The 63,655-nt window shown below is 37.1% G+C and overlaps 2 protein-coding genes across 3 annotated transcripts; both read right to left on the minus strand.

The window, feature by feature from the left end:
• Positions 1-18,837: 18,837 nt before the first annotated feature.
• Positions 18,838-26,988, minus strand: LOC137934087 (RNA-binding KH domain-containing protein PEPPER-like). Its single transcript, XM_068778307.1, has 6 exons — positions 26,471-26,988; positions 26,098-26,341; positions 20,835-20,983; positions 20,507-20,746; positions 20,161-20,355; positions 18,838-19,296 (listed from the first exon to the last, which is right to left on the minus strand). Exons 1-6 carry the CDS (start codon positions 26,861-26,863, stop codon positions 19,120-19,122), a joined length of 1,398 nt encoding a protein of 465 aa, XP_068634408.1. The 5' UTR covers positions 26,864-26,988; the 3' UTR covers positions 18,838-19,119.
• Positions 26,989-44,570: 17,582 nt separating this feature from the next.
• Positions 44,571-49,522, minus strand: LOC137934870 (protein ORANGE-GREEN, chloroplastic-like). Of its 2 annotated transcripts, XM_068779427.1 has the most exons (9): positions 48,970-49,522; positions 48,466-48,580; positions 48,213-48,329; positions 48,026-48,112; positions 47,505-47,581; positions 46,756-46,883; positions 45,460-45,596; positions 45,276-45,374; positions 44,571-45,172 (listed from the first exon to the last, which is right to left on the minus strand). In XM_068779427.1, the coding sequence occupies exons 1-8, from the start codon at positions 49,164-49,166 to the stop codon at positions 45,297-45,299; spliced, it is 936 nt and encodes a 311-aa protein (XP_068635528.1). In that variant the 5' UTR covers positions 49,167-49,522; the 3' UTR covers positions 44,571-45,172; positions 45,276-45,296. The 2 variants fall into 2 exon arrangements, with proteins under 2 accessions (XP_068635528.1, XP_068635527.1); XM_068779426.1 differs by having other exon boundaries at positions 44,571-45,374.
• Between the last annotated feature and the right edge of the window lie 14,133 nt (positions 49,523-63,655).

The following is a 63,655-nucleotide window of genomic DNA, read 5'->3' on the forward strand; positions in this document are numbered from 1 at the left end:
GTGACTCGACAGATTAAATTAAACGGAAACATAGTCTTCATCTTCCCAGCGATGTTCACTTCCGAACTGAGCGGGACAACAACTCAGTAAATCAGGCTATAGAAATTTCGAATGGATAGCAAAGTCATAACGGGCGATGAACTTGAGACAGCAACGAGCAATTATGCCAAAAATAAGCAGACACGGAAATAAGCCAGCGAAGAGATAGCCAAAGCGGGAGACAACCAGTGAGAACCAGAGATAGCTGGGTCTTTGTCCTCTTGAAAACAGCAATGAAGTTGGCGCAATGGCTGGAATATCAATCCGATCAATGCCAGCAAACTAATTTGAGCTTATCCCAATTAACAAAGTAAGTTACGCAATAGCAATCTGCACAGGCTCGGAAGTAATTTTTCATAAATAAACTCGATGCTAGTAGAATGCTAGAACGATGAATTGCTAGTTATTTTTTCCAGAAATAATGTGTTGGTTGTTGATTCCCGCCACATTCTACCAACCAAAGAAATGGTTGTAAGTCTTAAACATGAATTTCTAATACAACATGAAATTCATTATAAATTAAACGGAAGATAAATCATACCTCCGTCCATACGCTTCAAATTCCTTCGCTTCTGTTTTCTCGGTGCTTCCGATCTCTTGGCACTCAACGGCGATGACACTGAACTGAAGGGGAATGAGAGTGATGAGACAGGGGACCGAAAACCATTTTTAACCGAAAACCAACCTCCCATCAAGGTTCATGGTTTCGTGTTACCGAGGGAGTTGCAACTGCCAGAAGTTTGAGACCACGTAATGAGAAAACCGTTTCTCATAAAAACGGTTTACATTCTGCCACTTGGTCCAAACTTCTAATATAATCTTAAACCCATCGATAATCTGAATTTAAGTAATAAATACATGAATCATGGTGGTAGGTCCTCTAATGACGAGTATTATCTTCCATGTATTATTATGTATGTATTACTTATACTTTATGAATAAACCCTATGTTTACTCTTGGTCCAACACAGATGAATTTTCTCACAATTAAAGTGCACATAAATATGAGAAAAAACATCACATTAATTAAGAATTTCACTGAAATAACATTGTTCATACAATGAAAAAATTTACATAATGGAACCAAGTCCCATATTCACAACATGATCCTTGAATTTAAACGGTGGCATGCCCTTAGTCAAAGGTTCTGCCATCATTAAGTCAGTGCTGACGTGCTCAATGACCACTTTCTTTTCTTTAACACGTTCTCTTATGGCTTACCGCATTGTGTCTCTACTTCAGCTTTAAAGAGCTTAAATGCATCTAAAGCTTCATACTTGTTATAAAGCATGTAGAGATACATGTTTTGTAAATTAATGCTATAAAAACCATCAGACAATGTACCATTCCCAACACAATCAGACTTATAATATAACCCGAAAGATGAGTCTGAAAAGTTAAAAGAATATCCATAAGGTAGAAGCCTTGAAACTGAAATCAAGTTTCTGGAGAAACTTGGAACATAAAAGGTCTTTTCTAATTTTAAAAAAAAACTACTACTTAAAGTTAAATAGCAAGTTCCTATAGCTTCAACATGGGAGCTCATCTGATCTCCTGAGAATATTTGATGCTCACTTCCCACTGGTTTCCTTAGGTTTTGCAAACCCTGCAAGGAATTCGAGATGCGGATTGTTGATCCAGAATCAATCCACCAAGTGTAATTATTGACATTAACTATATTAGATTCATAACAAACAAATGAGGTTGGTGTACCTTTGTCAGCAAGCCATTTCTGAAACTTGGCACATTCCTTCTTCATGTGTCCCTTCTTTTTACAGAAAAAACACTTGGAATCTTTCTTAATACCAGCTTGGGGGGATATTTTACCCTTCCCTTTTTGTTTGGCTTGATACTTGCCCTTTCCATGTGTTGCCATCATGACATTTTCTCCCTGTTCCATCACCAGTCTCCCTTCCTCTTGAACACACATGGTCAAAAGTTCATTAACTGACCATTTATCTTTATGTGTGTTGTATGAGATTTTGAAGGGTCCATATTGGTGCGGAAGGGAATTCAGAATGTAATGCACCACGAAAGATTCTGACATATCAACCTCAAGATTTTTTAATTGAGCCGCAATATCCCTCATTTGCATGATGTGCTCACACACACCTCTCATACTGGTGTGCTTTAGGGATGAGAACTTCATGATTAGGGTGCTTGCTAATGACTTATCTGAAGTGACAAATTGAGCATCAATGGCTTTCAGTAAGTCTTTGACATTTTCATACTGCTCAACAGAACCACGAATACCAACAGCAATTTTAGTCTTAATGAACATTACACTGAGGCGATTAGATCGCTCCCATCGTTCATAAAGTGTAATTGCAGCTGCAGTGCTGGTATCAGTAATGACGGGTGGTTCGTCTTTCCTAATAGCATAATCTATGTCCATCCACCCTAAATGAAGAAGTATTCTCTCTTTCCAGACCTTATAGTTATCTCCCTTAAGATCAGGGATATCACAATGAAAATCAGAGAAATGTGCAGGTTGTACAACTGCATAAAAGTACAAATTACATGCCGATGTTAAAATTGAGGCCTGAATAAAATATTATGATTTACCAATGTAAATCACGCTTAAAAATCAAATCAACTGACATAAAAAACATTGCCTGTGGGCTAAATGTTTTTAATTCAAGTAGATTCAAGATTCTTTATGAGTAAACTTGATGATAAAACTATCAAATTATTTATGAATTCATAATTCATGTGGGTAAATTATGAATAATTTGATATTTTATCCTAATTAATATACTCAAATATAATAAAAAATTCTTGTGGGATAAAATTTATTATATTAAGTATAATTAATTACAATTAATTTCTAATTTTTATTTATGATAAAACTATCAAATTATTTATGAATTCATAATCCCTATGGGTAAATTATGAATAACTTGATACTTTATCCTAACTAATAAACTCAAATATAATAAAAATTCCTGTGGGATAAAATTTATTATATCAAGTAAAATTAGTTACAATTAATGTCTAATATTCTTTATGTGATCCTAATCATAATATATAATTTTTATTAATTTAAAGATGATGTGGCTACTCTCTAATTAATAAAAATTATATGGATCACTAGACATTAAATCTCATAAATATATGAGAATAGCATGAATTGAATAATTGTAACTTACACTAACATGTTATCATTATTCACCAAATATGCTCATAAGATATGCATAATAAAAAACTATAATATTATGCATAACTTTAATTCAAGCATTTACATATATGCCAAAAATTGCATTAAACTGTAACAGGGAATAAATCTAAACGTTCATATATATTGAACAGTAGGCGGCCAGTGGCCTAATGGTCACTGGCGCAAGTAATTTCCCATCGCGCGCAGGTTCGAATCCCGCCGGCGCAAATCCATTTTATGCACCGAGTCGGCTCGGCCCAGGAATGGCGAGCCAACTCAACTCGTCCCAGTCGACTCGATTTTTTTTTCCTTCGAGTCAACCCGACCTGAGTCGCGTTGCCGAGTTGGAACGGCGAGTCTCAGAAAACTCGTCCCGAGCCAACTCGATGGTATTTACAAAAATACCTTATAAATTTAATCAACATGATCTGCGCGCTGGAGGTCGTCTTCAACCTCCAGCTGCGCGCGCAGGAGGAAAATTCGTCGGCGTTCTTTCAAGTCGTCGATGCCGGAAAACAGTTCGGAATTGTTTCCAGCGTCGGCGCTGTGTCTCCGACGCTCTCAGGCGTCACGAGACAGCCGCCGCAGTGAGCTCACAGAAAATGTACTGCGACAGCCTCCGTCGGCGGTCGGCGCTAGCAACCGTGCGGAATGGTCGCCAGCGCTGGTGTCATGCTCGACGCTGGCTGTCGCCGATGCCAGAGCCCCGACGCCCGCAAGCCTGAGTGCGGAATTTGTTTTTAAAAAACAAAAAGAGAGACACTGAAACAGAGACCGAAAACAAAACGAGTCTCTCGGAATCGAAACGCTGGATCAGAGGTCTGCTCTGATACCAACTGTAAGTCTTAAACATGAATTTCTAATACAACATGAAATTCATTATAAATTAAACGGAAGATAAATCATACCTCATTCTATACGCTTCAAATTCCTTCGCTTCTGTTTTCTCGGTGCTTCCGATCTCTTGGCACTCAACGGCGATGGCACTGAACTGAAGGGGAATGAGAGTGACGAGACAGGGGACCAAAAACCATTCTTAACCGAAAACCAACCTCCCATCAAGGTTCATGGTTTCGTGTTACCGAGGGAGTTGCAACTGCCAGAAGTATGAGACCACGTAATGAGAAAACCGTTTCTCATAAAAACGGTTTACAATGGTAGGAATGATACTAACAATGGAAGCTACACCAAAGTTTAACGGAACCTTCCTCTATTAATGGAGCAATAGTGATGACAACAGATAAGGAACCGAAAACAGCAACTTCCCAGACGAAGCAGAGAACTGACGGATTGGGATGGAAATGCAGTTTTTACAGAAATAAACGATCGGCAACGATCCTTTGATTGAGTTGAATCAATTAGCAATGATCATGTATAATCAACAAAGATCGATGGCAACAATCTGAGTGAAATAGTGGAAGACGTCCAGAAATAAAAACATGCAACAACAGATTGTAACAGAGACGTCCAGACAACAATGAAAAATGGAAAAATTTGTTGTCAAGGAGATACTTATCTAAGACATTCAAACAACAAGATCAATGCTGGCACCGGAGAGTAAACTTTTGACAACCAGAGAGCGATTACCAACGGCCGAATATCATGTCGTCTAACCTGTCGAGACCTTTCATTCCTCTGATGTAAGGAGATCCAACACTGCTTATGGTGATGTCTTACTTTGTCTTAGATAAGTGGGGCACCAGCTGGTTGTTCTGCAAAAGAGATAGGAGCGTCTAGTGGTGGCCATCGGTATTGATCAGCAGATTTTATTAGTCTTCTTCCTGACTATCCTGGACACACTTCTTTGTTTGTTTAGCCTTCATTGTCCTTCCTTTCTTCCTTAGTCTTGTCGTTTCTTGTTGAGAGGCCTACAGTGGTGGACAATTGAAGTTGTCCTTCTTGTTTTATTGAAACCCAAATCGGAAGGATGCCAGGTCTGTTGCAGATCCTGATCCAGGCTAATGGAGTTGTCGATAAGCCTGATATTTTTTTTGTCTTTGGAGCAGCAAACCACATAGTGCCTGATTAACAAGAAGGTCTTGAATGAACATCAACAAAGAGACAGATGATAATCAAGATACCAAAGTAGAAGAAAAAAGAGTTCATAATAGAAAAACGAATAATTGGAATACTAAAAACACCATAGCTATGAGTCATGAAAATCAATACTCTGGTACTATGTTGATTTTCAGGACTCCATGGATTAGCTATTGGAGAAAAAGAGAGAGGATATCTTGGGGAGAAAACATGAGGAAAAATAAGGTTATGGACTTGTGTCCTAACCCCCCCCTAAAGTTCTATTTATAGATAATAAAACTATAATATTATAATTATACCCCTAAAACTTAAACTAATTACATCAATGTCATCTTTATGAGATGACTCTTTATTTACGATCATGCCCCCACTGTGTGGGACTTCCTTGATCGTGTGGGCTTGAGGCCATCTTCTAATACACTTGGACGTGTGAGCCTCTCTTGGTCGTGTGGGCTTGGGCCCACCTTCCAACAAGTTCTAGTTTGGCCTTTTTTAAAAAAAAAAAATCTTTTTACACATTCTTTGTTGATTTAAGTGATGAAAGTCTCATCATCTTAGCTTTCTTCACTAGAGTCATTCTTCTCACTAGCTTTGGCCTTTAGAGCAAGAGTTTTTCTTTTAGTTTGCTCTTCCTTTACTTCTTAGCTTTCTTCACTAGAGTCATTCTTCTCACTAGCTTTGGCCTTTAGAGCAAGAGTTTTTCTTTTAGTTTGCTCTTCCTTTACTTCTTGGGGTTCCATCTCATAAGTAAGGAGAATTCCAAGAAGCTCTTCCGAGCACATTGTTTTAAATGGTTTATAATATGAGTGAATCTAGAGTTCATCTAAGCAATTGATTCACCTGGTTTCACTTTGAATTCATCATATTGGGCAATTAACAAACTAATCCTAGAGTCCTTGACTCTAGTGGTCCCTTTATGTGTGACCTTTAATTTGTCCCAAAAAAAATTTGGTTTTACTTGTGGAGACCCTATTGGACTCGTTTGGTCCTAAGGCACACAACAATAGGTTGATGGCTTTGGAGTTTGTTTTGAGCTACTCCTTATCTTCCCTAGTCAGCTCATTGAAGTCCTTTGTGACTAAAATGCTATTTTCTTACTTTTGAACTTCAATAGGGCCATTATTAGTCACATGCCAAATATCCAAATCCATATATTGGAGGAAGAATTTCATTGTTACCTTCCAATATCTATAACTTGTTCCATTGAATAATGGGCGATGGTTGGCAGGTTGTCCTTCAGGAGAGAGTAATATGTCGTGAGATGCCATTTAATCGATTTCAAAATCAAGTGGATTTTGACTCAAGTTAATAGGGGTGGCATCGAGCCGAGTCGAGCCCGAACCTGTCTATGTTTGAACTGACCTTGATTTAAATATTAAGAACTCGAGCGCAAGTCGAGCCCAACCTCGAGCCTAAAATTGTTATCGATCTTGAGCCCAATAATTTTAATGGAGTTCAAGCTCGAGATCGAGCTCGAGCCGAGTTCGAGCTTCCACCAATATTTAAAACTTGTCATACAAAACATGTCAAATAAATTGTATATAAAATTATCTATACACTCTACATAAAATTATTCATAAAAACTGCATAATTATGCATAAATTTTATTCAAAAAATAATTCATTTGTAAAAATGGAGCAGTTTTGCATTTCCTCTCTCTCTCTCTGACAATTATTGACATTCAAAATTCCCAGGTCCATTATTCAACTAAAAAAAAAAAAGATTATTCATTTGGGCTTAATAAGGTATGGAATGTTCGCACGTAAGAGAAGCATATGATGTAACAAAACAAGAAACACAAATATGTATGTTTTTGCTTAGGAGATCCCGCAAGAAAATGAAATAGTAGTATTTACCTTATTAAATTGGTCAGTATTTAACGAATCCTTAGCACATCACCAACAACCTAAGACAAAAAGTTGAAGAACAATCAACATCTAGAAAATTAAATAGTTAACTTATGCATGCCATAATTTAGAAGAGAAAAAATTAGATTTGGCATCAAAATATTTTCTTAATCAGTATCTACTAGACTATACTATTATTGCTTCTTAAACCCATGTATGGGTTTCTCTGTGCTCCTCTCCCGACGAAAAGGAGGAGACTACACCGGACTAGGTAAGGGTGCCAACCAGACGCAAAGCCTCAAACAAAACAGCCTGAGATCAACCAAAGACGGCAGCACAACCACACAAAAAAATGAAAACGTATGTCCTTTACTGATGGAAAACACGAAGGGGTAGAAGAGATTTGATTCCTTCTTTCTAATCCCGTGAAACTGAAAGATGGCTCCTCGGAAGGCTTGGAAGCCCTTCACCGCCTCAAATAGAGGAATCCATAGCTTGGCGATCTCGTCGTCTCCTCTGAATTTATTAGATCTAGCCGATGGAATTCCTTCTAAACATGCCCGATTTTGAAGCCTCGAGTTTTGAATCCATAGCTTGGTGACCTCTTCCCTCTTACCCCCGATTTTCAAGAAGCCAGAACGAAAATATCGAACTGGAAGTCGATGGTTGAACAAGGTTGAAGATGATTTGTCGACTCCCGCTTCCGCCTCCTGCCTCCAAGGCCGCTCATTAGGTTAACGAGCTGGTTCGCGAGATTTTGAACTGAACCATGGTTCGGTCGAGCTCGGTTCGTTAAATTATATGAGCCTCATCTGGATCTTGAACTTGGTTCGAGATCCAGATAAACCGAATCGAACCAAGCCAAGCTGAGTTCAACATCCAGATAAACCAAATCAAACCGAGCCGAGCTCGAGCTGCTCACGAACCAGCTTGGTTCGATGCCACCCCTACAAGTTAAATGCTTAGCCTACGTTGACGCAAATTCTTGGCCCATGTGGCTTCTCAAGAGTTCTCAAGAGAGGAGAATTGGGAATTATAATTTTAAAAAACCTTAAGGCATGGAATACTTGACAACAAATATTTTGTTATCGATGTTCCCCTATTGTATTCACCACCCAAGAACCCATGCTTGGGAAATTCTAGTAATCAAGCTCTATTAGTTGGAATTTACATAAAAGAGGTTTTGACCGTCTTTAAGCCATGTGAATGGTAAATACATGATTTCCAAAACAATCTCCCCAAGAGATTGGTTAGATTCTAACTCTAACAAGGAGTTTTCTATCTAGATTCAATGAGGTTCTAGAGGAACCTATCTCGAAAAAAACAAATGGATGGTAAAACTTACACATGTATCAATTGGAGAGAAATCTTCTCCTTTGAAATATCTAAGCCTCCAGCCTTTGTAGCACAATGGAAGATGTTGGAGCTTGTCTAATATGTATGCAATGGAAATGGAATGAGAAAAGAGAAAGGATTTTTCTAGAGTTTAACTCACTCTTTCTAAAAAATGCACTTTAGGAAGATTTACAAAGAATTGAGAGTAAATGCTTGTGGATATACCAATAAAGTCTCATTAACTTCTCAATGGGAGGTTTGGTGGGGTATTTATAAGTTCCCCAAGCCAAATTATCCCTTGTTTTACTTGTTTAAAAAAAGTTGAATTTACATTGATCGATTAATGTAAAGTGGTTGATCAATCAATCGTGTGTAACGGCTACTTTTATGTCAAAATATGACATTGATCGATGATACGATTGATCAATATCCTCCTGTTGGGTTTGACATTTTAAGTTGATCAATTAATGTACATGGTAATGATCGATCAATCAGAATTCCCTCTGGTAGTGCATTGTAAGTATGATCGATCAATGACTTTGTTATGATCAATCAGTCCAAATGGGTTGATCAATCATTTTTTATAGCATAGATTGGCCATGTTCTAGATGTTCGATCAATTGGCCATTGGCAGATTGATCATGTTTTATATTTTGGCCAATGCACTTTTGGTTGATCAATCATTGGCAAATGTCGATCGATCACTTGAGTGTCAATTCATCTAATAGATTTTTAAAGCATGTAAATGAATATTCCTACGTGATTCTAACATGTATGAAATGTGTATATGTATTTTTAAAAATATTTTTAAATACAAAATATGTCTTAAAGCTCCAAGTTTGCATTGTACCTCAAGTTTTGGAAGGAGTGGACTGTCTTGTTTACATGGACTGAGTTTTTGACATTTCTTAGTGATTCCTAGAGCTCTTAGTCTTCAATTTTTCTTCATCTTCTGAGGATGATTCTTCAAGAGTTCTTTACTTTACATGAGGTTTGAGGTCCTTGAGAAGTTTTTATCGATTCAATGCTTTAAACCATTGAAATTGATGTCTCTTGAAGGAAAAGTATATGAAATACTAGATTTACAATTGTCAACTTAATTAACTTTTGTTATCATCAAAATCAAGAAGGGAGTCAATACTTGCTCAACTACTAGCTCATAAGTGACTAATGATCCTCTATTTATAATAAAAGAAACAAGTAGAATCAGTTTAGAATTAAACTGCCCATGTCCTAGTTACACCTAAACTCTAACACCTAAAGATAAGTCCTAATACAATTAAACAATTAAATAAAAATAAAAGATTAACATAACTAAATTACTTGTAAACTAAACCTCTTATGTGGGACCTCCTTCCCATGATGCTCTTCTTTTACTCCATCATATTAATTTTGGCTTTGTGAAACTTCTTGTTGTGAGAGTCATATAAGACTTTTCTATACCTACTCTTCATCACTATCTAAGTTTCAAATTGTGTTTCTTTAAACCTTGTATGTATTGAGTAAATCATAAAGATTTGATTTTCAAATTGTGTTTATTTAAACCTTGTATGTATTGAGTAAATCATAAAGATTTGATTTTCAATTTGAATTACCATAAGTCTAAGGAAGAATATAAATTCACCCATAAACTTCATTCTTCATGACTTTAACAAGTTCTTCATAGAAGGAGGTGAAACAATATCATTCACATAGATTTGAACGATGGTCAAATCTTGGTCATGACACAAGGTAAACAAGGTTTTATCCACACCTCTTTTCTACCAATTTTTGTTCTAAGAATTTTGTTAGTCATGAGCCGTAAGATCTCACTTCAACCATAAAAAAACTTTATGCAATTTGTATATATGATTTGGTTTCCTCATTGTATCTCTAAGTAGTAAAGGATTAACTAACTTGACCTCATACTTAAATAATGAGATTGGGTGAGACTCGAGAGTGTCACAGCTCTAAGCACAACAACATGATTTACAATTTCATGGGTTTCATTTTTCTAACAAACTAACCTTTCCTTGCACATGTAACTATTTTAATTCTAGGGAAATGCCTAATTAATAGTTTACCCAAGTAAATCCAAACATCGTGACTCGCAAGAGTAGAAACTCAATTGTTGATAGTGTTGATTGAATTCACTGTTTTGTGGGTATAACTATACTCTTAAGTTTGAACTTCTAAGTCAAAATTTCACACAAGTAGTAGGAAGGGTAATAAATTCACTAATTTGAGCTTAAGCTTTCAGATTTGTCTAATCTTTCAATCCTTAAAAGAGCTGAAACCAAGTACTATAAAAAATTAGTTAATGTGGAATATTTAATTTTTTAAGTTAGCTTAATGACAAGAGAACCATATCAAGTTTGGTTAATGAGGTAGTTTAATTCAAGTTTTTAATCCTTAGAACCAAGTGGCATTGATTTGTCTCCGTAAATCAATTGCGCCACAAATTTCACTCATACTTCTCAAACTAGAAGGGTTTGAATTTTTGTTTTTATTTTGAGGTTAGAGATACCTAACTTCCAAGGTCTGAATTATTATACATTTAACCTAAATCTTTGGACAATGATAACCTTGTTTTATTTCACGTGTCTTAGCATACTCTAAATCACACAAATTTATTTTTAGCTAAGATGTCAAAATAAAGTAACTATCTTGGAGTGTGGATTATAATATATCTTGGATAGGAATAATAGGCTGACTTGTACCCAAGTAACAAATCATGGGTTCTTGGGTAACTAATTTGGCTTATTGAGAGTCACCGAAGGCTACCTTTATTGGATAATTACAAGACTTACTAAATTATTATCTATCTGATAGATGAAAGTGGATGCTTTCAATCAAATCAAGCCACTAATAACATAAGTTAGATGGTATCTAATATGAGTGACTTGTTATTCTCTCGAGACACTCCAAAAAGCAAGATGTGTAATCCTTTCTAAATTATGAATTCTCGTTTGATGCTATAAGAAGATAGGGAATGCATGAGCACATGACAAAGGAAAGCTACTCATTTTAAAGAATTTCTTTTTTTATGTCTTAGTGAGTAGGCCTTATCCCTTTAAGGCTTGTTGTTCTAGTTAGGCATGGGTCGATTCTTGTGAATCCCATGTAGTGATTAAGATGGACATGGATTTCAGAATATGAGTTTAGAATGTTCATGTTGACATGAGTCAATCAATTGAGCCATAACCACTTAATTCAACAAAAACTATGGATCAAGATTAATCAAAAGAACACTAATATGCACAACTTTACCTAAGAACCACCAATTTTATTTCCAACACGTGTCAACTAAATTCATATTGGTTAGGAAACTTACATGATCTTTACTTGACATGTCATTGACTAATGATAATCTAAAAAGCCAATGGTTGCTAATGTGCTAGTTTATATAGGATTTTGATTTTCATAGAAATTTCAAGTCTACATAAACTAGACAAGGATTGGTATGTGATGTTAAATGATGAAATTATCATTGAGTCAATCTTCAAAACCAAGTCCCATACAAGAAATCTCTTAAATGACATGGACATAAAATTTAGAGTTCAATTTTCAAAATTCATGTCCCAAAAGTTATTTTAGGTGATTTCATGTAGTATATAGCTTGAGTTGGAGAATTCACTCCTTGCTTGAAATCAAGTGACCTTGGGAACCCAAATTTACCCGAGTCCCATCATCTTAACTTTTGAAAACAAATATAGCAGTTCCTTGGGAATCCAAATTTTCTTAAGCTCATTTAGCTTTGATCTTCTAGTTGAACACTCAAATGCATAAAAGCCTTTGTTTCCACATTGGTAACACCCATCATTATGCATAGGTGATGTTGTGACCTTTGTCACATTTGTCCAATGAGAACTAGATTTCTTTCTATTCTAGTCTCATGAACCTTAGTTCTAAGTTCTACTCTTTCACATATTGTATATGATGTTTTCATTTATTCAAATGAGTGATTTTTCATATCATTAATTTCTCTAAAGCATAGGGTAAGTCGAGGGTTTTTCTATCAGCTACACATTTGTGGGATTTTAGCAAATTGTTTTCTTCTTGAAGTTCTAAAATCCTAAAGCAAAAATTATCATTTTCATTTCTCAACTCATGAATGTTTGAAGAATGGTGTTCAAGTTTCTCACATTCTGAGATGAGCTTATTTTTTTTCTTTTTTAAGCTTGCTTTTCTAGCTTGGAGGAACAATCAACTTTTAGAGATTCAATCTTGTTGAAGTAGTATGTGTGACATCTATTGTAATTAAGTGAGTGAGTGGCGTGATTTATAATTATGATAGGTTTATGTTCCTTTTATTTTTTATCCATGTACTGGGGTTTCTACCCTAAAAATATAAGTATCAATCTAAGGGGGAGAGCTCTAATTCCTCACTTTTTCCATCTCCTTTCTTGCCTCATGTGCCTAGCCTTCTCATCTAAACACTCTTATCTCTTTTCCTCTCTTCTCCTTCTTTTTTGCCTAAACTTTAGTTGTTCTAAGCATGAAACCCTAGAATCTAACATGGTCTCAGAGCAAGGATTTTAGTGTTTCAAGTAAAGTGTTTCCCAAAGTGTTCAAAGAAGAAAAATTTTCCAGCTATTGAAGGAAGCAAGGTGCTGGATTTTTCAAATTCCAGCAAGGTTCTAAATCAAATCAGTGATTCTTTATCCTTGAAACTTGTTTTAATTCCTCCAAAACTAAGTCCTAAACATTCCAATTTCTTTTTAGCTTCGATCTCCATGATTTGGTGAAAAACAAGCCTTTTCATAGTCATGTATGGCTGAATCCAAATTTGTTTTCTAAGTTCTTATATCTTAATTGTTTAGCCCTGAATTTGATGCCAAAGCTTCAGGCATTCAATTTATAAAATTCTGTTTTAATGCTGGATTATATCCCCATTTCTTCAATTAAAATTTTACTTTTTAAATCAATGAAACCCTAAAGTAGGGTTTGAAGTTAATTGTTGAAGGAAAAGTTTTTGTTTAAGTCAACCTTCGATCCCACCTTTAAGTGTGTTGTCGTGGGTTAATCATCATCTTTTGAGCATTGATTCAATGTTTAATTGCTGGAATTGATTCAAAATTAAAATTTTGCATGTTTAGTTCACATATGAACTCATATGCTTCATAGAGTTATTTTACATCTATTCATCCATACCTTGTAAATTAGTGTTAATTCTAACTAAGAAATTTTGTATTTCCCTTTCTAATATATTGAATTAATTGTAAAATAGAGTGTTAGTAATTATATTTTTCATAGTGTTTTTTCACCAGTCATGTGTTCCGCTATCCAAAATCTAAATATTTTTTAGTGTCTTGGTTTAGAGACAAACCTATCTTGGGTGTGAATTTTTGAGAGAGAATTTTGACTTGCTAGTCTAAGTCTATACCCGTCTTTTCAAATGCAAGTCTATCACATGATAGCTTACCTATCCATCCACTTGGCCTTAAGGCACTAAGCTCCTGTTCGAGCTTTGCAATCTCATGTCTTTGACCATTACATTACTCTTTGTACCTATTTAGACTATGAATGGATTTTTTTAATAACAATTCAAACTCATTTTCATATTCTAAGTCACTTACCTCTTCTGAAGTGGTAAACTCATCATCATCTTCAATAGCCATGAGTCCACGATCACTTTCTTCTTCGTTTAAGTGGCTAGACTCTTCATCCATAGCATCCCAAATTGAGATCAAGACCTTCTTCTTCTTGTTCATAGGATCTTTGCTTGAGGATAGGGTTCTTCCTTTTTCATCACTCACTTTGGCCTTAAGAACAATAGTTTTCTTTTGGGTTGATCTGGCTCAATTTCTTGAGGTTTCATCTCATATGTAAGAAGGGTTTCATATAGCTCTTCTGAGCTCATTGTTCTAAAGTTTTAATTCTCACGATTGGTTATCTTCCTCATGTCCCATGACTTTGGAAGCGCCTTGAGAAGCTTATCATTTTGCCCATACAATGAAATCTCTTCTCCTAAGATAATCAATTCATTGAGGATATGAGTGAACCAAGAGTTCATCTTAGCTATTAATTTTCCCGCTTTCATCTTAAAATCATTATATTGGGTTATCAACAAACTAATTTTACAGTCATTGACTCTAGTGGTTCCCTCATGTGTGACCTCTAGTTTTTATTAAAAAAAATTAGCGGTCTTACATGTGGAGACCCTATTGAACTCATTTGGTCATAAGACACATAACAATAAGTTGATGGCCTTGTAATTTGTTTAGATCTGCTCTGTCTTTCCTAATCAGCTTTATAAAGTCTTTACTTACTAGAATACCATTTTCCAACTTTTGAGGTTTAAATGGTCCATTCTTGGTCACATGTCATATGTCAATTCTTGATTCTTCAAGAACAACCAATAATTGAAGAACAATATCATCATGAGGATATTCCGATAGATCCACTTACTCAGCATTCTTAACCTTGAAATATTGATGTACCATTAAGAAGATCTTCAAGAGTTAGGAAACCTACAATTTCTTCAGTATGAAGTGTACCTTCAATAATCTGATATGGATATTAGTATTGAAGATGATCCTATTCCGTTTCACAAGCTATGAGTGGAAATAAATTCACATTATGGAATGATGCCATGAAGGAAGAGTTGGATTCAATGGATAAAAACCAAGTCTGGGTGAAGCTTCTTATGTCATAGGCATAAAGATTGATAGAGACAGATCCCAAAAGACATTAGGATTATCTCAAGAAACCTATATCAACAAAATTTCAAAGAGATTTCGTATGAAAAATTGCTCATTGGTGTTGCACCTATTGTCAAAAGGTGACAAATTAAGCTTGGAACAAGGTTCAAGTAATGATTTAGAGAGGGAATAAATGAAAAACATTTCATATGCTTCCGTAGTTAGGAATTCAATGTATACTCAGGTTTTCACAAGACTTAACACAGCATATGTAGTGGGAATGTTGGGTAGATATCAAAATAACCAAGATTTGGACCATTGGAAAACTGCAAAGAATGTTATGTGATACCTTCAAGGGAATAAAGACTACAAGCTTACTTATAGTTGATCTGATCATCTAGAAGTGATTGGATATTCAAACTTTTATTTTGTTGGCTGCCTTGATTCTAGAAAGTCGACATTGGGATATGTCTTCATATTAGCTGGAGGGGTCATTTCTTGGAAAAGTGAAAAGCAATCTTTGATTATTATCTACCACAAAGGTAGAGTTTGTAACATGTTTTGAAATGAAATCACAGGCTATGTGGTTGAGGAGATTTCTGAACTTGAAATTAGTGTTTTTGGCCATGAACAATAGGAGTTGAAGGCGTAGTAAACATATTGACATCAAGTATTTGGCTATTCGAGAACATGTTAACGCAAACAAAGTGGTTGTGCAGTACATCAGCACTAGATTAATGATTGTTGATCCGTTGACAAAAGGTCTACCACCTATTACTTATAAGGGACATGTTGAACTCATGAGACCCAGTTCTACTAGGAAATTGAAATTCCCTTTATGTTTATATCCCAATTTTGGTCAATTGAAAAACTTCATTAATTTCATATTTGTCTTCTCTTATTTAATTGTATACATAAAATTTAAAGAATGACAATTTAAGTTTAATGATCCTGAATGAGCATTGAAAATTCATTTATAAAGATATACATATAGTTCTCATTCAAAAGGAGATAGTTGCATTGTGATACGTGGAAAGTAATACTTGCTCCAAAGGACGTACTGGTATATATAAAATATTAAATGGGTCACGTCGGAGAATGTTGACAGTTATTGCTTTTTAGAGATAATCCTTATCCATTTAATAGATATCAGTTCTTGTTTTTTAGGGATGACCAATTATCCCTTAGATGTAGATAAGATATGCATTTTGAAACCTCTATTTTTTTATGAGAAAAATACATTTAAGAACGACATATGTGGTCTAATAGAGTGCCTATGACTCTTCCATCGAGGAGCCTCGGAATAGACAAAACGATCTTCTATTTTTCAAGGATTATCCTTGTCCATTTAATTCTATTTTTGTGAATTTCATAATGTTGTAGAAATTCATATTTACGCTTATACTAAGAAGACATGTTCATGACTCAACAAGGTGAGAGTTAGTGTTAAAGAAAACAAAGATAGAAATAATTTGACACACTTACGATTGTATAGTGTCGGACATCATAGACTTCTTTGGTAGAAGACATGTTTTATGTGCCCAAAGGATTTCTCAAAATTTTAACTTTCATGAGAGGAAGCAAGCAAATAATAGTATAAGGCTTGTAATGATAGGAGCAACAAGTTGAACATCTCCAAGAGATGAAGTACTATGACGAGTATCTATGGGGGGCTAGTCAACTTGAAGGGTAAGATGAAGATCAGCCGCATTACGTCGTTCATCAGTTTACGTCGTTAGTGGAGTGCCAGACTTCATATCATCTGGATGCTGGAGATGAAGCGAAACATCATCTCCACGTTATAAAAAATGGAATCCGGTTTCCATCCCTTTTTGCCAATTATCCAGATGAAGGAAATGCGGGGGTTTGAACCCTCGACGTTTATTTTTTTTTCCCTCTCTCTCCCAGCATCCCCCTCTCTTGCTCTCTTCTCATTTTCATTTTTTTCTCTCTCTCTCCCGCACCCCCTCTCTTCTCTCGGACTCTCCTCTCCTGCCTCCATCTATGCTCCCTCTCTTCTCTCGGACTCTCCTCTCTGGCCTCCATCTCTGCTCCCTCTTTTCTCCGACCTCCGTCTCTCGGTCTTCTATTGGACTCGCCTTCTCTCGCGCACCCCCTCTCTCATCCCCCTCTCTCCTGTACCCCCTCTCTCGTCTCCGTGCCTCCCTCTCTTCTCTCGGACTCACTCTCCATTTTTCTCTCTCACTTGTCCCTCTCTCTTATCCCTCTCAGCCTCCCTTTCTTCTCTCTCTTATCCCTCTCGACCTCCCTTTCTTCTCTCTTTAGCTATTCTCTTTTCCCCCAAAATACCTTCCGATTTCATTCGATTTCCCCCATTTCCCCTATTCTGATTTTGTTAAATTTTATTACTATATTAAACTTCATATTTAAGTCTCTAGTAAAGAAAATGTAATTAAAGTATGCATTTGATTAATTAATTATTTTTAATTTTTTCAAAATATATTATTACTTAATACCATGTAAAAAATCCATCTTATGATATTAATATAATACTTTTTTATTTATTAATCATATTTATTTTTTATTTACTCTATTGTATTAGTGATTTAATAGTGGTAATTAAAATATTATTAACTCAAGCACTTGGTTTAATTAACTCATTTTTATAATTAATAAAATCAATGGTTTTAAATTTAATGGAAAAATATTTTTAATTAATAATATGTAAAAATATATAGTGTGTTAAAGTTAGTATTTGATAGATTTTTCCTATTTAATCATGACTTTTTAGGTTAAAGAACACCATATATTATCAATAAATTAATAAATAAATGTATTATATTCGTTTATGTTATTTTTAACGTTATTTATTATTTTTTATGATTAATCATGTGCACAGTTAATTGATTCACGTAATTACTGTATTAATGTACAATAAACAGTAATCTTTAACTAATATAATATATAATTAAATTAATTAGTACATTAATATATTTTAGTTATACATTAAATTAGTTATTCGTGTAGTAATAATATTTATTTTACTTAATTTAATGTTTAAGTATTATATTTTAATTAAGTATACTTTACAAATTACTAATTCTCTTATTTTCTACGTTTTTCTCATTTAGGGGTACTAAAACTGGAAATTGTTTTCCAGTGGATATAAACTTTTTATTTTACTTAATTTAATATTTAAGTATTATATTTTAATTAGGTATACTTTACAAATTACTAATTCTCTTATTTTCTGCGTTTTTCTCATTTAAGGGTACTAACACTGAAAATTGTTTTCCAGTGGACAAACTTTTTATTTTACTTAATTTAATGTTTAAATATTATATTTTAATTAAGTATACTTTACAAATTACTAACTCTCTTATTTTCTGTATTTTTCTCATTTAAGGGTACTAACATTTTCAGTGGTTATCATGTCAGTCACCTTAATGAATCTCTTAGCTGCCATCATGATGCTAAAATGGGATTTTTGCTTCTTTTTTTTCCGTCTATCACTTATTTAGAGAATGAACTGGGTTCGATGGAGTAGAAAACTGTCCTCACTGCTTGGAGTTAGTCATAGCTCTATTAACAGAAAATATTCATACCAAATTACATATTTCTAGGATGTATACTTATTTGCTTAATGAATAATGAACAACAAAACAAAAAATATTATACGGGCAACTGTTTACTATTACACAAACCAGCTTTTTCTTCGCACAAAATACAGTTTTTCTTTCTCGGTCGATCGTTCGTCGATCACTACTTCCCATACTACAACCACAACCCGATGCCTTTTTTTTCTGTGCCTGATGGGTTACTGGAAGTACGATTAACATTCTTAAAAATAAGAAAGGAGATCAAATAAGTAGGTTTTTCCTCTGGAATGACCGAATCATTATTTAAGCTCGATACAGTAAAACCACCACCACCACCACAAAGCCTAAAAGCAGGGAGAAGAAGAAACTGCAGTGTATAGGGCTCTCATAATATTAACTGCGTTCTAATACTACAAACAGAAGATCTCTAATAATTAATCTGAAACTTTACAAAAACTGTGATGCAGATAAAAGAGTTACTCAAACAGCCGAGAAGCACCCTAAAAGATTTGAGTTTCTGTTTACATCCTGTAGCTGCTATAACCTCCTATGCCAGGAGGACCATACCCACCAAGTGATTGTGAAGTTAGCGATGATGAAGGGTAAGAACTATTTGGCATCTGAGAGTAAGACCTCATACCAGAATCAAGCATTGAATAGCTACTTGATGCCGGCTCTTTATGTCCAGCAATAAAATCCTGCGGACAAGATGCAACACAGGAAGGATAAGCTTACACAAATAGTAGAAGAATTCAGTAACTCAAATAGGAACTCCATGAATTCAACCAGTGGTGCTACTACTCAGATTAGTCAAATCCTGAAAGCACATAGTGCAAAAGAAGGTAGTACATTTCAGAACCTGGTGCAGTCATTTACCAGGGAGCACATTTAAAAAACTGAAAATAAATGTCTAGAGATCTTTTATGGAATGCCTCTAAAATAAAACAGCTTTCAGAAGCCTCTTTAGATATCCTTGGAACTTTAAGATAATAACATGACAGAATTGTCAATGAACCAGTTTTACCATTGCTTTTAGATATTTTTGGCACAGACTTAAGCAATGCTATTCAACACTTTGCCCAAACATCCACATATAATCCATTCACAGCTTAGTTTAATCATTCACAACACAGTTTATTCCCACAAAAACAAAAAAAAACAAAAAAAACAGCCATCATACCAGTGATTTAATGGAGTAAAAAGACACCAGGTTAAAAAACAAAACCAACCAAATCAAAGAGTTTACACTCAAAAGTCGATCTATAGTGGCATCCTCGTGGCCCACACTAATGTTTCACTCAAATAATTGAAACAGAACAACCAGATTTTTTATAAACAAATGAAAAAAAAGTAAATGCCATTTAAAATCGTTTTAATAACAATGCGGTAATTCCTGATGGCTCATCATCTGGTTTAAACCAAAAAAACTTTCTCCAGAAAAAATAGACGTATCCGTCTACTGGTTTATGTAGCCTGTCTTCTAACATATTATTAGTTTACCAACTTTGTGGTGCCTACAGGTTTCCCACCTTCACAAGAGAAGTGAAGAGTAAACATCTCACCTGAATAAGCTGCTGAGCAGTTTGAACCTGTGTTGATGTTCCCTTAATCTCTACCGTGATCTCATCACCTCTACCAATAGTCTCTTGGACAGTTAGAATAGCACCACTTGTTCGGCGAATATATGCAATGTTGGCCCCTCCAACACCAATGATGTCCTCAGCGTATGACAATGGAATTTGCATTGTTTGAGTTATCTGAATTGAAAGGAACACTTTAATGGAGAAAATAGGCAAATACACAAAAACACAATTAATTTGAACCTGTGCAGAGCCAAGAAGTTAAAATGATGTTTTGAAGTGTATCCACACCGTATATTTTAATGTGACTGGATATTCTAAAACTTACCTGAGTAACAATAGCACGTCCAAGCCCTGAAGAACGTAAGCCAGATATAGCAGGATCTTGTCCATATAAAGATAATCCAGAGTGTGGAAGTGGGTTCTCCAATGGAGCTTCTCGTTCAAGAAACATTGAGTCCCTCTTTAAGGATAGAGAGTATTCATTGCTGTAACCACCTTGTGAAGTAGTATGTGATTTCTCAGACCATGGGTCTACAGCTCGATCTTGACTGATTGTTGCATTGTACTACAGAGTGGAGCCACACACCATTAAAATGCAAACATCATAGAACATGCAGTGCTGAGAATTATATATAAGTATGGAAGAAGCTTACAGTTTTCTCAAACAATGGAAGGACACTATGGTCGACCAAAAATTTACGAAGATGTCCAACAACTGCCTCTAGGGCTTTAAGAACCTTAGAAGAATCACCTTGTATGTCTATTATTCTTTCATCAGGGGATGCATAAAATGGGACTTCATCTGCAAACAGACAAAGGAGTGAGAAATAACAGAGATATCATCCCACCAGGATCATTTTTTATCCAACAAACTCGATGGAGATTATGAAAAGAACCACCAGAGACAAGAACCATACAACGGATTCAACAAATCTGTTCATATATATAAAGCAAGTAAATCTACAGTGCATAAAATTCCTGATTTCGAATATCTGAACTGATATTTAGAAGGCTGCAACAACCACCAAGCTTGACTTGACGAACCATAACCCAAATGCATAGGAAAACATATTTTAAGACCACTCATGACACAGGGAATTCACTTGCACTGAGTTTTTTTATAACAATGAGAAGGTGGATTCCATTTAGAGAGTTCCTGGAGGAGGAAAAAGTACACAAGCACAAAAGGAAAAGGAAAAGCAGGACGCCACAACAGATGGTGCCAAGGCAAGGTCAGAGTGGGAATGAGGTTCTTCCAGCAAGGTGCTGCCAGGAGACCCCTTCCATAGCTAACACATCAGCAATGTTATTGGCACTTCTTGGGGGATAAAGGTGGTATTGGGGCTTTTTGAAATAGCATCTGGGCAGAAAGTTAATTGGGGGAAAACCTCTCTCATAGGATTTAATGTGGACCAGGAGAATCTTGCAGAGATGGCAAGTTTATTTGGTTGTTCTACTACTACTCTTCCTGCAAAATATCTTGGTCTCCCTCTCATTCATGGGCGTATTTCACAGAGTTTATGGAACCCAGTGGTTGAAAAAATTGAAGCTCGGTTAGCAACTTGGAAGGGGCGACTCCTCAGTAAAGCAGGTAGACTGATCCTCCTCAAGTCATGTATTGCTGGCATCCCCAACTATGCGCTGTCCTTTATGCCTTGCCCGTCTTCGGTTTGCAAAACTATGGATAAATTGAAAAGAAGATTTCTTTGGAGAGGTTCGAGTGATTCCTTTAAATATCACCTGGTTAGATGGGACGAAGTTTGTTTGCCTAAGTGATTAGGTGGACTGATTCGGAAGTCAAAAGAAATGAAAAAAGCTTTGCTCCTTAAGTGGATATGGAAGTTCAACACAAATTCCTCAAACCTTTGGAAGGATATGGTTCGTACCAAGTTGGGCTGGAATTCTTCATGGCGGATGTTTGTGGGAAATCGGAGAGGGCTATCCTCGATATGGAGATCTCTTTATTTGCATCTTTAGGATTTCTCCCCAGCTTGTAGATTCTTTGTAGGCAGCAGAAGGTCTCTTAAATTCTGGAATGATTGGTGGACAGGAACCTTTGAGAAACTCTTTTAGAAGTCTCTTCCTTCTATCCACTCAAAGGGAGATAACAGTGGCAGATGCTTTCGAGGGGGGTGGTTTAAGCCTCCACCCCCAAAGGGGTCTTTCTGATACGGAGGCTATGGAAGCAAGTTGTTTATTGGATTCTTTGAATCACGTCAGGATGAGGCCTTCTAATGCAGACAAGCTAATTTGGTGGCCTAACAAAAGTGGTAAATTCTCAGTTTCATCTGCATACCAACACATTAGTGGTTGGGACTCAACGCAAAATGAGCATGACATCTACTTTGTTTGGCGTCTCTGTGCCCCTCCACAGGTAAAATTCTTCATGTGGAGTGCTTGCCAAAATAAGATCCTTACGGCGGATGTGCTTTGAAGAAGGGGTCACCCTTCTATAGACCTACTATGTCCTTTTTGCAACAGTGAAGCAAAATTTACCAGCCATACCCTGCTATTGTCCCAGTTCTCTTGGAAGGTGTAGACCTCTGTCTTGTGCAAGTTGGGCTTACAAATATGTATATCTGCCGATCTGATATGTTTCAACAAGTCAATCTCTGGCTATCCCCTTCCTGGGCTCAATAAAATGATGCTCTCAGCATGTGTCAGTTTTGTGCCATGGGGGCTTGGAACGAACGTAATAGGAAGCGGTTCAAGGCTAAATTTGAATATGAGGCAAGAATAGCGAAAAAAGTGACGGGTCAAATTTCCACCTGGCTCCTGACGAAGAAGCCTTTCTGCTCTTTCAAGGGCACCTCCATTCGTGAAAACTGGAGCAACCTGGCAAGGATGCATTTGGGGAACAAGGTTCAAATTATGGAGTGGGCGCCCCTGGAGGTTGGGTACTTAAAATTGAATTTTGATGGCTCTTCTTTTGGCCATTCGGGGATCGCAGGTTTCAGAGGTGTGATTTCGGATCCATCTCGCAATCAATGTATTTCTTATGCGGGTCCATTAGGTATCTCCGATTCAACGTCTGCGGAGCTATATGGTCTTCTCAATGGGCTCCGGGTGTTCAAAGATAAATGTAGTGGCCTAATTAACATTGAAGGGGACTCCAAGGTAATCATTGGTTGGTGTCAGGGCACTTCTTTTCCGCTATGGAGGCATTGGGAAATCTTCTAGGAGATCTTAGAGATTACCTCATTATTTTCTTGTATTTGGTCCCACATTTCGAGATCTGCAAATTCGGTAGCAGATGTGCTTGCCAAGCAAGGAGCTTCCCTTCAAAATCTTATTGTTCCCTCTTCCTTTGTAAATTTTCGCCTTTTAATGTAATACATCTTTATCAAAAAAAAAAACTTCTTGGGGTGTGCAGCCAAAAGATGCATCTATTTCCGTACATAAATCCTCAAACCCAAATTATGACAACCACAAGTCCCCTTCAATGAGTAAGGAGGCTGTGAATCTTCCCACATAGAGTCAAATGCCCTGCAATAAGGCCTCAACTCCCCCACAATAGCATCCCTTAGAAGCATCAAAATGACTAAAAGGAGCAAAGTAAACAAGGTGGATGTTACCTAAAGAGTCTCTAACCACACCACCCACTCCAGCTAGACCCAGATTAAACCACAAGCTACCATCAAAATTTAACTTCAACCAACCCTAAAGAAGAATCCAGTGACAAGAGTGGGAATGGCATGTTTCAACGAGTCAATTCTTACTTTCCAGATGCTTCTAGTGAGGATACTTGGGATATGGGAAGTGTCATGAAGTTTACTTGCCCAAAGAAGCATGAAATGGTTTGTTGTTTCAATAAAGCCTCCCACAAACTTTTGTTAATCTCAAAAAGTGTGTCACTTTCTGTCATTCAAAACATTCCAAACAATTGCCAAAAAGGATAGCTTCCAACAATTTTTCGCAGTGGAGAGTAAACCAACAGCACTTGCACTTAAGTTATCTTTAATCAGCCCAAAATATATGGTTCTATTCAAACACATTGACATATGCTCATCAATGTTATTTCATTAAAAAATGAACTAGAAATTATCAATCAAATGACCAAAATATTAAAAGAAAAATTAAAGCATCATACCATGAATTAGCACAGAATAGGGGCTAAGACATTCCTAAACTCATATAAAAAAATCATATAAAAAGTCATTTCAGCAAGTGGTCAATGAGCTGGATTTGAAAAACTTTAGGTTGGGAAATTTTTAACTTAAAAAGCTCCATTAGCTATATTTAGATGACTATTTATCTCAATCAAATACACATTCTTGGGTATTCTTTCAAAAGAGGACTCAGGGCTAACTTCCCTTTACAGTGATTACACTACGTGTGATCAAATTTTTGACAGTTTTTTCAGTATAATAAGAAAGAGAATTCATTAAGTGAAAGAAGAGAATACAAATTGAAACGGCTACTAAGCAACTAAAAAAGGAAAGAACAACTAAAAAGGTACAATCAATCCACTTATCAATAGGCAAGGCATCACCCATAACAACTTGTTAACAGGAGACACTGCTTCTAGCAAGGGAATCAGCATTGGGTCTCTCTCCTAAGAGCATGCATCCAAGATATATATAATGCCAGAACAATATCCTAATTATCATCGAACAATGAAGAAAGTGATCTGGAGGCCCACTTCCCCTAGGTCGACTTTTGAAAAGACACATTCTGAAGTTTGGTTTGCATTCTTTGAACGTTTATCTTTCAAAACGAATAAACATTATTTTATTTCACTAAAAGGTACAAACATGCAGTTGACAGCTCATGCCACGAAATGATGTCTTTATTATAAAATAAGAGTATGTAATAGCTGCATTTTATAAGCTCGTAGCAGCTTTGGTAGGTCCTGATACATATTGATATGACCATTGTTATTGATCATAACTTCGTGACAGATCCAAGTCAAAGTCATAGACTTATTGATAATACATGGTTCAGTATCCAAATGAATAACCATTTACCAAACTCCTGCCAGGAACCAAAGAGTATTTGATTTATTTTAATAACAGAAGGTGCTACTTAATTGTTCTGAATAATCCACAAATTAAAAGTAATAAGGTCAGCCCATAAGAAACAGAAAAGCAGGTCTCATGCGAAATTTTTTTTCCAAAAGAGAAACTTTTATCTTGTGAAAATGTCTTTCAAGAAATACTTCTAGCATCAGCCTAAGACAGGTATTAGCTTCGAAAGATGCCTCTCCAGTATTGCCTTCAAAAAGCAAAAAATAAAAAAAAGGCACTTCTTCAGATCAATCTTTCCACCAAAATTGAATAATTTTATTAATTTATTATAGCAATGTGAATAGTTTTTCACGGCATTCTAACATAATCAAGCCATCCACTCTCTAAAGTCCTTTAGCTTTGAACCTATAACGCTGTAGAACACAACAATAGAAAATAATAATTTTAAAATAAATAAATACACTATCGTCTTAGCATCCACCAAAGACTCATATGGTCATCACAGTTGACACATTTAGGAATTAGCAATCAATATCAACAGTCAAGAACGCATTCAAAAGTTGAACACAATAGCAAAACCTTATTACAAAAAACTGGTTTGCAAAGTAGATTATCAAGATGAAATGGTAAATATAAAATAACAACATAAGTAACAAGTTATTTGTCCATTTTAGTGATTGGACAATATATAGGATACATACAGTGCTGTTTTTCATGCATGGTAGAATTATTCAAACAATGAAAGACCTAAATTAATTTAGTGTTTAGCAGTTAATTGTTGATGCCAGTATGCCAGTAATCAGCTAGAGTGGCGATTCTAAAGTCGCATCAATCAGATAGAAGAAATTACGGCGCACAACATTAGAAGCGGAGAGAAATATTCTAGAAATCGCTGTAAATAGTAGAGCAACAAAATCTAAACCACTTAAAAATAGGCTCTGAAGCTTACTCTCAGGTAGCACTCGCACAGAAGCACCACTACTCTCCTGTATTGACTTAATGACGCTGCCCTGCTTTCCAATCAAATAAATAGCCTGGGAAGAAGCCACCAGCAACCGGATCGAACACTTGCCGACTCCAGTTGCTTCACCGTCACCCTCGGACAACCCAGTAATCCGTTTGAAGACTCTAAGTACGGCCTCCATGGCCGGGGATATAGGTGCGTCTGGTTCTTCTTTTCCAGATATCAACACCTAAAATAAATTTTTTTAAAAATAAACCAGCGGAAGGTGGGAAAAAATATTGTTTTCTCTTTCGAGACGATCACTCCTAGGAAAACTTAAGTCGAGAGCTAAAACCTAATAAGTTAAGAGAGAACTTACAACACGATCTGCAGTACCAAGGGCGCCTTCAAGGATCCGAATGCGAGCCCTAGTTTCTTCGCACATCTTCTTAATGAGCTCCCCTTTTCGGCCAATAATGCTACCGACCTTAAGCACTGGTACAATGAGACGAAAAACACTGTCACCCGGCCACCCCGGCCACTTCTTTTCGGCAGTCGTCCTGGTCGCGGTAGTAGGAGCTGGAGCTGGAGTCGTGGCCAGAGCAGGCGGAGGCGACGCTACTGTTTCAGGACCGGAAGACGAAGGAGTCGGGCCGGAGTCCCCAACTGGGGCTTCCGCCGTCGTAGTATCGGTGGACGGCAGCTGCGGCTCGGATTCGGGTACAATGGAAGGGCCATTCTGGGTAAGGACTGAGTCCGACGGCGTGGCCATGAGAGGAGAACGAGAATAGCGAGGAGGGGGGAAGGGCAGGGAGAGGCAGAGAAGACCGTCGTCGGATTAACAGATGATGTTTGTTTTAGGTTTTGAGAAGAAGGTCGCAAAAGCGCAAGCGCCGTATGGCCTCTTCAGGGCTCTTTTTAAACTTTCTTTATTTACGATGATTTTATAAGCTCACTCGCCGCTGTCTGTCCGGCAATCGTCCTCAGTCGGGTCGGTATATCGGTTTCGATACGTATCCGATACTCTTTTCTTCTGCATTTCTAGATCTATATGCCCTTGGAATATTACTATAATTATCTATGAACCTTGTTTTTTTTTTTTAAGATATGATGTAATTAGGATGTCATTGATTTAATTAGTTTATGTTTCTTGTCTCTTGTTCACTCTTACTAGGATGAATGACATAATTATAATATTGTATTTTTATGAGTTATAAATAGAGTTTAAGGGAGAAGGTTTGGAATATGTCTAAAACCTCAATTTTTCTCCTTTTTTTCTCTCTAACATGTGTTCTTTTTCTTTCTCCATGATATAATCCATTGAGTCCTGGACTTGGTATCAAAACATTGATTTTCAAGACTCGTAGTTATGAGTTTTTAGAATTTCAATCTTGTTATCTGCTCAAATTATTATTGTTACCCATTGCCTCTACGATTTAATGATCACGGTATTAACCATTCTCTGTTTTTTTTTTTTTTTTTTTTTTGCTCCGTTTCCTATATCTCCTTGTAGTTGCTACATCAAGCATGACCATCACGAAGATTATTGTTGTTGTTGCCACTGCCAAGTAGACTCTAAGAATATTTTTCTGGAGTCCTACGGTATTGAAGATCAGGTAGTCAACTACCTTCCAGTGTTGTCCATGCCTTGAGATCGACTCAGGCCATAATTATCTGGTCTAGAATGCTTCTTGTCTTTCCTAGTTGTCCATCCTATCGATTTTGAAGGCAAAGTATTTACACATAAGGGCTTTCTATAGACCTTTTTTTTTGGTACTTTTTTTTTTTTTGTTGAAAAGAATCCCAGAGGCCTTTTCTTCTTATCTAGGTTCTGCAGCTTCTTGTTGTGGGTCATATTAGACAAGATAAGAAAGAAGCAATAACAAAAGAGAGGAAGTCATGGGTGACGCTGAAGTTCCAATAGTCCCTATATCGGGGCGCAAAAGTATCCTTCTTTGTTTTTGGCTTTAATCGTCACTCACCAATTGATTATCGTGCCTTCTTCTTGCATCAGTTTGCAATCGCTTGTTGTTCCTTATTCGATTGGTGCCTTCGAAAGTCGAACTGCTTTGCTAACTTACTCTGTCCAGCCGACTTGCTGCCATTACTCTGCTCGCTGCCATTACCAATCATCTTTGATGTTGACACTGCAATCCGTGCATTACTGCTGATTATACGTGATCGTTGTTGATTGATTCAGCTCAATCAAAGCAGCGTTGTCTATCATTTATTTCTAGAAGAATTGCATTTCCATCCTGAGCCGTCGGTTCTCTGCTTCATCTAGGAAGTTGTTATTTTTTTATTCCTTATTTGTTGTCATCCGACTGGTGTCTGCTTCATCTAGCCCTAGCTTTGCCTTCCTTATAGCCAGTCAACCGTAATATCATTTTGGAAATCCGGAATTGCTCGTTGGTTGTAATGCTAGTATAATTCCCTTGTGGTACTTCATGCATGATGTTATATAGCACTTGCTCGTTGGCATTTTTTTCTTTTCTGAAAGAATTGTTGTTGTTCCCATAATCTTCCCGTGATTGGTGTCGATAGTTGTTGTTGATGCATTGTTGTTTAAGATCATGGGATCCGATTTATATCTCGAAATAGTTTAACCAGTTGGAGGCAGAATTATATGCCGATTGAAGTTTTGTTGAATTTAGGACCCCATGATTAGAACCTCGAACAAGGTGATGAAAGACAAAGAGAAGAAGAAAGAACAAGAGAGGAGCTCGGCCAAAGAGGAGAAAGAGAGATAGAGCTTAGAGATGAATTGAGAGAAGGGGAGAACGACTTGACGCTCTACCCCAAGCCAAGGGCCTCTATTTATAGTTTTTTAGAGGATATTACAATGTCTATAATGCCCTTAGTGATAAGGACATCAAAGATGCACGGAATACTCACAAACCAATTCAAGTTCAAGTTGGTCCGGTGACAAGGGTTCAAGCTAAACAATTCAAAGAAACGCTGAATAACTTAGTTCGGAGAGTTCAACAACAAGAAGAGAGTGTGTTCACTATTGAGGGTGAACAAAGGTTGGTTTTACTCATCAAAGTTGATCCAGAAGAGAGCCAATCAGCCATACACGTCCATTGAGCCATTGCATGGCCAACTTGCATGTCCATTCCGGGATACACGTGCAAGGGGGTTTCCAAGCTGATGAGGATGTGTTGTCCAGCAAAGAATCAAGTCAAGATTACATTTTCAAGTTTCAGAAAACTTAGAAGATTTGATCAAGATTTGATTTCTTTGTAATCCTATTTTAGTTTTAAGTTTCAATTTAAATTTTGAATTTTAGTTCCATTATAAACGTATTTAGGAGGAAGGAAATTTTGAGTCAAAATCTAATCCCATCCTAGGATTTTTAGGCGTGATTTTAGGAATCTTTCCTAGGATTTTTAGGAATTTTAAAATTCAAAATTTTCATTGTAATTTCAGTTATTTAAGGCGTTGAGATTATGCAATGGAGTTTTGATGTGTTATTCATATTGTGAGTTATTCTTCTTGAGTTCTTGAAGAAACTTTTCAAACTTATCAAGGTTTCCTTGTGGCATTCAAACTGACTCATCAAACGGATTTTCCAAACCCGTTTGTGGCGTCTTCACCATACCAAAGTTCTTGCTTTGCTAAACAACGGGTCGTGGTTTTCATCAAACTTGAAAGATCTTGGGGTTGATTTCCAAATTGGGTATCGGGTTTCGTCACGTGTTGACGTGGTTCGTATCAGTTGGTATCAGAGCTTTGATTCATCAGGTTTGCCTATCCTTTTCTTGTTTATTTTTCTTCCTTGCTAAAGTCATGCATTTTAGGTTTAGGTTTTCAATTCGGCCAACAAAAAAAAATTATTGGCCAAATTGTTGCCTTTTCGTCGTTCTTGGTTGAATCTTGATTTCGATTCTTCGTTCTTGATTGAGTCTTGCTTTCTATCCTTTTCTTGATGTTAGTGTTTGATTCCCCTATGTTTAAGAACCCTAGAAACGTGAATTAGGGTTCTAGGTTTTCTAAAAATCCGATTCTCTTGTTTCATTTTCCTTGCTAATCGTTACTGTGACATCAACAAAAAGAAAAGAAAATAAGGCAAAAGAAAAAGAAGAGGATCCAGAAAAAAAAAAAAAAGTCTGGGAACCATTCTTACAATGGTTTTGTTTTAATCTTGTTTCTCATGTTATAGATTCCCTTTTGCCAAAACCCCACGTTTGAGTGTCAAAAATCATTAGAATCTGTGACAAAATTTGATTCGTTTGGTTTGTTTCTCGTCTTGATTTGCTGCTTGAATCCTTCTTATTATTATTTGATTAGTTTTGAAAGAACTACAAGAAGAATACAAGTGGAAAAAGGCAGAGTGTGTGAACGTATTAGAAGGTAAAAGCCAAATTAAATTGAGTGAAACACGAGTAGATTTGAGTGAATTATTTTTTGAGTGAAACACGTGAGGGAGTGAGGTGAGGTCCTTTTATTTATTTTTTTGTTTTTTTCATATTGTTCTAGCCTTGTTTGCATATTTCAAATCATGTCGTATAATCAAGAGAAAAACATAAACGAAGAGATTCCATCACCCGTTGTTCTAAATCTACAAATGCAAGCATTGATGGGGGAGATGAGACAGATGATGAGGTCGGAGTTAGAAGATATACATGGAAGGTTGGATAGGGTAGAAGAGGGAACACAACAGGGACAACCATCATTTATTCTGAACACCCCAAGGAGGAAGAGGTTGCACCGAAGGGAAGTTGAGGATATGGATGAATTTGAAGGTGACGATTTAGAGGAGGAGTCTTATAGGATGTCAGTGGGCAGCCATAGGAGATATGGCCGGGATAGAGAAACTAGGAACCAGGTAGATAACAACTTGGGTAGTATCAAGATGAAAATTCCTACGTTTCAAGAAAAAAGTAATCCTGAAGCATACCTCTAATGGGAAAAGAAGATGGGGTTGGTTTTCAATTGTCACAACTACTTTGAATTAAATAAGGTAAAACTCGATGTAATTAAATTTACTAATTATGTTATTGTGTGGTGGGACCAGTTGTGCATCAATAGGAGGTGGAATGGAGAATGTCCTATTGAAAATTGGGATGAGAGGAAGAGAGTGATGAGACGAGGATTTGTACCAAGTCACTACTACCGAGATCTATACCTCAAGCTGCAAGGTCTCCATCAAGGTAACTGGAGAGTTGATGAGTATTATAAAGAGATGGAGATAGCTATGATTAGAGCTAATGTGGAGGAGGATCAGGAGGCGACAGTGGCCAGATTTTAAATGGTTTAAACCGAAAGATTGCTAACACAATCGAGATTCACCATTATGTGGAATTGGAGGATTTGGTGCATATGGACATCAAGTTGAGAGGCAACTCAAGAGGGGTGGTACACGGCCAAGACCAACCTCATAGAATTCGAGTGCAACACCTTGGAGGTCAATCTATATAAAGAAAGAAGAAAATATGTCTACCTTCAAGGCCAAACCCGAGCCCAAGACAACCACCACTACCACTACTTCTCAAGGTAAATCAGCCCATATTTTGACTTGTTCTAGTGAGATTAAATGTTTCAAATGTTAGGGGAGAGGACACATAGTTAGCCAATGTCCAAACAAGAGAGTTATGGTGATCCGGTAAAATGGTGAAATTGATTCCGAAGACGAAGCTGATCTAGATGACATGCCACCATTGGAGGACGACCCCATAGGTGATGAGGACTTTGGGGCTGATCATGGTGAGATGTTTGGACTAGTCGCATGATGAGCCTTAAACTTGCAAGCTAAAGGAGAGGAAGAAGAAGTAAAATGGGAAAATATTTTTCACACTCGCTGCCACGTAAAAGACAAACTATGTAGTGTTGTTATCGATGGCGGTATTTGCACTAATATTGCTAGTACTTCCATGGTTGAAAAGCTATGGCACAACACTTAAGCACCCATGTCCTTACAAGCTGCAATGGTTGAATGATAGTGGCGAAGTAAGGGTTACGAAGTAGGTTGTTGTATCGTTTTGAATCGGTAAATATGAGGATGAGGTATTGTGTGATGTGGTACCAATGCAAGTAGGACATCTCCTCTTAGGAAGACCATGGCAATTTGACGGACGTGTGCAACATGACGGCTTCACCAACAAGTACTCATTCACATGCAATCAGCGGACAATCACTCTGGTTCTGATGACACCAAAACAAGTCTATGAGGATCAAGTGACGTTGCAAAAATTGAGTGAACAAAAGAAACCGAGAGATCAAAAGAACTTGAGAGAGCAAAAGAATGAGAGTGAAAAAAAAGCGAGACTGTGCATAGTGAGAGTGAGGGGAAAGAGAAACACATGGCCAAAGAGGGAAAAAAAGAGAGCAATGTCTAATCTGGTGAGGTAAAAACAGAGAGAAAACAAAGAAATTTCTATGCAAAAACAAGTGAGGTTAAGCGAGTGTTGATTTCAAAACGGCTAATGATTGTACTCATGTACAAGGAGGTTCTTTTAAACACTAACCCACTTGACGCTTTTCTACCTAATGTTGTTGTCTCTCTTGCAGAAGTTCGAGGATTTGTTTCCCGAGGATGTACCAAATGGGTTACCACCTATTCGAGGGATTGAACATCAAATCGATTTCATTCATGGTGCATCAATTCCAAACCGACCAGCATATAGGAGCAACACGAAGGAGACGAAGAAGCTTCAAAGGCAAATTGAAGAATTGATGGAGAAAGGGCACGAGAGGGCAAACATGAGTCCATGTGCAGTTCCTGTGATTCTAGTGCCTAAAAAGGATGGGACATGGAGGGTGTGTTGATTGCAGAGCCATCAACAACATAACGGTAAAGTATCGACACCCTATCCCTCTCTTAGATGATATGTTAGATGAGCTACATGGTTCTTGTGTGTTTTCAAAAATCGATCTTAAGAGTGAGTATCAGCAAATATGAATGAAAGGAGATGAATGGAAAACATTGTTTAAAACTAAATATGGATTGTATGAGTGTTTAGTTATGCCGTTTGGATTAACTAATGCACCAAGTACTTTCATGCGCTTAATGAATCATGTTTTGCGTGCTTTCATTGGTAAATTCGTTGTTGTTTATTTTGATGATATTCTAATTTATAGCAAGAATTTGCATGATCATGTCTCACATTTGCATTCGGTTTTGGATGTGCTTAGAAAGGACAAGTTATATGCTAACCTCAAAAAGTGTAATTTATGCACCGATAAGTTTGTTTTTTTAGGTTTTGTTGTGAGTACTAAAGGTATTGAGGTAGATGAAGAGAAGATCAAAGCCATCTGAGAGTGGCCGACCCCTTCCAGTGTAGATAATGTTAGAAGTTTTCATGGGCTTGTGTTATGGACTCCAAAGCATCTTGGATAATAAATAGATGTAGGAATTAATTTATGTAATTTCTTTTTAGGTGTTATGTTGGTTTAATTGTAATTCTCGTGAACCTTGTGCCCCTCGATTTGGGCTGGTTATTTGTGTCCCTAATCCTCTTTATATAGGAGAAGGGTTTGAATGAAAAGGCAAGCATTGAAATCAAAATTAGAGTAGAGGTCGGATTCTCCCTTTCTGAGGTCTAGGTCGAGCCTCCTTCAAGGCTCAATCGTTTCCATACCATTGCCCATTCGAAGAATAGAAAACTCTTATCCTTGTCAATAGAAATTCTGGAGGAAATAGGAGAAAGAAGGGTGACACGATCCATGGCAAGGGCAGATCCTAACATCTTGGTATCAAACAGGACCACCCTTGGGGATTCCTCTTCCCAGATTGATTTGGGTCACGTCGAGGAGGAATTCCAACATACCGTGGAGGGAAATCGACGACACACTGATTCTGCAATTTCCGCCATTAATGATACTCTCCAACACCTACTCCGACGAGTGGAGGAAGGCTTTGCTCGCGGTCCTACACCGCCGGGCAATTCCACAATTCCGGCCGAGCACCTCCCTCCCCACCCACCCCCACGACAACTGCGCCACCAACCTCCCACAACCATGGGACCTCACGGACCAGGCCACAATACGGTTCCCAGGTATGCCAAGCTGGATTTTCCTACCTATGATGGGTCTACGAATCCTTTGATCTGGTTACACCAGTGTGACCAGCTCTTTTACAATCAAAGAATGCATAATGAGGACCGCGTCCATTTAGCTGCATTCCATATGTTTGATGAAGCGCTCCTATAGTATCACCAAATTAATTCGGAGCACCATGTTCTTGATTGGGATTTATTTAAAGAATATTGCATGTTGAGGTTTGGCCCCCCTGCTCGTAGCAACCATTTGGGGGATCTGGTGAATTTGAAACAGACCGGGACGATTGAATAGTATCATAAACAATTTCAGGAATGCCTGGCCCATGCCAGTTGATTTGTGAGTCCTTCGCAATATGTGAACTTATTTACTGCCGGGTTAATGGAGGCCTTGCGTCTGGAAGTAGAATTGCATGACCCTCAAGATCTGGTCCATGCAATGAACCTCGTCGGGACTATAGATGCCAAACAGAGTGTACTCAAGGAGTCTCGGTCAGAAGACCCTCTTGGCCAAGCAGGGTGCCCACCATTGCCCCCTCATCCTATTCAGGGACTCCACGCTCTGGGCAAAATTCAGCACCACGTGGTGACAATTCTCCTACCACGCCTCCAGCCCAATACATTCATCGCCTATCTAGACCTAAGATGGAACAACGCCGAGCCAAGGGGCTGTGTTTTAACTGTGATAAACAATATGTCTAGGGTCACCAATGCAAACGTTTATTCTGGTTGGAGGTATTGGATGACACAGAGGAAGATCCACCGTTGGAAGACAGTGTTGAGGCCGAACAGGATGAACCAGCCATATCCCTCCATGCTATGACTGACATGCACAACTCCAACACGATGCAAGTCCATGCGGGTTTACAACATCTGCAATTATTGGCTATAGTAGATTCAGGCAACACTCACAATTTCATTAGTGAGCCAGCCGCACAACAGCTTGGATTGCTGATTAAAAATAACACAGGCATTTCAGTCTCAGTGGCCAATGGGGCAAAATTTTCAAGTGCAGGCATTTCTCCCGCAACAGACTTTTGTATTGAAGAGCATTCATTTGTAGCAGATTTTCTGGTCATTCCCCTAGCTGGGTTTGACTTGGTCCTGGGCATTAAATGGCTCCAGATGTTGAGACCCATCTTGTGGGATTTCAAGGCGCTCACCATGACATTTACGGCCGACCAGCATCAGATTACACTTCATGGCACACATGCTCCCAAGCCAAGAACTCTTCAAGAAATTCAAGTCCAGGACGCAGATACCTGTAAGTTAAATGCTTCACTTACAGAATTTGGTGACTTATTTCAGGCCCCTACTGCACTTCCGCCTATACGCCATTGTGATCATCTTATCTAGTTGAAATTGGGTACTGAACCGGTAGTGGTTCGCCCTTACCGCTAACCACACTTACAGAAAGATGAAATTGAGAGCCAGTGCCAGACTATGCTCGCCCAAGGGATTATTCAGCCCAGCAGGTCTCCATTTTCCTCACCAGTGTTACTCGTCAAGAAGCATGATAAATCATGGAGGTTTTGTGTTGACTACAGAGAGCTCAATGCTCATACCATTAAAGATAAATTTCCCATTCCAGTGGTTGGTGAACTATTAGATGAATTCCAGGGCGCCAACTTATTCACCAAACTGGATTTGAAATCAGGAGTGGAGAAGACAACATTTTGGACGCACCATGGGCATTTTGAGTTTTTAGTCATGCCATTTGGTCTCTCCAACGCACCCTCCACTTTCCAAGCCCTCATGAATGAGGTATTTCGTTCGATCTTAAGGAAGTTTATTCTTGTTTTTTTTTATGGTATCCTGGTTTATAGTTAGCACTGGGACGAGCACCTTCAACATCAACGCCAGTTGTTCACTATCTTACGCTCCCATCATTTGGTTCTCAACCAATCCAAATGTTCCATGGGAACGTCAGGTAGCATATCTGGGCCACGTTTATCTCAGCATCTGGCGTGAAGGTAGACCATAGCAAAATTCAAGTAGTGGTCGACTGGTCTACTCCCACATCAGTCTCAGCGTTACGGGGATTCTTGGGACTAGCAGGTTACTACAGGAAATTCATTCGTAATTACGGTCAACTTGCAACTCCTCTCAATAATCTCCTTAAGTGCAATGCTTTTATTTGGTCAGAGGCAATAACTTTGTCTTTTGAAAATTTGAAGACAACTTTATCATCCGCACCGGTACTTTAGCTGCCCAATTTTTATGAATTGTTTGTTATTGAATGTGATGCATCTGGAGGGGGTATTGGCGCGGTCTTACAACAGCACAGCCACCCCATAACTTATTTTAGCAGGCAGCTCGGCCAACATCACCACAAATTAGCTGCCTATGAAAGGGAACTAATCGGCTTAGCCAAAGTCATTTAGCACTGGAGGCCCTATCTCTGGGGGCGCCCCTTTATTATCCGGACCGATCATTGCAGTTTAAAGTACTTACTCGAGCAGTGTCTCACCACATCCCCATAGCAGCATTGGTTGAGCAAATTGATGGGATTTGATTTTAAGGTTGAGTATAAACTTGGCCACCTCAACGTTGGGGCAGATGCATTGTCCTGCAGGGACCTACCTGAGCCTAAGCTACACGCTATCAGTCAACCCAGATTTATTTTGCTAGATTTGTCAGCGGAACAAAGCCGAGTCCTTAAGTCCAACAGGGTTGCTCCAACCCCTTCAGTTACCTTCACTAGTATGGCCCGATATATCCATGGACTTTATTGATGGACTTCCCCCATCTTCGGGCAAATCAATTATTTTTGTGGTAGTCGATTGCTTCTCCAAATATGCACACTTCTTGGCCCTGGCGCACCCTTATACATTAGCTCACGTCGCCCAACTCTTCATGGATCATATTGTCAGATTACATCAGGTGCCTGCGTCCATTACCAATGACCGAGATGTCGTTGAGTACTTTCTGGAAGGAACTCTTCAAGCTGCACGGGACGAAGTTGGCCTTCTCCTCAGCCTACCACCCACAGACCGATGACCAAACAGAGGTAGTCAACTGCACCATTGAAATGTACCTCCGTTGTTTTGTCGGCGATTCGCCTAAAAGTTGGGTCAGGTGGCTGACATGGGCGGAGTTCTGTTATAACACGTCCAACCACACCGCACTTGGCACCACTCCTTTCAAGGTCGTCTATGGCAGAGATCCTCCTCGGCTCTTATCCTATGAACCTGGCTCTTCTAAGGTGGTAACTCATGACCAGGCTTTATCGGAACGTGATGCACTACTCAGCCAGGTACGCTTTCATTTAGAGGTTGCTCAGCTGACAATGAAAGCCAACTATGGTAGACTTGGTCTTTTCTCCGGGGGGATTATGTGTGGCTTCGTCTTCAACATTACCAGTAGCTCTCCCTTACGGCCTCCCAATGTCACAAATTGTCCCCCAAGTTCTATGGCCCATTCCAAGTCCTGGAACGCATTGGCACGGTCGCCTACCATTTGCAGCTTCCACCAGATGCAAGGCTACATGATGTTTTTCACGTCTCTTAGTTGAAGGCATTTAGCGACGATTCTCCATTAATCCACACACCTTTGCCACCAATTCAGGAAGGACGTGCGCAATCCACTCCAACCAAGGTGTTGCAGGCTCGCCGAGTTCAGGGCGACTAGGAGATTTTAGTGCAGTGGGCTGACACTGACCCACTTGACACTACATGGGAGCCCTTGGCGTCTTTTAAGGCTCTCTATCCCACTTTTGAGCTTGAGGACAAGCTCATTCTCCAAAAGGGGGGTGATGTTATGGACTCCATAGCATCTCGGATAATAAACAGACGTAGGAATTAATTTATGTAATTTCCTTTTAGGTGCTATGTTGGTTTAATTTTAATTCTCGTGAACCTTGTGCCCCTCGATTTGGGCTGGTTATTTGCATCCCTAATCCTCTTTATATGGGAGAAGGGGTTTGAATGAAAAGACAAGCATTGAAATCAAAATTAGAGTAGAGGTCGGATTCTCCCTTTCTGAGGTCTAGGTCGAGCCTCCTTCAAGGCTCAATCGTTTCCATACCATTGCACGTTCGAAGCATAGAAAACTCTTATCCTAGTTAATAGCAATTCTGGAGGAAATAGGAGAAAGAAGGGTGACACGATCCATGGCAAGGGCAGATCCTAACAGTTTGCTAGTTTTTATAGGAGGTTTGTGAAAGATTTTAGCACCATCTTTGCACCGCTTACCGAAGTTATCAGGATGAATGTTGCGTTCAAATGGGGTGAAGAACAAAAGAAGGCATTTCAGCTTATTAAACACAAGCTTACTCACACTGCTTTACTTGTTTTACCTAACTTTTCTAAAATGTTTGAAATTGAATGTGATGCTTCTAGTGCAGGTATAGGCGTTGTTTGTGATTCGTACGGATCATGAATTCTTGAAACATTTGAAAGGTCAACACAAGTTGAACAAGAGACATGCTCGATGGGTTGTATTCATTGAAACTTTTCCTTATGTTATTTGGTATAAACAAGGTAAGGAAAATGTGGTTGCGGATGCACTTTCACACAAATATACTTTAATCTTTACTCATGATGCTAAATTCCTTGGTTTTGAGTACATTAAGGAACTTTATCATGATGATTTTTGGGGAAGTTTATAGTGCTTATAAAAAATCTGCAGAGGTAAGTTCTATAGGCATGAGGTTTTTTTTTTTGTTTAGAGATAATAAGTTGTGTATGCCTAATTGTTCAATGACAGACTTGCTAGTTCGGGAATCCCGTGGTGGGGGTTAATGGGACACTTTAGAGTAGCTAAAACCCTAGCTATTTTGCAGGATCACTTCTATTGGCCACACATGAAACGAGATGTTGAGAGAATTTGTGGTAGATGTGTCACTTGTAGGCAAGCTAAATCGAGGGTTCAGCCGAATAGTCTTTACACACCTCTATCTATTCCTAGTTCACCTTGGATTGATATTTCGATGGACTTTGTTTGGGGTTTACCTAGAAGTAGGCGTGGAAGGGACTCAATCTTTGTGGTTGTAGATTGGTTTTCTAAGATGGCTCATTTTATTCCTTGTCATTTTATTTCGATGGACTTTGTTTGGGGTTTACCTAGGAGTAGGCGTGGAAGGGACTCAATCTTTGTGGTTGTAGATTGGTTTTCTAAGATGGCTCATTTTATTCCTTGTCATAAGACTGACGATACTTCTCATGTTGCAGATTTGTTCTTTAGGGAGATTGTGAAGTTACATGGTATGCCTAGAACAATCATGTCAAATCGGGATGTTAAGTTCTTGAGTTACTTTTGGAAGACATTATGGGAAAAACTAGGAACGAAACTTTTATTTTCTACTACTTGTCATCCTCAAACCAAGGGTCAAACAAAATTAGTTAATAGGACTTTATCCACTTGGTTGAGGGTTGTCATTAGTAAGAACATTAAGACTTGGGAGGATTGTTTACCAAATGTTGAGTTTGCTTATAATCGTACCATTTATTCTGCTACTAAGTTCTCACCGTTTGAAATTTTTTATGGTTTTAATCATTTAGCTCCTTTAGATTTATCACCTTTACTTGTTTCCGAGCATGTGAACTTAAATGGTAAGAAGAAGACAGAATTTGTGAAGCAACTCCATAAGAGGGCACGACTCAACACATAGAGGAGAACCGAACAATACATCAAGCAAGCTAACAAGGGACGTCACAAGCTAGTTTTTGAGGCCGATGATTGGGTGTGGTTACACATGAGGAAAGAAATATTTCCGGCACACAGGCATTATAAGTTGTTGTGTTATGGACTCAATAGTCGAACGAGTCATCCAAAGGCAACGCGATTGAGTGGGTGACTCAGAAAAGATCACTCAAGTAACTTAGGACTTATATGTTAATTTATTTCAGCTCATGTGTAAGCCAGCAATGGCAATAGTGTAAAAACTTGTAATTGGTCCTTAGCGTGTTTAGCTTAAGAGGACGGAAGGAATGGAGAAAGACAAGTCAAATTTCATTCAAACAGGATCAGCGTTCTCCTTTAAGGAACCTAGGATCGGCATTCTCTTCAACAAACCCAAGGTTCAGGTCTCCCTTCAACGAGCCTGGCTTCCTCTCTTCACGTCACGAATTCTCCTCCCTTCTAACCATTCTCGGTAAAGAAAGGTCGACCAGGGAAATTAGTTTGAACATATCCCTTCCCGAATCCCCTTGACGATCCTACTTCTTGTCGAGTAACGAGGTCTATGGTCAAGGACCATAACATGTTGCCCCAAGGAGATGGTCCTTTTCAAGTGCTAGAACGGATCAATGACAATGTTTATAAACTTAACTTACCTGGTGAGTACAATGTTAGTGCTACTTTCAATGTTACTGATTTGAGTCCTTTTGATGTACGTGATGATTTGAGGACAAATCCTTCTCAAGAGGGGATGAATGATGAGGACATCAAGGCTGCACGGAATACTCATGAACCAATTCAAGTTTCAGTTAGTCCGATGACGAGGGCTCAAGCTAAACAATTCAAAGACATGCTAAATAACTTAGTCTGGAGAGTTCTACAACAAGAAGAGAGTGTGTTCACTAAGGGTGAACAAAGGCTGGTTTTACTCATCAAAGTTGATCCGGAAGAGAGCCAATCAGCCATACACGTCTATTGAGCCATTGCAGGGCCAACTTGCATGTCCATTCTAGGATACACATGCAAGGGGGTTTCTAAGCTGATGCAGACATGTTGTCCAGCAAAGAATCAAGTCAAGATTACGTTTTCAAGATTCAGGAAGCTTAGAAGATCTTATCAAGATTTAATTTCTTTGTAATCCTATTTTAATTTTAAGTTTTAGTTTAAATTCTGAATTTTAGATCCATTATAAACGTATTTAGGAGGAAGGAAATCTTGAGTCAAAATATGATCCCTTCCTAGGATTTTTAGGCGTGATTTTAGGAATCTTTCCTAGGACTTTTAGGAATTTTAAAATTCAAAATTTTCATTGTCATTTCGTCTATTTAAGGCAGATGTTGAGATTATGCAATGGAGTTTTGATGTTTATTCATATTATGAGTTATTCTTTTTGAGTTCTTGAAGAAACTTTTCAAACTTATCAAGGTTTCCTTGTGGCGTTCGAACTGATTTATCAAACGGATTTTCCATACCCATTTTTGGCGTCTTCACCATACCAAGGTTCTTGTTTTGCTAAACAACAACGGGTTGTGGTTTCCATCAAACTTGAAAGATTTTAGGGTCGATTTCCAGACTTGGTATCGGGTTTTGTTACGTATTGACGTGGTTCGTACCACTTAGGGCTACAAGTTTTACATAAGAAAAGACATAAATAGACATGTTTTTCCTTGACTAATTACACCCTTGTGCCGTCTTTACAAGATGTTTTTCCTTGACTAATTACACCATCATGCCACCTCTCTTGGACGTGTGGACCTTCTCCATACTTGTGTGAGCTTGAGCCCATCTTTTGTCACTCCCCCTCAAGATGGGGGTGAGAAAACATCATAAATGACCACCTTGTTGCAAATGGTGGATAGGATTTTGTGAGTGACAGGCTTTAGTGAGGATGTCTACAGCTTGTCCTTGTGATGTGATATGTCTGAGGAATAATATGTGGGTTTGGAATTTTCCTCGTATAAAGTGGCAGTCCACCACAATGTGTTTTGTTCTTTCATGGAACACCGGATTTGAAGTGATATGGATTACCGCTTGGTTATCAATCCTAATTCAGTAAGAAGATATTTGATCTATAGGAGCTCACTGATTTTGTGTGTCATAGACTTGTATTTTGCTTCTACATTGGACCTTGTAACTACATTCTACTTCTTGTTTCTGCATGTAACCAAGTTTCCTTCAACCATTGTATAGTACCCAGAGGTGGATTTTTTATCATCCGGGGATCCGGCCCAATCTGCATCCAAAAACCCTTCTTTGTTGAAGTGACCAAGGTTTTTATAGAGAATCCCTCTTCTTGGAGCTCCTTTCAAATATCGTAATATTCTTTCCAAAGCTTGTCAATGAGTAAGTTATGGTTTGTGCATGTATTGACTTACTACACTTAGTGCATATGCTAAATCTGGTCTTTTAACATAGAGGCAAATAAGTTTCCCCAGCAGTCTTCGATATTTTTCGATATCCATATCTTCTCCAAAGCCTACAGATAACTAAGTATTTGAATCCATGGGGGTATCTACTGGTCTACACCCCATCATTTATGTCTCTTCCAGTAGATCAAGAACATATTTCCTGTGAGATAGTTTACATGTTTGGACTGTAACACCTCAATACTCGAAAAGTTTTTAAGTAGTCCAAGGTCTTTTGTCTTGAACTTTTTACATATCTTATTTTTGGCCCCTTGAATGCAATCGGAATCACTGTCGGTCAAGACAACATCATCTACATAGACTGCTAGCAGTACTTTCCCTTCGGGGTGTCTTTAATAAATATGGAGTGATCTACTGAGCATCGGTGGAATCCAACCGGTAACAGTGCTTGGCTAAATTTGTCAAACCAAGTACGAAGAGATTGTTTCATACCATACAGAGATTTTCTCAATCTACACATTGCAATCGTCCCCGATGACGACCTCTGAGCAGTGTCGAGCGGGAGTTCCCTTGCACAAGAGATCCCTTGAACCGCATGGACGGAAAGATTGCGCCAGACGGGAGTTCCCCTACGCAAGAGCTCCTCTGAACCTCACAGGACGGAAAGGCTTCCGTCGTCTCCACAAAGTCGTTCCACACGTCGGAGGTTCGGCCAGAGTCAGTGGTTGTTGTGACTGTCGCTCTGTTTTCTGCCATTTTTGGAGAGGATTACTTCCCACTATTTTCGATTCGGGAGATGGGTCTACAGTCGAGGAACAGAGTCTTCCCTCCGTCACAGGACCGGAGCACATCAGTGTCGTTGCCAAAAGAAGTAACCCGCTCTGATACCATGATAAATTTCACCGGGAAAAAAACTTTCTTTCATATATTCAAAACTCAACTTTACACACTTCGATGTACATATTTATACAATCCACAAAGAGAATACATAGATTACAGGATTCTATCCCGTAATCTCTCAGAGGATAAATCAAAGGAAATCTTCCTCTTATTTCTCTTGGACATAAATCAGAATCCTCTAATTTATCGGGATACAACTCTCGCTAACAAATATTTGGTGGGGCAAGTTAGAGGAGACTGACCTAGAATAGAGGGGGCAAGTCTGATTGCTGTGCTGACCTATTCCTTTCAAAAATTGAGTTGACTTGTTGGGGAACCAGGTTGTCGACCCTCTTTACCTCTTCTTTGGGGACCTTGCTAGCCATCACAACTAGTGAATGTGGGAAAGGCTGACCCAATTGACCAAGTCAGATCAACAAGTTTTCTTGTTAAATTGGTAAACCTAGTTGGTACAATCAGGTGTTTTTTGTTCCTTAATTTTTCCTCTTGTACACCCTAAATAGGGGATCGAGTCTGGTTGAGCCTGTTTCAACCTGTTAGTTCAATCCGACTACCAATCATATATAAAGTTTATACTCTTATTATAATAAATTAAAGCAAGGTAATGAAACTTGCATCAAGAAATGATATTTTTGAAAAACAAGTTTAGATAACATTTTAAGTTAGAATAATAGTATCCATATATCATTTATTTAGTTTAAATACGATCTATTCGGAAGTGAATATGATCATTTGATTAAAGAATTTTTTAAGTTTTTTTTTAAACAACTTCCCCAAAGTGATATTTTACTTCACCACAACCTCCATTCAATTTTTTATCTTTTTTTAATAAGTCGAGGCAACACTCAAAGTGATATCTTCACTTCCCCCTTCTTTTGCTCTACGTTCTTCTCCACTTCCACCAGAACCATCCCCTCTTTAGTTGTCACCCCCTCTGACTCCTCCCAAGGGTGGTTGTGAAAACTAAAACTCACAATGGTTCCACACACCTGAAGTCTCCTACCACTAAACCAACTCCCTTCAACGTTGAAAGATCAAATGCATGCAGGACACTAGAGCCCCTATTAACCACCAAAAGAAGAACAATTGAAGAGGAAGAGGAAAAAGAAGACAACGAAAAGAAAAAGGGAAAAAATTGATTACTTAAACACCACAAATTGATGGAAGAGCATGTAAGAGACCAAACAAGTAGGATAAGCAACCAACTCTCCTTCTAGATATGAAGATTGCTACAAGAATAAAAATAGAGAAAATAGTAAAAACTCCATTAAAATTTGAACCGACATAAGACTGATAAGAATGGAATCAGACAGAAAGAGATAAAACAATCTTTGCATGTCATATACACGATTTATGCTCTAAAAAGCTCTGCAACTCTCTACCTTGTATACCTATTTCAAAGAACTTTCAATTCCTTGAACCTGGTTGAATGACCTCTGCTTACAATCCAGTCTTGAAAACAAAAATACCAAAAAATCTTTAATGTTCCTATCTTTCCATTCGTTAATATTTGTTATCTCTGCTCTTTCCTCCCGTTTTAATGTTATTTGCCGCTTGAGCTCTCTTGTTTTTTTCCCTGTTAAAAGAAACACCTCCAAGAAAAAAAAAGAATGATTTAAAACAAATTTATTTCATAAAAAGTTGAGGTGTGAGTCTGTGACTAAAAGGGATTTTGAGCAAGCTCAAGGGCAGTTGACTGAGCTGTGTAAGATGCAGTGTCAGCTCAGTTAATGAGCCCATCTCAAAGTTTGAACTTGGTTTGAATAGGCATATATGGTACAACATACATCGCATTGCAACTAGACCAATATCAGATGTGACTCTACCTCCAGTTTCAAGTGCTCTGCCACTGGTATCATAAAGATCCCCAAATACTGCAACATAGAGAGGTTCACCATGAAGCAGTATAAACATCACTGAGTTACCTACGGTATATCACCTCATATCACCTAGTATATCATCTCTGAGATATGGGTTGCGCTTCAATGCCTCTGAAAAGCATGATTTTCAAAGTTTTATTATGCTGCAAGACTTCAAACTTTCCCAACCAGAGACTCTGGAACTTCCCGCTATGTAAGCTCATCAAAATTCCCATCTTGATGCTGATGCTTTTAGTACCAACTCTTTGACTATTTTATTAGAGGCAGCTACTAGGAATTATATTACCTATTGTAGATGTGATGCTTCTTTCAAGATTTTCTGCGGAGAACGAACCCCATGCCCAGGTTGATTGTTGCCTATGTACAGAATATATTGTTGAATCATATTGAAGGTGCAAGCTTTAGGACATGTATCAGCTCACCTTACAATGACAAAAACACCTCTAGTCAAAGGGATCAATGCGGGGGTCATGTTCGCTTGCCATGGCCATCCCTGTACACAAGCACGTTGGACACATGACCTGCAATGCAGTTGGATTAGTATGAGCATTACAGGTGGAGAAGGACAACACGATTGGCATTGTATAAAAGTGCACTGTTTTCTACCTTTCCTGTGCCTGAACAGTTTGAACATCTTTCTGTTTTGGGTGCTGATAAAGGTTTGTCATCACCATTACTAGTAGCCACTGGCTCAATGAGAATAAGTGATCCTGTGCTTGAACAGCGAGCACAGGCAAGGTATCCTGCACCAACAGATCAGTGGAATGAAATAGGGGCACTAGATATCTCAGACCATAAAACACTTGCAAACGATACCATGACCCCAAAGAAACATAATATAATTGAAAGCCAAATTGGCTGCAAAAAGCATCACATACAAAATAGCCAATAACAGCATCATATGTTTTTCATTTAGTGATTGATTAACCCTATATTGCAGTAAAATGGAATCTCAGGAGCAACAATAGGAAGAGAGGTAGTAAAAGGTTACATGGAATCACTGTCTAGACTGAAACTTGGCATTAAAGTTGGATTCTTGTAATGACTTGCTGACATTGGGAGGCCTTTTCTCAACCAACAACTACAAGATTTTTCCACTGACAGCTTCCCTCATGTCTAAGATCATACAAATGGACAGTCGACCAGAGATGTGAACAACAAACAACATATAAACTAGGCCCGACAAAACAGATGTTCTGCTCTGATACCATGTTATAGTTAGATCCAGGTCTATTCCAAAATGACTAGCCAAAGTTAAAAGGTTTTTCCCAACTAAAAACCACAAGATTTTTTTCCTATTAACACTTAGTTTGCAAGCTATCCATATACATAAGATCCTTCTTAACATGCCCCCAGTCTAAGATAAAGGACTATATAAATGATGCATACTGATATACTAATGGGGAGGCTTCAATAATCTTGAGCAACTTGAAAGTGAACTTATATCTAAGACCCACAAAAGAAAATCACATTATACAAAAACAATGAGGAAAATCAAAAGATGTAATGTGCCAAGTGTCAGACAAAAATCCGACCAAGGAAAAAATCCTGCATACTAAGACCCCATTAAAAGGTTGGAGGCTTCTCAAGACAGTGCAATAACCTACTAAGATAATAACTGTAGGACCATTATCCAGCACTCTTAAGTTGTCACAAACCCCAGTACTATTGGCGAGGAAAATCCCTGCACTGTGTTTTGATAGCCTTGCATCATGATCATATGCCTAAGAACAAAAAACGCATGGAAGACTCATTGGAGATAGTAAATACAGGCCATGCAACATAAATATCTCATATATGGCTCAAGTCATAGGTTCTAGAAGTGACAATGAGAGACAATTGATTGCAGCATGACATTTCCATGCCTAAAATTCACCAAAGGGTAGAGTATAGAAAGATTACCAGTTCCAAGACAGTACTTGCACCTCTTATGTTCTTGCAGCTTGACATTGTTGATTTCAACCACCATTAGAGCTGAAATGACACCCACTGCTCCTCCCGCAAAAGATGCCACAATTGGATCAACCTGACTGCAGATTTTGAAGAAGCAGGAAGTATTTAGACATGCCAAGAAGGATGGAATGTTTCAAAATGTTGACATAGAAATATATGCACACTACTTCTAGGCACTGGTGACCGGTAAAAAAGTTGTAGGAGGAATGAATCGTTTTAATGGATTGTGTGAAAGGCACATATAAGAGATTTTTGGCACTGAACTAAGATAAACCAGATGTCCAATAATGAGAACAACAGATTCAGTCCATATGGAAAAAAACGTTTAACAAGATTATTATAGCAGGCATAAACAAAGTTAAACCACAACACTCAAAGAGTTCAGCTCTCGAGTATTTACCAAGCCAACAAGGGAAGTTCAGGACAAATCAAGCAGAGAGTAAAATGTACTAAAGTTATACACTCAAAATAAACTTTGTACAAATAGACAGGCTCCATCATACACTGCAGCACCTTTTGCAGCTAAGGACCAATTAAGAAAATAAAGGAAAACAACAATAAGAGCACCTTATCCTCCTTGAGAAAGATCATCTAGGGCACTGTGATGTGGTACCACTGCAGGTTTGGTTGACAGTGGCTCTCAATTTCTCAATAAGGGCTTCTTACATATTCATAATATAGTATTTTAAGGGGCATACCTTAATTGCATTGGTAGATGCATATTACGAATGAAGTCTTCATATGATGTGCCTCCCAAGCCCAACTTAAGCTCCAGCTGAATGATCAGAAACAAAAAGGTTAATAACATGTAAGAAGACTAGAGAAAAAATCAGTAACATTGACACTCTCTAAGCATGTATTTTACTAGATACACCATGCAATTTTTTATTGATATTTTAGTAGCCTCATCAAAACGTTTTTCATTGAGTAGGTCCAGCTTTCAAATTTCACTAAGGATCATCTAGGCTCTATTATGATGAGCACCCAAGTATGCTTGAAGGGCAACCAGTAATTGAATAAAAAAAAACATTAAAGCAACATTTAATTAATGAGCATAATACAAGTTTTCAGGTAAAGAATCAGTAGGTAATAAACCGCATCAGTGTGAAATGTTTCACTTAAGGTACCAGTCCTCAGAAGATAAAAAGTAGTTGGACTTTCAAAAATATAAAACAAAAGAAACCATCATAGGAAAATATAGCATCAAAGCAAAACTTACTGTCGGAGCAAGAAGGCCACCAAAGAGCATAATGCCTGCAATCAGACTGAAGCAAACGGCATAATACTGCTTAAGATTTCCTGGACTCTGTTTAAAAATATTTAAAACAAATTAGGATCAAGAAGATAAAAAATTCAAAGAATGAAGATTATGCAAAAAAAAAAAAAAAAAAAAAAACAAGGCGTACCAAAGGAGGTAAAAATGGTATAAAAGATGGAAAATCAGGGAGTTCGTTTTCATGCTCTTCACTAAGAATTCCCAGTTCAGCACTTTTTATTCTTTGTTGTATCCTTAGTCTTCGGACCTGCAGCAGTTCCACAATAAAGCGTATCAAACATAGTAGACCTTCTAAAAAAAGTCTACCTTAGATTCGTTCATATTCATCTCTACAGTTGCCGACCAAAAATAAATCTCGATATAGAGATTTTATGAAATTTTACCTCCTCCATGTGCAGGAAAATCTTATTGCGCCGACTTCGAATGTTGTCTTGAATTTCTTGCAACTGCATTTTAGCAAAATCTTGCACTGTTTCGGGTCCTTCTATAATGCAAAATCTGCGTTTATAGAAAAATCCCCGATTAAAAGGACGTCAAATATTAGGTGACTCAGGAGATCAACTAAATCTCAGCATATACAGCAATCGTCACATGGTAAGGCATTAAAAAAGCTGATGAACACCCAATTCAGAGTCAGAAGGTAACGTAAGTCGGTCTTCGGAAATCCAATTGGAGAGATAGCCCCACAGAACGCATGGGTCTCGCGAAAAATTCAGAAAGACACAAAGTAATTAAAAGGCAAAATAACAGCAACAGAAAAAACCGAAATATATCAAGACCCATCTTACATAGAGAGCGGAATCAGGAGAGACAGAAAGGTGGTCGATGAAAACAGGCAAAGCTAATTATGACAAGAAAAAGACGTGAAAAGATGCGATCGAGATTACCCAGCATTTCTTTCAGTAGCATCCGAATCAATAGGCGGAGCAAAGGAAGATGAATCCGATTCAGTCGCCATGCATCTCCATTTCAAAATGGATTTAAGGGGCCCCTGTGGTAATCTCGCGTTGGGATTCGAGAAACAGTAATGAACACGAGGCGTCGGAGAACTACACAACGTCAGAATCCGACCGGAGCAGATCATAGTGGACCCCAAAGTTTCCAACCCACTGACCGAACTGGAAGACGCACCGACTCGGGCACTCTGCTACTTATACCAAATGAAAAAAGGCGATGGCGGGAACTGGAAAGTAACAGGGACGAGAGTACTGCAAAACTCTGACACCCAACTCCAGAGTCCAGACCGGAAGAGAAGAGTAGAGCTCAAATTCTGATTTCCGTGAGAAATACTCCTGTGATTTCCTTCGCCGGTGGATTCCCGGTTCCACTTTGTTTCGTTAATGGCGTCTCTCAGGTATCTTCTGCGGTGTTGTTTGGTTTTCCTTATTTATTTCCGCAGCCCCACTTCGTTTCGTTACTGGCGTCTCTCAGCATTTCACTACCGCCATTGCATTTTGTCATCATTCGTTTCGATTTTGGACAAAGAGGTGTCATGGGTATCTTAGGCTTTTACTTATTTAATAGAGGATTTCTGTGGCCGCGTCAAGGACAATCCTGCTTTTCTCCTCGAACTAAATAATGGTTCAGAATTATTCACACGATGGGGAAGAGCCAGAAGGCAGAAGACAGGCTCCACCTCTGTTCTTTGGATATCCAAAGTCCAAAGTCTAGGTGGGTGTGGATCGGGTTCCAATTAAGCTTTTAAAATCTCTTCTCCAGCTCTGGAAATAAGTTACCGAGTTTGAAAATTTAATGGCTGTTATGAATTTTCTAACCAGATTCAAACAGTTTTAAATATCAATAAAAATAATTATAGTGGTTCACAACCCCCTCAAAGGATTGTTATGTCTACTTCCAAGGTATTTTGTACCTCAAAATAAAAAAGGTCAAACAACATATACAATAGCATACTTAAGGGGTCCAAGGTACAACAAGTGTCCAACATTTAGAACATATTGTCACCTAGACCCACAAAGGGATTTCAATAATTATCATTAACTTATTCAAGTCTTGATTGGTTTATAAAAATGTAAGGGTCTCCATATTTTCTTTAAATCTCATTCTTATTACTAAATGTAGTGGTGGGACACTTATAAACATTTTAGAGACAAACAGCTTCCGAATTTGGACTTGACATAATGTAAATTTGAATTTTGTAGAAAGCGATAAGTGAGATGTATGTAGTTTTCTTTTTTGTCTTAGTAGCTCTTCTGCTTGCTCAAAAAGCCAATTCTCTATTGCAAACTTACTATTTAAAGCGGTTCATTTCGTTTTCTACCTCTGTTGCTTCTACCTTTTCAAAGGGGTTGACTCATTTCATTTCAAAACTCATTATTTTGACGGGTTGACTTCTTTTATCACTATCTCTAGTTCAAATGGTCAACTCCTTTTAGTGTGATGGAGTCTTCAACTCTCCTATTGAAGGAGTCGATGAAAAAGAAGAAGTTCAAAGACCTCTCTAAGTACCCAAATTTTGATGATAACAAATATAGACAATTGATGAATTCACTCATAAGTGTGAAAAAAAATATTTTCAAATTAAAAAATGTCATATAGAGTTGAGTCTACATGAAAGGAGTCGAGTACATGAAAAAAACGAAGCCCTCAACCATCAAATTTAAAAGACAACAAAACAAATTTGAAAAGTTGTTATAAGCAATCGTTGAGAAGAAGTTGAGTTGAATCCATACTCATATGGAGTCAAGTACACTAACTTGGAATCGAATACTCTGAACTAAACTGATCCTGATTTTTAAATCAAGTTTAAGGAAAATTGCTAGAAGGAATCAACCCCATTGTGAAGGAGTCAAGCTTATACAGTCAATTACAAGCAACAAAGGGTCAAACCCAAGTTATAGTGAAGTTTTGATTTATTTAAAGAGTCAACCCCTATAAGAAAAATATGTGCATGGGAATTGATTACATGAAAAGGATTTGACTTAGACTAAAGCGGCTCAACTGGAAGGATTTGACCTCTACTAAATAGAGTCAATCCCTATAGGATATAAAAGACATGGGATTTGAATGATTTGATCCTTAAAAGAGTTGTTGGAGTAGACAGGATTGGACCTCGATTTATTCTTGTTGAATTTATGAAAAAGAGCAAAACCTTATTGACTTTATGTAATCATAGTACAAGAACCCCTATTTATAATAGAGGAAAGCAGTAGAGTCCAATTACAATTAAACTACCTTAGTCCCAATTACACCAAAATTTTAAAACTTAAAGATAAGTCCTAGCATAATTAAATAACTCAATATAAATAGAAGACTAGCATAACTAAAATATCTTTAAACTGAAACTCTTTTGTGAGACTTCTTTCCATAATAATTGTGGTTATGTAAGACTTCTTATTGTGAGAGTCATGTAACTCTTTCCATATTTGCTCTTCAACACTCCCCCTCAAGGTGGAGTTTATAACTTTAACTTGCAATGAAAAGGATTCTTGGTCTTCAATTTTCCTTTGTTAAAAAAATTTCTTGACAAATACAATTCTTCATAGATGCAAAATATTGTCTTGAATATTTTGGTCACATAAAACTTACCACAACATATGGAATAAAATACTTTTTTCTTGTACTTCTTCTTCTACTTCTCGCCCTCAAACTTGGAGGTAATGACATTGATCCCAACTTGAAGCAAATAACATAGATGTAGTAATTAGCTCCTCCATCACGGTGTCAAACCCGGGGACCGACTCTTAAAGGTAAAAATGGGTGATAAGTGGGTAATAGCTGTCATTCACAAGACAGTGATAAAGACACAAATATATATATAAAAAGTCTCAAGGTTTCATTTGGTCATACTTACTGGATACTTTAATTCCATGGGAGCTTATTGAGAGTGGAGTAACGATTTGAAATAGTGATTATGAACCATTATAAAATCTTAATTGCATATATGTATGAGGGAAAAGAACTGTGGAAAAAGAACTAAAAGTTCATAATTTTAATAGTAAACGTATCACCCCTCCCAAGGTTTACTTAAAGTAAATTATTTTAGTCGACTCTTTTTAAAATTTACAACTCATTGTTTATAGTGGTCGACCCCCTTTTAACTTTTGTTCTCCATTTTTCAACCAAGGGGGTCAACTCCTCCGCATGTGTTCGACTGCTTTTAGCCTTTGTTCTTCACGTCTTCATCTTCTTTATGAAAGTGCTCGACACCTATGCATGGACTTATCTCCTTTTTTTCCAATTTTTTCTATCAATGATGAAAAACATGTTATAGAGCATATAGTAAATATGTAATATATTTTATTATTTTTTGAATTATTAGTTTTTAAATATATGTGTTGTTCTCTCATGGATGTTCATATTTAAAAATATTTTTAAACTACTTTTGATATTGATCAATTTAATGATTTTGTTGTAATTAATAAAATTTACTTGAAGCTAATAAAATATTAAGTGTTTATGGTTATATCAGATTATCATATTTTTACTCTTCTATATCAAAATTTTGAATATACATATACCATATATATTCTTCTTCAGTCTCCCTCATTATTTATATACGCATTATAAACTAATATTTTAGATTTAGTTTAAATATGTTTGTCAATTACAAATAAATTAAAAAATATAAAAAATTATTCTAATCCGCAATACGATCTACTCCAATCCACACCAGATCTGATTTCGTATACAAACAAATCACATGTGGATTTCGAACTTAAATCGATTTGCAAGATTCGTAAATAAAAATCGTTAATTAACCTAATCCGATCGGATCTGATCTGATAATATGTAGGTCAACATCTCAAAACTTAATCTTCAATGAATTGTATGTGGATCTTCCTGTCTCCAAACCCACCTGACCCATTGCCAACCCTAGATTCTTAGAAATGTTTCATTGGTGATGGCAACGAACTGTGGCCTCCAATTAATCCTAATTCATAAGCGGACGAGTTTGAATTCTCAGTCACATTTGTGATGGAGAGAAAGATAAGGCCGGGTCGCCCCCTTTATAGCTTCAGAAGTGACGTGAAGAATAGTTTTAAATCAGAGAGTCCCATCGGATTTGCACTGTGTCATTTTCCTCTTTGCCTCTCTCTTCTCTGAGTTGTGTGGTGGAAAGCATCAGTCTTTAATGGACACTCACGATACTTCAAAAGATTATTAAGACATAAAGAAATGCTTGGGGTGCATTACTGAGCATTCTTAAATTAGTGCCACAAAAAATAAGGATTTTTCTTTATAATGGGTGCGGTTTGATTAAGCCAAAAGGCAACCACAAAACACAAACATCAACAAGGAAAGTCTGTTACAACGAGAGATTGAAGGGACACCCCCTGCTTATCTAAAGAATCGGCTAAACTAGTAGCTGGTCTAGGAATCAAACTCCTTTAATAAATATAAAAAATAGTTAATTTAGAATATTATAGAAACAATGGAAATAACGACTGGGAAAAGATTTCTTACCATCACACCGACTAATCATACTTTTAGAATCTCCCTAAACATTAAGTTGGCCTTGAAATTCATCACGAAAAATATGAAGGCCTTGCCTAAGAGCAAGAAGCTCTATTGAAGACGAGTTAGAGATTCCAATAGGCCTCGAAAAGGAGGCCAAAATGCTATTGAATGAATCTCTAAAAGCACCACCTACACTTGAAGGCCCAAGATTCCCCCAAGATGATCCATCAAAATTAATTCTATAGGATGAGAATCAGACGGAGACTACAAAAACAAAATGATGCAAATCTAGCTGAGCCCAACTGTTCCTCAACATGGCCTTAGAAATGTCATTAAATAATTCCAAAAACTTCAGCTGAACTATAATTTGTGACAAAGCACTCATAACCAAGGACTCCCATGAAGAAGACACTTGCTAAAAATATCTAAAATTCCCCTTGGATCAAATTAGCCAAGGAATGAAGGTAAACAAGCTTGCATCGTTACTTTCCCAAACATAGGAGGGAGGATCCTGAGCAAAGAGAAATAAAATCAGAAACAGATGATGGGAGACATAAACTCATAACAAACAAACCCAAAAATCTTTTCCAAAAGCATTGAAAAAATTGCAATTAAGGAGCAAGTCGTTGACTAATTCATTCTCAATTCTGCAAAACAAGCATAAAGGGCTAGAGATAAAAGAAGCACGACAAATTCGATTGTCTCAAGTGAGAATCTTCCCATGCAAAGCACTCCACAAGAATTTTTTTGCCTTTGAAGACCCTGATAGAGACCACTCAGCTTTTCCGGCTTACAAACATCCTTTGAGCTGACTAAATGATGCTTGAAACCATTAGAGACTCCTATGCATAGAAAGATCTCATAATTTGCTCAATGTTGTTGGTGACACTTTTGAGACAATACATAAAAAATAAAAAAATAAGCAAGACTTCCAGATAAACACGATTGAAGCAAAACCAATCTGCAAACTTTTGAGATTAGTCTTTCTTTCCATGAAGAAAGGAGCAATTGAAGCTTCTAAATAACAGATAGCTCCATAAACCTTTATGAATTCTGCTAGAAAATAAAGGTAATCCCAAAAATGAGTTAGGTAAAGAGGCAACACAACAACCCAATCTACTAACCAATGCATTTAGATCATTCTGCTCCATGTTGAATCCACAAAGAGAAGACCTCTACCAATTTATCTTCAATATTATTGTGTCATCTGCAAATTGAATCCTGGGATTATAAAATCTATCATCAACAACTAGAGAAAGCCAATTTGGATCACAAACCAACTGAAATAAACAAGTAAGACCCTCCATGACAATATTGAAGAGGAAAGGTGAGATAGGATCAACTTGTCTGATACCTCTAGAACTTCTAAAATATCCACAAGCAGGTCCATTGATAAGAGTAGAGAAAGCAGTTGAAGAGATATAGCTTTGCATCCAGTTGCGCATCAATCCCCAAATCCCATATGAATAAGCAACTTTAGCATAATCGGGGGTGTAGAATCCTTCTTAACTTCATGGACTCCCATAGCTTCATCCAATATACCCTCTCTTTCATAAATGAGCTTTGTTCTTTACTAATAATGTGCTATGTAAGAAAATAAGGGGAGATGATGGATTAAAGAGAAACCAGGAGAAGAGGAAGAAGAATGAACCGAAGAGTTGGAAAGAGAGTTTAGTTTGCTCGATGGGGGGAGAAATCGACCCTTACCTATCTTTTATTATTTCACTTAAGATAGGTTACAAAAAGAGCAATTTGTGCCTTACATGGGGATGTGTACATATGTGAGAGAAATTGCCTTCTAAACAAACTAGAAGATGCATAATAACTACTCCAACACCACTACCAATCTGGGATCTTTTAGATACATTACTAAAATTTTAACACAGTTATGACATCACTAAAATACTCTTAATACCAACTTGGACGAAACAGACAACCCATGCATTTCCCTTCAAATAATAAACCACCTCCAAACTAGATAGATAAGAAAATAAGTAAAGACAACGACTCAGAAAATCGTACCTATGGGGGGGGGGGGGGGGGGGGGGGGGGGGCTGGGGGGTTAGTCAAATTGAAGGACGAGATGATCTTCAACCGTATAACGCCCTTCAACACTTGAAGTCGTTAGTGGAGCGCAGATGAAGCTTCATCTCGATGCAGGGGATGAAGGGGTCCTTCATCTCCACGGTTTAATTTCGATCATCTGGAAGAAGGCCTTGTTTGATCTTCTTTGAATTGAAGGACGGGTGACGCTGGTTTTTTCCTCTCTCTCTCTCCTTGCACCCCCCCCCCCCCCCCCCACGCGCGTCATCATTTCTCATTTTTTCTTCCTCTCTCCTGCACTCCCTCTCTCGTCTCCGTGACCCCCAACGTCACTGCTGCCATAAAATAGATCGGATTTTCGTCTCCGGCCTCATCTCTCAGTCTTCTCTCAGCCTCGCCCTCTCTCTCGCACCCCCTCTCTCATCTTCGTGACTCCCTCTCTTCTCTCGGACTCGCTCTCTCTCTCTTCTCTCTCTTATCCCTCCCGACCTCCCTTTCTTCTTTGTCTTCTCCCTCTCTTCTCCCTTTCGGCCTCCCACTCTCTTCTCTCTCTGGCTAGTCTCCTTTCCCTTCAAAATACCTTCCGATTTTGTTCGATTTCCCCATTTTGATTTTCTTCGATTTTGGATATTTGGGCATCGATTGCTTAATTTTTACTTCGATTAGGCATCGATTTCACCCTTCGGCTTCGATTTTCCCCAAATTTCAGAAGGAATGCCTAAACCCTATTTTTTTCATTAAATTAGTGTTTTATTTGATTTAAATTTATTTTCAGTGTGTAATTGGGGGTTATTTATGCATTAATTTGGGATTTAGGGTTACGGTTTATAGTCTAAATTCTTGATTCGTGTATGTATTATTTTTAGGGTTTGCTTCTCGATATTTAAGGGTCCTGTAATTAGGGTATTTTAGGGATTAGGGTTTTTAAGGTTTTGGGGGTTTTGTGTTTTTAAGCTATAGGGTTTTTTGGGTTTAGGGTTTGGAATTAGGGTGTAGGGTTTAGGGTTTAGGGTTTAGGGTTTAGGGCTTTTAAGGTATTAAGTTCTAGAATTAGTGTTTAGGGTTTAGAGTTTAGTAGGTGATAGGGTTTAGGGTTTGATGGTTTAGGTTTTTTTTTATGGTTTGTGTTTCGGGTTTAGGTTAAGGATTTAGGGTATTTTAGGGATTAGGGTTTTTAAGGTTTAGGGGGTTTATGGTTTTTAAGGTTTTGGGGGTTCTGTGTTTTTAAGCTCTAGGGTGTTTTAGGGTTTAGGGCATTAGGGCTTTTAAGGTATTAAGTTTTGGAATTAGTGTTTAGGGGTTTTAGTCCAATTCAAACAAGATTGAGTCGTCTACACAGGCGTCCATTAGCCAACGAAACCCGACCCCCATCACTGTCGAGGTACAGTTCATAGTGACTATGAAGTTATATGGGGCTCTACCAGGGGTCTTTAGTGAATTTGGACTTGATGTGTGTGTGTTCTCATTATTTAGTGCATATGCATTAGTGAAAATAATTTAATTAATTTTGAAATGTGTGAGAATGTTGTTGAGAATTTTTGAAGTGCTATGGAATGTTTTTGCCATGTGGTGAGGAGATTCGGGTATTATACATATCCACCACATGGTATTTTTTTTTTTTTATGGTTTGTATTTACGTGACGAGTAAAGATTGTCTGATAAATTTTTTTTCGTGAGGACCGTCTCGGATTTAGATTATACATGGCTGCAAGAAGACAACCAAGTGGTCGAACATATGATATTTGGACATTCGATGATGATAGCAAAATGCTCGATCTCTTGGTCGAGCAGGTCAATCTAGGGAACAAGTTGCCTAACGGGGTGTAGAAGCATGAGGTATACATGGACTGTGTAAATAAGTTCAATGAAAACGCAGTCATGAAAGAAACTATTGAGCAGGTAAAGAATCGAATAAGAGCATGGAAGAAAACATACCAAACGGTAACGAGCTATATCAACACTAGTGGGTTTGGTTGGGATGCAACCACACAATGAGTTACTGCATGTAATTCTGTATGGCTTGACTACATAAAGGTCAATAAATCTGTATGGCTTGACTACATGATGTACTATAAATTATTTTTTATGTTTTCTTCGTTAGTATAACTCTATTCCAAGACGTCTAAATGATGTTTTATTCTTGTAAGAGCATAAAGATGCTGAGAAGTACAGACGTGAAGGCTGCCTCCTGTACGACAAATTAGTTGTGGTGGTGGGAAACACAATAGCGGTAGGGTCAGGAGGTGCAACCTTTGTAGATCAGGGCGATGAGGTGATCCGTGAATCTGAACATGTCCCGATGAATGAGCCAGAGGATGTTGATATAGCTAGGGATACTCCATCACCATTATTAAGTATGGATGAGTCTCTAGGTAATCAATCTGAAAGAAGTAAATGGTCACCTTCAAGTCGTCATAGAAATAGAACCGAAATGCCCGATAATGACACTAGTAGAAGATTCTTGATGCAATAGATCGAATTGCTAAGATATTTGAGAATTTCATGATGAAAGACGCTATTGAAAGAGATTGGGTCAAAGCCCTCAAGGAAGTCCCGGACTTGCCTACAAAATTGAAGTTTCGCGCTCCTTCATGGTTGGATACGCCAAGTAAGAAGGTTATGTTTACGGAGATGACAGTGGAAGAGCGGGTCGAGTGGCTTAAATTTTGTTTTCAAATTTTGTTTTGAAAACTAATTGTAATGCATTATAAATACACTATTCTTTTGGAATATTTTTATGTATTAGGTATGATATTTGAATCATGACGTTGCAAGACTTATTAGTATGGTTTGTATTTAAATTTGATATGTTGTTGTGTTTATATATTGCATGGATGAATATGGTGTTTTGAGTATGGATGTGGACAATTAAATGAATATGGTTGCATACGGATGTGATTGAATGTAGGATGTGGGAATGTGGATGAATATGGTTGTTTATAGGTGTGATTGAAAATAGGTTATGATTGAAGATTGATGTTTACTTGTGTTTATGAATTTTAGGCGATTGAATTTGTGGATTTCCATGGATACTATGACAAACGATGAAAAGGTTGCAACTATGGTTGCATTCACAACTTTGTTGATCGCCATGGAAAGATACTATCGGTACCATTGCAACAGACGTGTACCATGTTCTTGTGAGATGAATGGTCTATTGTATTTGTAAAAGGCACTAGACAAATCACCAGTTAAATTTCGAAAATTTTATAGGATGAACCAATTGGTATTTCACAAATTGGTAGATATACTTACTAGTAAAGGGTTTTTATCAGCCACAAAGACCATCTCAGTTGAAGAAAAACTTGCATATTTCCTCCTAACTGTTAGTCAAGGGCAAGCGTATAGTGTCGCAACAGAGATGTTTGATAGATCAAACTGGACCATAAGTAAGTATTTCAACAATGTGTCGGATTCAATCCTCAAACTTCACTCTGATTATGTCAAACGGCCTTCGGAACGTACACACTCGAAGATTTTAACCAATTCAATGTTTTATCCCTACTTCAAGGTAACATCACTTCCTATAACTAAATAATTTTAGATTAATATAAAAAATTAGTAAATATTGATTGAAAATGTATAATTAGGATTGTATTGGAGCTATTGATGGAACTCATATCAAAGCCAACATTCCACTTGAAAATCAACCAAGGTTTTGGAATAGAAAATGCTATCTCTCACAAAATGTGATGGCAGCATGTTCACTTGATATGCAATTCACTTATGTACTTGCTGGATGGGAGGGGTCAGCAGCTGATTCTCGTGTACTGAAGGACGCATTGACTCGTCGAGATAAAATATTTGTACCTGAAGGTAAGGAATATATTTTTATGCAGTCATTTTTTATCTATTTTATCTTCAATTATTTTATGTGGTATATAATTTCAATTATAGGAAAATATTATTTAGTCGATGCTGGTTATGCAAATCTTCCGGGATTTTTGGCTCCATATTGAGGAACCCGATATCATATGCAAGAATTTGGAGACAATATTCCTAGAAATGAAAAAGAATTATTCAACCGAAGACATTCATCTTTACGGAATATTATTGAGTGAACTTTTGGTGCTTTAAAAGATCGATTTCAAATGTTAAAAGACACTCCTCCATTTTCTTTTAAGATCCAGGTGAAAATTGTACATGCTTGTTGCATATTGCACAATTATATACTTGCAGAAGATTATGATGATATATTTGAAGATGAAGATGATGATTCGGGTGGCGAGCTCGGTGGAGGAGGTGATGCGGTCCAATTAGGTGCAATGGATGATACAGACAGCGATGATCTTGAGATGTGGGTAGCCAAGTAACAAGCATTCGGAGGCAGAGTGCATTAGAATCCACAAGAGCCGCACAATTTCGAGATGCCATATCGACTTCCATGTGAAACGATAAATGATGTTTTACACTTATTACTTTTGAACATGCGTCATTTATATGTACTAAACTTGTAACTTGTTGATTTTAATATTAAAGGCATGAACTCGTTATTTGAATAATTTTTTTAGGTTATTTTCAAAGTTGTATATGTATTTATTTATTATTTTTTTCAATTTTATTACTATATTAAACTTCATATTTAAGTCTCTGGTAAATAAAATATAATTAAAGTATGCATTTGATTAATTAATTACTTTTAATTTTGTCAAAATATATTATTAATTAATACCATGCAAATCTATCTTATGTTATTAATATAATACTTTTTTTCATTAATCATATTTTTTATTTACTCTATTGTAGTAGTGATTTAATAGTGGTAATTAAAATATTGTTAACTCAAACACTTGGTTTAATTAACTTATTTTTATAATTAATAAAATCAATGGTTTTAAATTTTGAAGATGAAGATGAAGATGAAATTGTTCACACTAACACCCTATTTCGAAGACAAGGTTCACACCATAGATGAATACTAACCCAGTTGAATAAGAAAAGAAGTTCAATACAAAAATAAGGAGTTTGATCTTTAGAAAATAGAGTCAATTTCACAATATGAGTTGTCATGGGAGATAGACAAGTCATATAATCAAACATTAGAAAACTTATGGTGAGAGAAAGAGAGAGACAAGAACAATTAACGTATACCAAGAATACCTCACTCAAATTTGACCAAGATCTCATAAATAAGGACATAAAAGGACTACCATGTGCAACATATATAACACTAACAACTGTTGTAAGTATCAAAATAGGAAATTTTCTTGAAACAAAAAACAACATAAATTCCAATTTTTATCAAAAAAATTGAAAGAAAAGAACTCTTGCAAAAAAGATACATTTCAATAGAGACTTCCACTAGATTTTTGAAGCAAATGGAAGACTTAGGCAAAGAAGGAATAGCAAACGAGAAAGAGAAAGGAAAAATCAGCTTAAAATTAGGATTTCCACAGGCAACAGGTTACCAACATATGACCTTTCATTCTTTGAATGTTGATATATCTCTCTCTAGAAATATTAGATTGAGAAACCGCTTATTAGGTCACGAAATAGATTCATAGAAATTTCTTTTGAGATATAATTTCTCTATAAAAATTCTTATGGCACAAAATGTCTCAAAAATAAACTTTTTGATGTTGCTCATATCTTTGTTGAGGCCTGACTTTTGTTGCTTTAGGTGTTGATTTCTCTTTGTCTATGATTGCCAAAACTCGTGATTAGTTGGATACTAGACTCAAAGAGTTTTTCGTTAATATGTAATATGTAATATGAAAAATGTGTTATGAAGGTGTAAACTCCAAAGAAAATGGGTATTGGGACATAAAAACATCAATGAGAAAGAAGACCAAAGGGAAAAGAAAACTAAACTAAACTAATAGAGATGATATATAAGAAAAGAAACACATTGTCTTTGTGGGTTGACCGAGTAACTCTTAGAACCTGTTCTGATACCATGTTGAATTTTTTGTTAAGAAATTTTGAGTAATGTAAATTGAGTACACTAAGTCTCTATTTATAATAGAGAGAATATATTAAATCTGAATTAAATTATACAACTCATATCCTAGTTACATCCAAAATGTAAAACTCTTAAAAGATAAGTTCTTCAATAATTAAATAACTTTGATAAAGTAGAAGTCTAATAATACTAAAATTTCTCCTTGACTGCAGCTCCTTCCCATGAGAATCGTTTCCATGAGCGTTACATAAGATTATTTCATATTTATTCATCAATAGATAGGAATTTTAAAATCAACACAGATAAGGAAATCATAAGTATATAGACGTGTAAACATATTACTGGTGAAGTAACAGAGGCTGATGAGAATTGTCTATCTTCAGGCCAAAACTTTCAGGAACACTTTAGATTGAAAGCACAATTTTAGATAATGTGAGATATTTGATGTTAAACATTTAAAGCCAAGGGAATCTTATGCAAACTGTTTTTCTCAATGATAGCACATCATAGAAGTTCAAACAAAGTAGGAACATAGCAGGTAAGAATGAACATATCACTTGAATTGAATATATTCAGCCATTGTAGTGAATGTAACAACACATATGAAAGCATGATCCATACATTTAAATAAATAATTAACAAAAATATATTTTGTCATGAATTGTACTCTTAGTTATGATGGTTTCTCTTAATCTTCACTAAACGAACTCTCAATTATGATTGTTTCTCTTAATCCCAAGTACAACATACAACAATTCATTTAGTGAGAAAAGAGGCTTCATTCAAGAAAACTAGAGATTCATTTTTCTCTTAGGGCAGGGCTAGGAAGTTTATTTAATTGCTTCCCACAAAATCAAAGTCAAGATTGCTTCCAAGATAAAAGATCATTTTTTTACTAAGAATTGAAAAACTATAGATAATTTACTTTATTGTGCTCTTCAATGAAGATAAATGCTTCAAAACCTTCAGACATTGCCACAGTGGCTTGAGTCATTTAGGTAACTCATCTCTAAGTTTTAAACTTTAAAAACAATGACAGAGGTAACCCAAATATAAATTGGGAGAATTGCACTAAATGTGTTAAACAAGAAGAGGGAATTATCAGTTTCAAGCTTGATGAAACAATTAATTACAAAGCTATATAGACAGTGACGAAAAAACAATCACAAAGTTATCATAATTTTTTATAACAATAAATTTATCATAATTAAACCCAAAAATTTGTTCTTTTAAAGATAGAGTTGTGCATACCTATCATAAATTGAAATATACAATAACATAAAATAAAACAAGTAACTATATTGTCTACTAGGTCAAAAGAAGATATAAGAACAATTTCCATAAAACAGACTCAACACTAAATTCTTTTTTCTTGAAATTGGTGATTTCTTTATTTCATGAAAATAATTACCATGATACAAGAATCGAGCATTCATCAGGGTATAACAAAGGGAGGGCTTTCTAAAAGCAAGAAACACCAAAAAAAATAAAAATAAAAATTTCTTAAACTCTCCTTCCTCATAGCTCTTGAAAAAAAATTAAAAATACATTTTATAGAAATAAGTTTCTATGACCTATTAGTGTCTCATGTTTTTTTAAACATTTTTCTAATTGAAAATTCTTATTAAAAATCATATAATTTTCTAGGTAAGATTTTCCTACCAAGATGGGGTAGAAAACTGTATAGAAATTTTTTAAATAAGTATTTACAGTTGATATTGTAATACTTTTAGCATCAAGCAATTATCATTGCAATTTCATGTTTGACATTTTATTTGATTCAAATTTTATCGATAAGTACAATAATATATTAGATTGATTATTAATTTTTATTTATTTCCCTAGAAGAGGCAATAAAAGGTCCATTTAACACTCCTATGAAAATTTTAAAATATTTCTTGTAATTTTCTAATAAGTCACTAATAGTAAAAGGATTTTATTTAAAGTTTTTTTCAGGAATGAGTATCATAGAAAAAATATTTCTAGTTTTTTCTAGAATATAAATTTTCATTTAGGGGCACTAAGGAGGCCATAGTAAATTTATGGCCAGATTCAAAAATTACAAAACAAGCTAGACAACAATTGGAGTAAAAAAGATTAATATTGGTGCATTTTAATCCATTGTTGAAATTCAATCCTGAACCTCTCCTATCATTATTTTTTTTAAATGTATGCATAATTTTATATATAATTTATTCGAAGCCACCCCT

This window comes from Aristolochia californica, unplaced genomic scaffold (assembly GCF_029961685.1).
Source record: "Aristolochia californica isolate CCGP_79_NKW_82.1479 unplaced genomic scaffold, dmAriCali1.0.hap1 SCAF_6, whole genome shotgun sequence".
Lineage (NCBI taxonomy): Eukaryota > Viridiplantae > Streptophyta > Magnoliopsida > Piperales > Aristolochiaceae > Aristolochia > Aristolochia californica.

What these genes read in the sequence shown, in the direction of transcription:
- LOC137934087 (XM_068778307.1), bottom strand. Translation starts at nt 26,863, where the DNA reads ATGGCCACGCCGTCGGACTCAGTCCTTACCCAGAATGGCCCTTCCATT. An exon ending in GACGTGCTATTGTTACTCAG is followed by an intron (nt 20,356 to 20,506) that starts GTAAGTTTTAGA and finishes CTTTCAATTCAG; the next exon opens with ATAACTCAAACAATGCAAAT. An exon ending in CTGCTCAGCAGCTTATTCAG is followed by an intron (nt 19,297 to 20,160) that starts GTGAGATGTTTA and finishes TCTTGTCCGCAG; the next exon opens with GATTTTATTGCTGGACATAA.
- LOC137934870 (XM_068779427.1), bottom strand. Translation starts at nt 49,166, where the DNA reads ATGATCTGCTCCGGTCGGATTCTGACGTTGTGTAGTTCTCCGACGCCT. An exon ending in GTGGCCTTCTTGCTCCGACA is followed by an intron (nt 47,582 to 48,025) that starts GTAAGTTTTGCT and finishes CTGATCATTCAG; the next exon opens with CTGGAGCTTAAGTTGGGCTT. An exon ending in ACTGTTCAGGCACAGGAAAG is followed by an intron (nt 45,375 to 45,459) that starts GTAGAAAACAGT and finishes ACTGCATTGCAG; the next exon opens with GTCATGTGTCCAACGTGCTT.